The sequence below is a fragment of the Mercurialis annua genome, linkage group LG8 (assembly GCF_937616625.2).
Source record: "Mercurialis annua linkage group LG8, ddMerAnnu1.2, whole genome shotgun sequence".
In the NCBI taxonomy this organism is placed as follows: Eukaryota; Viridiplantae; Streptophyta; class Magnoliopsida; order Malpighiales; family Euphorbiaceae; genus Mercurialis; species Mercurialis annua.
Genome location: NC_065577.1, coordinates 8,445,979 through 8,518,067, shown reverse-complemented (window position 1 = coordinate 8,518,067; position 72,089 = coordinate 8,445,979). Strand labels below are relative to the sequence as shown.

At 32.9% G+C, this 72,089-nt stretch overlaps 3 protein-coding genes and 2 long non-coding RNA genes across 12 annotated transcripts in view; 1 reads left to right on the top strand and 4 right to left on the bottom strand.

Moving 5' to 3' along the window:
* Positions 1-25,882: 25,882 nt before the first annotated feature.
* LOC126661086 (uncharacterized) lies at positions 25,883-36,425 on the bottom strand. Of its 6 annotated transcripts, none has more exons than XR_007635510.2 (7): positions 35,776-36,424; positions 35,603-35,685; positions 34,436-34,520; positions 28,683-33,180; positions 28,510-28,592; positions 27,343-27,446; positions 25,883-26,087 (listed from the first exon to the last, which is right to left on the bottom strand). It is a non-coding gene; the product is annotated as an uncharacterized LOC126661086 (long non-coding RNA). The 6 variants fall into 6 exon arrangements; XR_007635507.2 differs by having other exon boundaries at positions 27,343-27,427; XR_007635506.2 differs by lacking the exon at positions 27,343-27,446.
* A 1,474-nt stretch (positions 36,426-37,899) lies between these two features.
* LOC126661248 (uncharacterized) lies at positions 37,900-39,411 on the top strand. Its single transcript, XR_008789745.1, has 8 exons — positions 37,900-38,176; positions 38,269-38,363; positions 38,455-38,527; positions 38,625-38,666; positions 38,789-38,819; positions 38,917-38,970; positions 39,067-39,141; positions 39,236-39,411. It is a non-coding gene; the product is annotated as an uncharacterized LOC126661248 (long non-coding RNA).
* A 44-nt stretch (positions 39,412-39,455) lies between these two features.
* Positions 39,456-40,185, bottom strand: LOC126661557 (uncharacterized). The gene is made up of 2 exons (XM_050355412.1): positions 39,613-40,185; positions 39,456-39,488 (listed from the first exon to the last, which is right to left on the bottom strand). Exons 1-2 carry the CDS (start codon positions 40,183-40,185, stop codon positions 39,456-39,458), a joined length of 606 nt encoding a protein of 201 aa, XP_050211369.1.
* An 8,716-nt stretch (positions 40,186-48,901) lies between these two features.
* LOC126659853 (WAT1-related protein At1g25270-like) lies at positions 48,902-53,501 on the bottom strand. Of its 3 annotated transcripts, XM_050353173.2 has the most exons (7): positions 53,130-53,499; positions 52,972-53,034; positions 52,741-52,857; positions 51,688-51,940; positions 50,241-50,399; positions 49,595-49,746; positions 48,902-49,257 (listed from the first exon to the last, which is right to left on the bottom strand). In XM_050353173.2, exons 1-7 carry the CDS (start codon positions 53,321-53,323, stop codon positions 49,059-49,061), a joined length of 1,137 nt encoding a protein of 378 aa, XP_050209130.1. In that variant the 5' UTR covers positions 53,324-53,499; the 3' UTR covers positions 48,902-49,058. The 3 variants fall into 3 exon arrangements, with proteins under 3 accessions (XP_050209130.1, XP_050209132.1, XP_055959867.1); XM_050353175.2 differs by lacking the exon at positions 52,741-52,857 and having other exon boundaries at positions 53,130-53,501; XM_056103892.1 differs by lacking the exons at positions 52,741-52,857; positions 52,972-53,034 and having other exon boundaries at positions 53,130-53,501.
* Positions 53,502-71,693: 18,192 nt separating this feature from the next.
* Positions 71,694-72,089, bottom strand: part of LOC126659854 (WAT1-related protein At1g25270-like) — a 4,729-nt gene continuing 4,333 nt past the window's right edge. Inside the window, exon 7 of the mRNA XM_050353176.2 lies at positions 71,694-71,970. Within this exon, the coding sequence (XP_050209133.1) occupies positions 71,796-71,970 (175 nt within the window). The 3' untranslated portion in view covers positions 71,694-71,795. The remainder of the gene's footprint in view (positions 71,971-72,089) is intronic.

Sequence of the window (72,089 nt, the reverse complement as noted above, 5' to 3'; positions counted from 1 at the left end):
GGCCCAATTAGGAAATGTTCTGAGAAAAGCTGAAATCCTTCCTTTCCTCTTGTCTCGAATCGAGACACTCAACTTATGAGTGTGTCTCGATTCGAGACACACTAAGCAGATAATTCTGCTTCTCAAATCTTTGTGTCTCGATTCGAGACACCCATTTAAGTGGGATGTCTCGATTCGAGACACCTCTTCAGAAGGGGGAGTCGACTTCTTTCGCTTCCGGCTTTAACTTCTTTTGCGCTCGACTTCCGCTTCCGCTCATTTTCCACTATTTCGGCCTCAAAACTCTTCGTAATGCTCTTGATTCCCTGAAACATAAACACCCTCTATAAGCTAATCAATTCCATATAAAAACGGGGTGAAAACACATAAAAGCATACGAAAAGACATCCTAAAGATAGGAGTATTTCACTCCTATCAAACCTCCTCACACTAAAACCTTGCTTGTCCCCAAGCAAGAAATGAATCTCACTATCAACCACAACAATTAGCAACCTTGGAGATTGTAAACACATGACTACACACGAACTCCCAACCAATGAAGGCACAAGACAAATTTCTAGTGTTATCAATTGTAAGCGATGCAACCAACGATGAATGCAAGTATAATGACATAGTCCAATGACATTGAGAATACTATTGGTAAGGCATTTGTGTTAAGCAAATTCGGAGTTACAATCATCTACGGGACATGCACACATTGGCCAAAAATGAAATGGTAAATCATGGCATTATTCTCAAAGAAACCAAGCAAAGCACAATGAAACTCACAAGATGTCACTCCAACACACAAGTGTTTAAGGTAAACGATTAAACTCACATCGTGCTTATTCACCATAAGCTTGCTTTTAGTCCCGAACTCCACTATTTGGTTCGGTAATCAACAACTATCATATGGACTTGTGAGGGTTGTAACTTGGCTAAGGGTTAGGGGTAGGTAGATTTGGGTACTTGGCTAAAACTTGATTTGAACGACTCTTTTCTAATATACTTTCGACCTAGCTCGGATTTTCAACACTTGTGAACTTTTGAATTATTTTTATTTATTGCCCTTGTTTATCCTTTCTTTCTTTTCTTTTCTTCATTTTCCTCTTTTTTTTTTGTTTTCTCTTTTTTTTTTCTTGAAATTGTTTTTATTCTTTCTTTCTTTTGATTTTCTTTTTCTCGAGGCAAATTCTATTCTTTACACCCTTTCACATTTCTTTCTAGTCATCAAGCTAGTGTCGCCTTTTTCTCATCATTAAGTCATTCAAATCAAATTGGGTGTTTTAAGAGGTAAGTTGTTGAAGGGAGTTGTGTAATTTGTGTTTTGACAAAGAAGGGCTTAGGCTCAAAATGGTGATTCTAAAGGTAGAGGGTAGGCTTTTAAGTGATTTTGTTCAAAAATTTGGGGTATTCCTAATGCCATACTCATCTAGTCATTGACACTCAACCTCTATAGTTTTGAGCGGACACCAAGCAAGTTCTAGGAATTTTAGCATGCAATCAATACTCACAACAACAAATAGGCTCAATAATCACTCAATAAAAGGGTATCATGCAAAAAACTTAATTCCTATGAAAACATGCCAATCATACTCAAATTTTCAAAAATGGCACAAATTGTCAATTTAAAAGCACACATCATGCATCCGTATTAAGCACTACAACTTGTCAAAACACAACGCCATTTACATGGAATTAACTCGAATTTCATTGAACCATGTCATACAACTTGCATCTTATTAAACACATTCACATTTGATTGATTTAAACTAGAAAAATGCACTCACTAACTTCATTGATCGGGAATCAAACTTTCATTTCACAAATACACCAAGGTCACTAATCATGCTTCAACATACACAAGCCAACGATTTAGTGCGAGGTGACTCAAAATAAACAACATAGAACAAACAAACTAGACTCCTACACGCAAACATTAAAAACAAAACAATAAAAACCGAGACTCTAACGCATTCATATTTTCAACAACCCCTCCTCACACTATTTCTATGCTATGTCCCCATGGCAATGAAATAAAACGGAAAATTGCATGAGTTAGAGTTGAAGAAAGCAAATCTTCGAGTTCAATCGAACTCGGGTGGCTCCGGCGAAGGTGTAGGAGACGGGAAACGCGGACCGCCTTGGGCATTGTAAAACTCTTGCATCTTTTGTTCATGCCTCCTCATGCGATGTTGCATCCTTTCTTGCCTATACTCCATCTTCTTCCACATCCTTCTTTGTTCCGCCATAAAAGCACGTTGATCCGCTTGGAAATCGTATGGGGGCGGTTGCTCCCATTGGACCCCCTCCGGAACACTAGCAAATTGTTCCTCACCTTCGGCACTAGTGCCGGCCATATGCTTATCTTTTCTTCTAGGTTGCTCCTTTGGCCGCCTCGGTATGGGCTCTTCTCTTGGCTCACTCCAACCCGCTCTAGGGTAAGGTTGGCCGGGATGGGTGTCTTCCCAATGTTCTTGTACGTATTTTCCAACAACCCGTTGTTTCCTTGCATAACCCCCATGCGAGAGATGATCCACATCGATCATCTTTGGAGGTAACAACTTGTATTTGCTTTCATCAAACTCAGGGTCTTTTCTTGCTAAGTGCATCACAAACCAACCATGGCCGAGTTTCTTATTTTTCTCCGGAGCTTCTAACAAAATCTTCATGAATCGATAGCCCACATTAACTTGCACATCCGGGTTGGTTTCATCCTTGAGTACCCGGAGAATTAGCAAATCCGATCGTGTTACCTTGTTGGACTCATGGCGCCCGACATAAGAGTGAGCATACCATTTGAGCAAGATTATGGCAGCGATGTCCCTCACCTCATTGAGCTTCGCATTGTGGCTATCAAAAACCGCCTTACCCGATGCCCCATTCCAAACCAAATTGTCATCAAATTCTTCCGGCATAAACTTCAATCCCATATCCCACAACGAAAAATCTTCAATCAAGTTGGCCAACGTGTATTCCCGCTCTTTCCCTTCTAGCCGGAAAGTGAGAGTTGTCTCGCTTGTTGGTGATGGTTTGAGTGTGGTGAAGAACTCATAAGTAAGTTCCTCACAATACTCATGTGGAGAAGCCTCCATTTTTGTAAAATCCAACCAATCGAAATAGGGCTTCACAATCCCATGGATTTTCAACTTCGTCATGCTCTCCCAACAAATCTTGTATGGAACGGAAATACCTTTCTTCTTAAGGCTCTTGAACCTATTCCCTTCCGCCTCGGTACGGATATCAAAAGGCGTATCAAAACGGTGTCGAAGAGCCCCCGGAGTGTTAACTCCGAAAACGTTGGACCCGGAAGCACTTTTCTTACGATTGGAACGGAAGGTTCCTAGCGTTGGTTCAACCTCCGGTGGTGGTGGGTTCGAAGTTTGCGCGACGGTCTTCTTTGATCGTGTAATTCGTGACATGGCTAGAGTGGCGTAAAGGTTGTTCGGAAATGTGTTTGGAATTGAATTTGGGTAGATTGAATGATGGCTAAGGCGTCTTGAAGGTTTGGCTTGATGAAAGAGAAAGAAGCTTTTGGATATGGAGGTTTTCTAATTTAGGTATGGAATGGTGGAGAAGATGAAGTGATGGAGTCCTTTTTATGGCTAAATTCATAGCTATGGATTGAAGGGCCAAGATGTGTTGTAAGTTGGTGATCCATGTCAAAAATTTGAATCTTGAAGGGTTAGGATCGTGCCACATCATCAATCCATGTGAAGCAAATAAGAGCCAATGAGAAAATTTCAAAGTCCCCCCTTTAAGTCAAGTGTCTCGAATCGAGACACCCTTGTTAAATAGGTGTCTCGATTCGAGACACCAAGAAAAGAGAAGCAGAATAATCTGCTTCTTTTGTCTCGAATCGAGACAACTTCCTAAGAAGCTTGTCTCGATTCGAGACAAGGGAAAACAGATTATTCTGTTTTTCCTTTCTTAGGGAACTTTGATTTTTTTGAAGAATCGCTCCACCGAACTCCTACACATCCAAAAACCGAACATACCACGCATTATCTCGAACATAACAACATATGAAATACGCCAAATCATAAACAACACAAAAAAAAAAAAAAAAAAAAAAATTAAAACTTAAGGCAATTGCAAAATGAAAACAACTAAACGCATTAAAATTCAAACCTCTTGGGATTGCCTCCCAAGTGCGCTTGTTTAAGGTCGAAAGCTCGACCGTCAATCCGTGGCACTTAAGTTGAAGGGGGAGCAAGATAGATCTTGTCATCTATTTGACCCGTCAAAGGTCCCAAGTAGGGCTTGCAACGGTTTCCGTTGACCTTGAACGTCTCTCCCTTTTGATTTTCTAATTCTATTGCTCCATGAACCGCCACGTGCCGGATCTTATACGGACCACTCCACCGAGACTTTAATTTTCCCGGAAACAACCGCAACCTTGAATTATAAAGCAACACAAAAGCTCCAACTTCAAATGACTTGGGTGAGATGTGAGCATCATGCCATTTCTTCGTTCTTTCTTTATAAAGTTTGGCATTCTCATAAGCATCAAGTCGGAATTCATCTAACTCATTAAGTTGCAACAACCGCTTCTCACCGGCCGCCTTGAAGTCATAGTTCAACTTTTTAATTGCCCAATAGGCTTTGTGTTCTAATTCAACCGGCAAGTGACACCCTTTCCCATACACAATTCGATAAGGCGACATACCGAGAGGTGTCTTAAATGCCGTGCGGTAGGCCCATAAGGCGTCATCCAACTTGAGGGACCAATCCTTTCTTGTCCCATTTACTGTCTTCTCTAAGATTCTCTTCAATTCACGATTCAAAACTTCCACTTGGCCACTCGTTTGGGGGTGATAGGGGGTAGCAACTCGGTGGTACACATTGTACTTTTTCATCAAAACCTCAAATTGCCGGTTGCAAAAATGCGACCCCCCATCACTAATGATAACCCTTGGAGTCCCAAATCGGTTAATTAGACGCTTGAGAAACTTCACCACTACCTTGGCATCGTTTGTAGGTAAAGCCTCCGCTTCTACCCATTTCAATACGTAGTCCACACAAACCAAGATAAAAAGATTTCCATGAGACATCGGAAATGGCCCCATGAAATCTATGCCCCACACATCAAAGATCTCCACCTCTTGGATTGAGGTCAATGGCATTTCATCTCGTTTGGAAATGTTCTCTACTCGTTGACAACGATCACAATGCCCCACAAACTCCTTGGCATCGCGAAATAGGGTAGGCCAAAAGAACCCACTTTCTAGCACTCTAGCCGCGGTCCTTGACGCCCCATAATGCCCGGCGTAATCCGCCTCATGACAATGGCTCAAAATTGGCATCACTTCCTTCAAAGATACACACCTCCGGATCATCCCATCACCACATATCTTGAAAAGATACGGCTCATCCCACAAAAAACGTTTCACATCACTCAGAAATTTCTTCTTTTGATGGTGCGATAGATCCGAAGGCATGACATTGGAAGACAAGTAATTAGCTATATCCGCATACCAAGGTGTCTCCACTTCCGAGATTACCATCAACATTTCATCCGGGAACCGTTCATTAATATCAACACCAATTGGAATAGGTTCCGGAGTTTCTAACCGTGATAGGTGATCCGCCACAACATTCTCCGTTCCTCTTTTGTCTCGGATTTCTACATCAAACTCTTGCATTAAAAGAATCCATCGAATAAGCCTTGGTTTTGCATCTTGCTTAGCAAAAAGATATCTCAAGGCGGCATGATCGGTATAAATGATGGCCTTTGATCCGAGCAAATATTGCCGAAACTTGTCTAACGCAAATACCACCGCCAACATCTCTTTTTCGGTTGTGGTATAATTGAGCTGAGCTCCCGCCATGGTCCGGCTCGCGTAGTAAATCACGTGGACCTTCTTATCCTTCCTTTGACCCAAAACACACCCTAAAGCTTGGTCACTCGCATCACACATGAGCTCAAAGGGCAAGCTCCAATCCGGAGACGATATAATTGGCGCGGTCACAAGTGCTTCCTTAAGCCTCTCAAAAGCACCTTGACATTCCTCTGTGAATTCAAACGGCGCATCTTTAACTAGCAATCTCGTCAAGGGCCGTGCAATAGATGAAAAGTCCTTAATGAATCGCCGGTAGAAGCCCGCATGGCCTAAAAATGCCCGAACTCCTTTGACCGTAGTCGGAGCGACTAATTTTTCAATAACCTCTGTCTTTGCCCTATCCACTTCAATTCCCGCTTCCGATATCCTATGCCCGAGTACAATGCCTTCATCCACCATAAAGTGGCACTTTTCCCAATTTAGCACCAAGTTTGTCTCAACACATCTTGCTAAAACCCGCCTTAAGTTCGCTAAACAACCATCGAACGAATCGCCAAACACGGAGAAATCGTCCATGAACACCTCCATGATATCCTCAATCATGTCGTTAAAGATTGAGGTCATACATCTTTGAAATGTGGCGGGTGCGTTGCATAGTCCGAAGGGCATTCGCCGATATGCAAAGGTACCGTAGGGGCATGTGAAGGTCGTCTTCTCTTGATCTTCCGGGAGAATTAATATTTGATTGTAACCGGAGTACCCATCAAGGAAGCAATAAAATTTGTATCCCGCTACCCTTTCTAACATTTGATCGATAAATGGTAGCGGAAAGTGATCCTTTCGGGTTACCTCGTTGAGCTTCCGATAATCGATGCATACTCGCCAACCGGTTACCGTCCTTGTGGATATTTGTTCTCCTTTTTCATTCTCCACCATTGTCATACCGCCCTTCTTAGGGACACATTGGATTGGGCTTACCCACTCACTATCCGAAATAGGGTAGATTATTCCGGCGTCGAGGAGCTTAACAATTTCTTTGTGCACTACCTCCTTCATATTCGGATTCAATCTTCGTTGCATTTGAGCCGACTTCTTTGACTCATCTTCGAGATTGATCTTATGCATCACAATTTGAGGACTTATTCCACGAATGTCGGAGATTTGCCACCCTATTGCTAATACATGCTCCTTCACCACTTGTACCACCCTCCTCTCTTGTTCCTTAGAAAGCTTGTTCGAGATGATTATTGGTAAAGTCTCATTCTCCCCAACAAAGGTATACCGGAGATGAGATGGGAGTGGCTTCAACTCAACTTGTGGTGGCACCTCGGAAGATGGTGGAGTCACACCACTACTCTTGTTCAAATTCTCCGGCTTAGGTTCATCCTCCTCGGAATACTCATCACTCGGATTATCGGAATGGAAGGTGACTTTCGAAATTTCAGAAAAATTTGGGTCCCCTTCTTTTGCTCTTGTCTCGATTCGAGACAGTCTACTTATGGGACTGTCTCGATTCGAGACAAAACCATAGGGAGCTTCTGCTCCCTTTTTCTTAGTGTCTCGAATCGAGACACTCTCTTTAGTTGGGTGTCTCGAATCGAGACACTCATGTAGGGAACCCAGAAGTTGATTTTTCGTCACTCCGTCTTGATTAAACTCTTCCATACTCGCTTCAAGAGTATCCCTCACAAGTTCATCAACCAAATCGATTCTCATGCAATCTTCCTCCTCGATGGCATTCCGCATCACTCTCTTCATATCAAACTCCACACTTTCCTCATCAATTCTCAAGGTGAGCTTGCCGGCGTGAACATCGATGAGAGCACGCCCGGTGTTCATAAAAGGGCGACCGAGAATCATAGGACATTCTTTATCCACCGCATAGTCTAAGATCACAAAATCCACCGGAAAGATGAATTTATCCACTTTAACGAGTACGTCTTCCACTATCCCATACGGCTTTTTGAGAGAGTGATCGGCAAGTTGCAATACCATCGAGGTGCGCTTTACCGGTTGATCACCAAATAAAGACCTAAAAAGAAACAATGGCATCAAGTTAATACTTGCCCCAAGATCACACAAACAATTTATAGCATTCATATTTCCTATGGTGCAAGGTATAGAAAAACTCTCTGGATCTTTAAGCTTTGTCGGTAAATTGCTTTGGATTATTGAACTACAATGCTCCGTGAGCGGTATTGTCCCACCTTGCTCCCAACTACGCTTGTTCATAATTATGTCTTTCAAGAATTTTGCATATTGGGGCATCTCCCGAAGTGCATCCGCCAAACTTAGATTGATTTGTAATTTCTTGAAAATCTCAAGGAACTTGTGAAATTTTTCGTTCCCTTGAGCTTTCCTCAACCGGCTTGGGAATGGAACCGGTGGTACAAACGGTGGAGGTGGTGGCGGCCTCACATAGGGCTCTTCAACCTCGACAACCACTTCCTCACAATCCTTTGGCAACTCTTGACTTGAACTTGCTATGTCAATTACCACTTGAGGCTCATCCTCCTCAACAACTTGCCTCTTTCCGTTGGCTTTCTCAAGAGTTCTCCCGCTTCGGAGCTCTACCGCCTTAACATGTTCTCTAGGGTTGTTCTCCGTAGTAGATGGCAATCCCCCTTGTGGTCTACCTTGAAGATTGATAGCAAGTTGAGAGATTTGAGTCTCAAGCATTTGATTAGTGGCGGCTTGATTCTTTTGAAGTTGCTTCATCTCTCTAAGCTCATCCATCAACTTAGCAAGCATATTCCCTTCATCCATGTTTCTTTGAGGTTGAAACCCGGGAGGATGTTGAGGTCTAGCACCCGCATTGTTGCCATGGCCTTGATTGTGATGGTAATTCCCTTGTTGTTGGGGAGGTCTATTTCCACCTTGGAAGCTTGGACCCGCTTGATTAGGCCCTTGAGCATTGCCTTGCCCTTCTTGATTTCTCCACCCGAAGTTTGGATGATTCCTCCATCCGGGGTTGTAGGTGTTAGAGTAAGGGTCATTAGCTTGCCTTTGTCCTCCGATGTAGTTGACTTGCTCACTCAAGGCTTGACCCGTAACTAGGCATTCTCCTCCCGAATGGCCAAAATCACCACAAAATTCACAACCTACTTACACATAAGCCACCGGAGCGTTTCTTTGCATCGGAGCGACTTGTTTCTTGAGAGCATCCACTTGAGCTTGAAGCGAAGCATTTGCGGCTTTGATGGACTCCATCTCCCTCACTTGATCAAGAGTCATGAGTGACTTTTGAGTAGGTGGCGCTCTTCTTTCCATAGGACCCCAAGTACTACTAACCACGGCCAATTTCTCCACCAATTCAAGGGCTTCCTCATAGGTCTTTTGCATAAGTGACCCCCCCGAAGCCGCATCGATAGTAGCTCGGGTAGTGACATTCGTCCCATCATAGAAGATTTGTATAACATGCTCTCTATTGAGCCGATGATGGGGTACACTTCGTTGTAAATCTTTGAACCGCTCCCATGCTTCATGAAGTGATTCTCCTTCAAATTGGACAAACTCAAGTATGTCTTTAGTCAACTTTGTAGTTTTGCCATGAGGGAAATATTTGTTAAGGAAGGCTTGAGCCAACTCCCTCCAATTGTGAATGGACTCATTAGGTAGAGAATGCAACCAAATGCTAGCCTTGTCCCTCAAGGAAAAAGGAAACATCCGAAGTTTAATTTGGTCCGCCGTTGTCCCATGAAGCTTGAATGTGTTTAGAACACCCAAAAACTTGGCGATATGCTCATTAGGATCCTCATGACTCAACCCAAAGAAGGCACAACGATTTTCCAAAAGTTGAATGGTACTCGGCTTGATCTCAAAAGTTGCCGCTTGAACCGGCATTGCGAAGCATCCAAAAGTTGCATTGTCCACATCCGGCAAGAAAAACTCACCCAAAGTTTGTCTTTGTTGGTTTGGCACGTGTGCGTGCGCTTGGGGTCGATCATCCCTTGGGTGTTCTTGTTGCCTTGGTCGGTTCACATTCCCTAATGGAGGAGCGGGTGGATATTGTTGTTCCCCTCCATCCATTAGAGGATTGAACCTCCCCTCTTCATCATAATTGTTCCCCTCGTTATTCATAACTTCGGGTATACGGGCTCTTCTTCTTACACCTCTTTCGTAGTTACCGAGGTTATCTTGGAACGGTTCTAGTGGTAGATTTGCTCGTCGCGTATTGTGCATACACAAAAATCAAATTCCCTACACAAACAAAACAAAGAAAACCGAGTGTAAACCACGAAAAATAATTAATAACAATAAACCAAAAACAGAAAATAACGCTAACTCGACCGAATTTCACAATACTTTCAATCAATTAAACGCAACCTTGTCCCCGGCAACGGCGCCAAAAACTTGTTAGCAAAAATACTAACTTGTAGTAATCCGGAAATACGGAATCGATCCCACGAAGACAAGAGGTTTAAAGTGAGCGAATATGTAAATGGAAATTCAATTCGGAAAGCAACGATCAATTGGAATTATAGTAATGACTACGGAATCTAAAACTAGTGAAATCACACTTTAAGCAATTGAAAACTAAAGCAATTAATTAATAAACGGGAATAAACAATAGGAAAAAGCGTCTAGAGGTTGTTAAATCATGCCATTATCAAAACTAAAGCAATAATTAAACAAGAATTAAACATACTATTAAGATGTAGAAAGATTACCTTTAATAAGTAGAAGAAAAACATTCAATAATAGCTATAATAATGAAGCTTGAATAATAATACTCTTGCATTAATCACCAAAGTTAAGAACACAAATCTGGAAAATAATACTAAGAACAATTGTATCTAAAAATCTCAGAATAGTAATAGGAAATGGGGGCTACAAATCTAAATCTAGTGCATAACCCTAAAAAGGGAAAATAAGGTACCCTTATATAGTACAGCCCAAAATAGGGAACAAAATACAACCCATCTAGAATGTTTGGCCCAATTAGGAAATGTTCTGAGAAAAGCTGAAATCCTTCCTTTCCTCTTGTCTCGAATCGAGACACTCAACTTATGAGTGTGTCTCGATTCGAGACACACTAAGCAGATAATTCTGCTTCTCAAATCTTTGTGTCTCGATTCGAGACACCCATTTAAGTGGGATGTCTCGATTCGAGACACCTCTTCAGAAGGGGGAGTCGACTTCTTTCGCTTCCGGCTTTAACTTCTTTTGCGCTCGACTTCCGCTTCCGCTCATTTTCCACTATTTCGGCCTCAAAACTCTTCGTAATGCTCTTGATTCCCTGAAACATAAACACCCTCTATAAGCTAATCAATTCCATATAAAAACGGGGTGAAAACACATAAAAGAATACGAAAAGACATCCTAAAGATAGGAGTATTTCACTCCTATCAACAGCCATAGTGCAAAACGTGTAAACCATAAAACGTCACAATACAAAATAAGTTCCGAGACACAAATAAACTAGAAAGAAAAACTATCGGATATTACAGCTACAAGATTGAATAAGCTATGATGAGTTACTTATAAAGGATGATCTTGATGACGAAACCAAGTGTCTTGTCAAAAATAGATTACCTCTCCATTACCCACTTAAAAAATGAAGTATGCTTTGAAATAAGTTTCTACCTTTCAGAATTATGGATAGATGCGAAATGTTTTTCGAAAAAGATCATGCAAAGAGGTAATAGTTGAACTATATATAACAACCATGAACCATCTAGAAGATTTATCACATATCATCAACTTTGAAACCCACTTGAAAAGCAAAATTTGACTACTAAATGCAAAGAAGGGACGATTAACCACCAAAACAAAGAGGAAGACATACATCATCTAAAGAAGCTTTATAAATACCTCTTTTTGAAGCTGAACCATACTAAAGAAATTGTTGCATAGAACTTTCAAGAGATGAAATAACAGCTGAAAGGATAGCAAAGTTGTACACCTAGTAAATTGACAAACTGCAAAGAATTGATTGGACCAGTATTAATTAACAAATTATAGATAAAAGATTACTTTTCTACTATGGAAAATGATTACTAAAATTAACTATCAATGGAGCAAAGTAGTTAGGTTTGAGTCTATCCTAAGAAAGGGGCATTCCAAGATATAGGCAATTGGCGATTTTTTAATCTTATAATACAAAATATGTGCATCTGAAATAGGAGATTAATTATCCATGTTAATTCTTATAATTGAGGTTTTTTGGAAATCGGTTCTTAGGCCAAAAATAAATTTGAAACAATAGAGAATACAAGGCATATTCGTATCATTTCCAAATCATCAGGATTACATAAAAGAGTATCATCCGCAAACTCGAAGGTAAAGATAAATTCTTTATAACCTTAAATTTTAATTCCATCAATAAAAACCAAGATTCACAGCATTATCAATAGAAATTTTAAATCCTTCTAATGATATAGCAAAAAATAAAGGAAAAAGTAGATCGTCTTATCTCAATCTTTTTCCAAAAATAATCTCCAAATGACTTATATATTAATAATTATGGATAACTGAGAAGTGTTTAATGAGGAAGAAATCTAGTTTACCCAAGTATTGCCAAATTTCATTATATTGAGAATATCTAAAATAAATGTCCAAAGTACACTTTCAAAAGACTTTTTGAAATTAAGCTTAATAATGAAATTTTGATATTTTTACCTCGTAGATAAGTGACTTATTTCTGAAGCAAAATCATTGATGCTACAACCATTAATCAATTTGAATTGATTTTCGGATATAAAATTTGGAAAAATCGAAGCTAAATAATTTGCAAGGACATTTGAAAGAATTTGGAAAGCATCATTAATAAAATTTATATGGAAAAAGTCCTTAATATTTTTTTTTTGATAAAATGATGATTTATTAAGTTCATCCATAAGGAGTGGGAGGCAAACAAAACAGAGACGGATCAATCAAAAGTTCCACAAAAATTCTCTATACATCTGAAAACATCATTTCCACTAAAAGGAAATCTAGGATGAAATGAAACATAATACTGAACCGCCTTGCAAATAACTGAGAAAGCAAGTCTTCAAAGGAACTCGAAACCCCGTTGAAAATTCTGTTATTTCTAGCTTTCCAAAGCTCCCAAACTCCATAAAACCAAATCAATCTCCACAATTCTCTATAGGAAGCAATAGAAAAAGACATCCTAAAGTTGAAGAAGAGATCAATCGAAGAAGGAGATATCCAAAAAATATCGCATTTGCCCAAGATAAAGCACCAAAATCTCAATGCAAAAGAATAATGAAGAACAATATGTGTACTAGTTTCAACTTCCTCACAAATCAAACAACCGATTAAATCTGGGGTCAAAATACCTCGAGCAACCAAAGAAGCGTTGGAGAAGATACGGTCTCTAGCCAAAAGCCATCCGAAGAATTGGATCCTTGGAGGCAAATTCCACTTCCATAATGACGGAACAATGATGCCCAAATTGATGTTAGCTGCTGTCCCTAAGGGCTGAATCTGAAAATAAAGAGAAACATCACTAGGAACCAGAAAATGATGCTTACCCTTCCACAAAAATTTGTCGCTGCTGCTTGGAATAATTTTGGCCGAGCTAACCCGAGTTTGCAGCATTACTAGCTGCTCCTGCTCCCCAAGCCGAAGCCGTCTTCTCCAAGAAAACGGAGCTAAAGAAACTGCCACGCCCAGCTGAGCCGAAGAAGTTGTCGCACCAAGCTGCAGACCTGCTGTAGCCGAACCTAGAAGCAGCTGAGCAGAAACAGTAATCTGCTTGTTCCTGGACAGCGCAAAAAGGGACGGAAACTGTTGTAATAGAGGACAATCACCCACCCAATTATCTTGCCAAAAAAAAACCGAGTAACCATCTCCAACCCTTACTGAAACATTGCCATTAAATAATCTCCAAATTTCAGAATTCTTAACACAAGAATTATAAATTCCTTTCCAAATATGCGAAAAATGAGCCACGTTGCAAGAATCAAAATCTTGCCAAACATTGATTGAACAACTCTTCGAAACAACAAAAAACCAAAGATAACACTTATCTTTTTTAAACTTCCAAAGCCATTTACAAAGTAAACTTTGATTCTTAATTCAGAAAGGAATCAGATTCAAACCACCTCTGTCAAACGGAAGACAAACTTTATCCCAAGAAATCTTACAAATACCTTTCCCAACTGGATTGCCAAACCAAATGAACCTTTTCATACAACGGTCTAGAGAAGAAATAACCGATTGAGGAATAACCATCGAACCCATAAAATAAACTGGAAGACTATTCAAAACGGACCTGATCAAAATTAATCTACCCGCAGGGGATAAAAGATTCCCTTTCCAGAGAGCTAGCTTGGACGCAAAATTAGAAACAACTGGCAGCCATAAGTTATCTCGAATAGGTTTAGGCGAGAGAGGAAGGCCCATATAGGTAATAGGAAATTGACCTACAGAACAATGCAAAATAACAGCCGCCTCTTGCAGAGAAGCTTCATTCACATTAATACCAAGAACATAACTCTTTTGGTAATTAATTGTTAAGCCTGAAATCAACTCAAAACACTGAAGTAGCCTCAAAATATTCTGAAGCATAGCTTGATCATTAGGAACAAAAATCAAAGTATCATTTGCAAATTGAAGAATGGAGATCGGCTCAGAGTACCCATCAATATGAATTCCATCTAAAAGACCCTGCTGGATAGCCTTACTGAACATAGCCTTTAAACCTTCCACAGCTAAAACAAAAAACATTGGAGAAAGCGGATCCCCCTGACGAACACCTTTCCCCATAGAAATTTTTTTTGTGGGAGTACCATTAACCAGAACAGAGAGCTGAGAAGAATCAAAAAAAGCCGAAATCCACTTAATCCAAATACTATCAAAATTCATCCTGCCCAACATCTTAAGAACAAAATCCCAAGAAATACTATCAAGAGCTTTTCGAAAATCCAATTTCAGAAGAATAACTGGCTCCTTACTCTTCTGAGAAATGTGAATAACTTCCGAAGCTATCATGTGACAGTCGTGGATGCTGCGCCCCTTAATAAAACCAAATTGGCAATCTGGGATGAGAAAAGGCAAGATAGGAGAAAGTCTATTAGCTAAGACCTTGGATAACAACTTAAAAACACCATTAATTAAGCTGATAGGCCTGAATTCAGAAATATTCTTTGCCCCTTTTATTTTCGGAATAAGAACTAGGAAAGCCGTGTTAATACCTGTAAGGAACACTCTAGAATGATGAAAAGTATTGAAGAGATCCAAGATGTCAAACTTCAAAACGTTCCAAGCTTTCTTGTAAAAGAAATAATTAAACCTATCCGCGCCTGGAGCTTTATTTCCATCATAGTCCTGTAAAGTTCGGAAAATTTCTTCCTCTGAGAAATCAGCAGTAAGCGAAGCCGCAACAGAATCAGTAATACGCCTAATTAGCAAACTCTAAAGAGAAAAAGGCACACTTCTACTTCTCGAGTAAAGCTTCTTGTAAAACAAATGAATCTGCTCTTTGACCTATGACGGCGAAGAGTAGCAGACATTGTCGACCACAATCTCTGAAATCAGATTATTTCTAGAATGAATTGAAGAAGAAGAATGAAAGAATTTGGTGTTCCTATCCCCGGAGAGACTCCAATTCAATCTAGATTTTTGTCTCCATAAAGATTCGATCTGCTTTGAAAAGAAGTAACTCTCAGCATAAAGAGTAGAAAGCAAATCCCTGTCATCATCTGATAAATTTGAAAACTCCGCAGAAGCCTCTAATAAGTGGATAAATTGAAGGCAAGTATCCAGATTCTTGTTCATGTTCCCAAAAACGTTATTGTTCCAATCTTTGGTCATGGCTCGAAACTTTCTCAATTTTTCTACTATATCCGTGCAATTAGATTCAGAGATGGAAGTCCAAGAAGATTGCAGAGAAGGAAATGCCTTATTGTCCCACCAGGCATTAATAGACTTGAACGGTTTTGAACCCCAGTCCATAGGCACCTCAGAACGGAATAAAAGCGGAACATGATTAGAGAAGCTACGAGGCAGCGCTGAAAGCAGGCAGTTCGGCCAAGAGGAAAAAATCGAATCTGAAACAAAGCACCTATCAAGCTTTGATTTGGAAAGAGAATTCTGCCAAGTAAAGAAATGACCTTGAAGAGGAGATTCAATCAACCCTGAACCCAAAATAAAATCAGAAAACTGATGCATAGAAGAAGTAAAAGTCATGCAATTAAGTCTCTCCTCAGGCAAAAGAACATCATTGAAATCTCCAATCAAGATGCATAACTGGTCCGAAATTATTTCTAACATCAACACATTCCAGAAGGAGGCACGCTCCATAGCACAATTACTAGCATAAATAAAAATTAACCGAATAGGAATCAAAAGCCATAAGAAATCCAAGGAGATCCATCTATATCCTTTTGAAATCCTACTAGGGTTAATCAAGGTCTTATTCCAAATACAAATAAGACCCCCAGAAGCACCTGAAGAAGGAGAAAAACTGTAATCGAAATCCAGATTTGGCCAAAGTCTTCTAACAGAAAAATCATCAAAAGATTCCTGCTTAGTCTCAATGAGACCCATGATAGATAAGTTGTTTTTGTTCACCAAAGATCGAATAACCCGCTGTTTCCTTGAAAACGATAAACCACCACGACAATTCCATGAAATACAATTAAATGTATCAGACATAAAAATGATTAAAAAAACCTGGCTAGTTAAACTCCTCAAGAGTCTAACTCTGATTCCTTGTGCAAACTCTGAGAAAGTAAATCAGTAATCACTTTTTTATGTTGAGCAGAAAAAACACCCAGCTGTAAACCCATGCTCCAAGTCTTCTCTAGATCAGTAATAAGGGGAAATGGCTCAACTGAAATATTTTTATTCCTGGTTGTTAGAGTATTTGCTGAATGAGATGCCTCTGGAGAAATACTTCTGTTCTGGATAACAGGTTTAAAATTCCTTCGCTGAGTAATATAACGGTAATCTGGGGACTGCTTTGAAGAGGGAATGAGTTGGGCCTGAGAATCTAAACGTTGATCAGAAACAGCAGGTAAAGGCACACCGCTGGGACCTCAAAACTCGGTGGAACTTAATCTGCTGAACTGGCTTCTTCTCCAGAAAAGGAACCTGACTCCTCAAATTCTGGCGAAAGCACTTGTGAATCTGTCTCATAAACATGAATCAAAAATATGCTCCATTAATAACAAAGGGAATAGAACACTCCAGCTTCGTAAAGCCCGTTGAAACCAGGATATAAGCTGAATCCAAACGATCTCGTAAACTGGAAAAAGGATGAACCTTAATAAAGTTGCCCATCCTATTACCAATTACTTTAAAAATCTCTTCTCCTAAAGCAAATGAAGGAATTGCTGAAGCCTTAATCCAAACATAGCGTTCTGATGATTGGAAATTATTGCACCATGGGACCATTGATGTAAAAAACCCTCCCGAATCAAATTTAAGGAATGAATCCTTATCCATGTCATTCTTAAAGCTGAACAATATTGATTTACCTCCTAGAAAAGAAGAAGATTGGTATTTAATACCATGATCATGCAAAAATTTGCATGCACGTGCAATGGAAGGATAATCCTTGACAGTTACCATAATAGAGCCTGCAAAAACATCTACTGCATCTGATGGCGTATTAAATATAACCGTTTCTTGATTTAAAACCTGAACATATGATCTTGAATCACGAACTGATGGTCGAAAAACTCTTGGAGCAGGCGGATGTTGCTGAGTAACAGGTGGATAATCGCGATTCTGAACAAGACCTGGATTAGGATATTTGGCAACGAATGCCCTAATTCTGAAAGTTCCAATAATGACTCTATTCAGGTAAAAAAGAGATTCCTCAACATCATCACTAGGGCGCAATCTCAAAAAACCGAATCTCCTATTAGCTTTACTCCTCTTCTGAGCTATAATCACCTGAACGAAAACTCCATACTTGTTAAAAGCCGTTTGAAGGTCTGAATACTTCCAGAGATCAGCAAAGTTCTCAAAATAGAGAACGTGAGACAATCCAGGGGAAGAAACTGATGAAAGTTTGGCTGTGTTTGTAGGCTTAAGAGGGATGGCGAGGGTTTTTTGGTTTGGGTAGGGTTTAGGGTTATGGTCTGGGAGAGAAGACAATTTTTTTTTAAAAGTCCTTAATGTTACTCGCTCTTTTCCGTTACAAAAATCATAACAAAAAAAAACTTTCTTAAGTTCTGTTAGAAATAATCCACTCCGCTGAAAATCTGCTCAGCTTCAAGAACTATCAAGCTTGCATGTAAAAGAACATATTAAAGCCATATAGATTAGGAGCCTAATTATCTGTATAATCACATAATACATCATAAATTTCTTCGCAACTGCAATTAGCTGATAGAAAAGCAGCCTAAAGAGTCGAGACAGGTTTAAACAACAGAGAATCAAGACTCATAAAATGGATGTTATTGTCTTTTTATACTATTTCTAGAAATAGAATTAATTTTCTTTAGAATTTCAAGATGAGAAGAATAACAACAGTTACCCACAAATTTCATAAATTTGGTTATTCTTACCATGAATGGGAGTTGTCGTATGAAAAAAAAAGTATTCTTGTTTTCACGACCCAAATTCGAGGATCGCAACCGGCACTAAAGTATGGGTATGGTTGTACCAAAATCCGTAGCAAGTTAAACCTGTAGAAAAACACTACTAGAGGGAAATCGAGACTCCAACATAACTCTAGCAGTTTATATAAACAGTTATAATATAAATACTTGGCTCAAACCCGAGATTATAAAACATTCCTCATATATATAATTAATCCAAAGTATAACATGACAATGATATAATAAAACAATCAGACTTATCCGACAATACAAAGTAATAAACTAACACAAAACCTAACATTCTCTACTCAAAGCAAGGGATTAAAACCACATACCTCTTGATTAGACCAACAACTATAAAATCTAGAAATCAATCAGCCTACCAACGCATACACATAGAGATATAGGATTTAGAACTATTAGAAATGATTATACAACGATTAAACCACAAAAGAAATGATGGAGATACTTATAAATGATCAAAATAGGACAAAGGAGTGAAGGGAAATTGATATCATAGAGTAAATAGCTGTTTAGGGTTTTTAGAAATGTTAAGAAAATAATTTAGGTCGGGCTAAGGGTGTTTAAATAGAAAACAGCGAACTGCACAGTGTCGCGTCGCGTCGCGCCCGCGAAAAGCTTCTGCCTCCGAAAATATTTAAATTTTTTAAAATGAAATCAGAACCGCTCCAAACCACGAGGCCATACCCAAAACATCCTAAAACACATATTAAAAGGTTAGGAATTCGAAAACCACGGTTCCAAGCGGTCGAACCACTCAAACGAACCCCAAATTGAGCGATAAGGCTAACAGGACTATTCGGAAAAATACGGGGTGTTGCATTCTCCAGAACTTAAAAATAAAATCGTTCTCGATTTGAACACCAAGCAAACTGAGCATAAAACACACATAAGCACAAATAACAACCAATGTAAAACACATAACACAAATCCAAAGTACTAATCATAGCATCAAAACAATCGAAACAACATTAAACCCAACATACCTCTAAGAAAGTGGAAAGGATAATGATTCCGCATATCGGGCTCCGTCTTCCAAGTGCACTCCTCCACAGAATGATTTCGCCATAGAACTTTGACCATCAGAATCTCCTTGTTCCGCAATTTACGCACCTGCATATCAACAATCTCAACAGGCTGCTCCTCATAAGACAGCTCTTGGTCAATCTCAACACTCTGTGGTACAATCACGTGAGAAGGATTGAAATTTCACTTCCGCAATCAAAATATGACTGGATGCACCAACGATATGTCTGGCGGTATAGCCAAATGGTAAGCAACTGCTCCAAATCTCCCTGTAACCTCATAAGGACCAACGTATCTCGGTGCTAACTTCCCCTTAACACCAAATCAAATCATACCCCTGCCGGGTACGTGGAAAACCAACCATAAAGTCCATAGCGAACCGCTCCTACTTTTACTCTGGAATAGATAGCGGCTGTAGATAACCAAACAGTCTTTAGTGTTTCAACTTTTACCTAACCACTTAAAATTTTAAATTATTTAACAACGATCACTTAAAGCATCCTGAATAAAGTTTCAAAATAGAACGCTAATTGTATAATTTAGTATTAAATTTTAAAATCTGACTCAATGCGCTATATTCGGTCCTAAACTCATCACATGGATTATTATGTGTTAGATTTAGTATCATATATAACATATGTTAAATGCTAACATCCAAACAAAATTTATATTTAATTATAATTTTTTTTTGCATTATTTCTGTAAATTTTATTTTCATTTACAATTTTGTGTTCACTTTCCATTTTATGATCTCAATTAACTATTTTTTTTAATATACCAAACACTAACATACTAAAATAACTTAACTATTTATATTTATATAATCCAACCATTTTGTTAATAATTTTTTTTAAAAACTAATTATTATATCAAATAAAAATAAAAATTTATATTAAAACCATTATGAAACATATGAAAAAATTAAAAATTTAATAAATAATTATCATAAAAGGTAATTATGGCACTTCCTTTAAACATTTTGTATCGGTGATAAAATTAAAATGTTATACTAAAAAAAATATTTTATTATATTTTATGCTAAATTTAGCGTAACAAAATAAAATTGCATTTATGGATACTATTATATATCTGACAACTTTTAATGTTCTATTTTTTTTTATTATATACTCACTTATCTAACAATAAATAATGGGTGGAGATTTTCGCACTCCACCCATTTATAATTGCACTCCATTTATGTATTATATAGTCATATATGACTGAATTGTCCTTACTTAAGAATCATTAAATTTTTGTTTCTTTTATTTTTTATTCTAAAATTATATAACTGTTTTCCGGCTAACTTTCAATTGTAAACAACTATTTTTACTCTTATTTGTTTAATTATTCTACTTTTTAAAATGATAATTAAATAAAAGTGAATAAGTAAAAAAATAGATTTGTTTTTGTTCAATAATTCAAAAAAAAAATCAACATTTACCATTTTTATCAACTCCATAAAAGTTTATAATTTAATTATTTATAACCTCATTTGAAATATTTAACTTCTATTATATTTTTTTATCTCATTTGATAAATTTAGTACTTTTGAACACTTGACATGCATCGTATAGTGGCCTATTAAAGATAAATCAACTCAATTGAATAATAATATAAAACAATAACCATTCAATTGTTGTTATATAAATAAAATAAAATTTAATTGATTAATTGAACGGACTTGACTATAATATCAAATAAATCTATATAATTTACTTAGAATAAATAAAAGTGCAACTATTTTTTTTTTTGAATTACAGTGTCTCTTTATATCATTTATAAATATTTATTAATTTATTGAATACTCAAAAGTTTTTAAATTTTAATTCATTTAGATTTAATTTATGTTTTTTCCAAATGTTGAAGTGATATAGCTGTAATTTTTAATTTGAAATTTGCATACTGGCAACTAAAGCATTCTATATAATTAAAAAGTTTGGAAAGAAAAAAGAAATAGTTTTTAATGGATAGTACTTTGTAATGAGGACTATAAAGTCTTTTGCAAATAAAATGGAGTGCAATTATAAATGGGTGGAGTGCAAAAATCTCCACCCTAAATAATATAGTATGTTTAATTATTTTGCTATCGTTTACTTATTTATAATTTCGAGTAGACTTTTGGAATAAAAATTTTAAGCTCAATTAAATTCGTTTACTTACCGCTCATGATGTATTATACATCTCAGTCGGATCCATAATTAAGATTATAAATTCCAGCTGTCCATATTGAATTTAATCACACAAACATAATATAATTAATACTACTAATTAAAAACATTATATAATCCAAAAACAAAAATTATTGATTCAATAAGTGTTCCTACTGCCTACTTCAATAGTTGACATTTAAGAAGATGTTACGTCATCTTTTTGCATTTATTAAAGTCTTGTTGAGACGACCTAACCTAATACCAGATAAACTGTAGAAACAGTAAAATAATGTAATTATAATTTGAGTGTAAATCAATTTATATTTTCAGTTTATATAATTTTAAATAGATTTAAAATTTAAAATGTTCATACAATCACATCTATTTATTTTGATGAGAGTTTATTATTTTTAGCCATAAATATGTTAAATACAATTATATAAATCATAGTTTACACGACAATTTGTTTAATCAATTTAAACTAAATTATATTGTAACATTCTATTAAACCTACTTGAAAGTAAATTAAATATGATTTTAGTTATAAATATAAATATTATATAAGTTATAAATCTAAAATATCAAAATAAAATTTCAAATATTTAGAATACGTGTCTATATGAATATATTCAAGTCATATATAAAAAGTTAACCATTTATATAATTAACAATAGGTTAAACAATTCAAAAAATTAATAATGGGTTTAAACGTGTTATTTACGGTTGCACGGTTAAATGATATTAAGCTAATTAAAAGTCAAAATTAGTTTATTTTTTTTACTCATTCCGTCTTATAAAGATAGAAAAGTTAGTCACCTTTTCTATTTCATATATTTTATAAAAATTCTTAAATACATTTAATTCACCATGCTATTTGTAGAATGAATAAATTATTTTGAAACACATCATTAAATTATGACATTAATATAGTTTTATTTGTTAAATTTTTTGCACTCTTAATTATGTGTTTTAAAATAATTGGTTCAGTCCATAAATGACGTAACAGACTAAAACTACCTAAAATTTTCTTCTCATACAGATAGAAAAATTTGTCAATCATTGTTAATTTAGAATAAAATTATCGAAAAATTCTTATAATTGTGTTAAATATAGTATGCTTTATTTTTAATTTTTTTTAAAAGTAGTATAAAAATATTCTTGTAAATTAATTATAATTGATTTTCTTAATTTTTTGTGAATTTTTTTAATTATCTTAATGGCAATGAAGGAGTATTCCAGATTGGATTTATTTTTCTAGATTGTGATATTTTAGCTGTCTCTTTTTAATTTAATGGATGAAATCATACAAAGATGACGTATTATATGAAATTTAAAATATTAGAAGATCGCGTAATCCTGAAAAAGAAATGTTGATTTAATTTCATTGAGTGTTCCTGGTACCTGTTTCAAAAGAAATAAGGATCCAATTTCATGGAGTGTTTCTACTACATATGCCTGCTTCAAAAGTTGACATTCCAGAAAATGTTACGTTATTAGATTCTTTTTAAGAAGACCTCACCTAATATATAAACAAAAAAATGAAAAAAAAATTGATTAATAATAATTTTTTTTTTCAAAGATAGATCTTTTGATGAATATAACAATACAAGAGTGAAAGTCATATGACAATAATTTTTTATATGATCTTTCAAGATTAAGCAACCAATAAAAAGTAGGGGTGGGCAAAAAAACCGGTCAAACCGCAAAACCGAACCGAAACCGTAAAACCGAACCGGAAAATATGGTTAACCGGTCCAAGAGTTTAGGTTTAGGTTTTAATTTTTGATTTTTATGGTTAATGGTTTAGGTTTAGGTTTTGGAATTTTAAAAACCGCGGTTAATCGGTTAACCGGTTTATAAATAATATATATTTTTATAGATTATATATATATATATATACATACATATGTTTTTAATTATTCAAATAAAATATATTTTACATCTACACATATAAAAATTCTAAACAAAAAAAATATTTAAAAAATATTTTATTTATCAATATATTTTTATTTTAGGAGTATATATATATATATATATATATATATATATATATATATATATATATATATATATATATATATATAAATATATAAAGAACTTTATTTTTCTTAATAAAATATTTATATACCTAATTGAAATAGAAATAAATAAAATTTATATTTTAATAATTAAATAGAATGAAAATTAAAGTTTAATTATTAGACTATATTTAAAATTTTATCGATAAATTTTATCTTTTTTATATCTAATTTTTTAATGGTTTCATGGTTAAAAACCGCAAAACCGAAAAACCGAACCGTTTTAAATGGTTAACCGATTTAATGGTTAACCGTTTAAAATTTTAGGTTTAGGTTTTTAATTTTAAAAACCGAACTACTATGGACCGGTTTACATATTACCCTCGTGGACCGGTTAACCGGTCCATGCCCACCCCTAATAAAAAGCAACAAACGTTATACAAGCAAAATTAAAAAGAAGTCTAATCATGGACCCCGCAAACTTAACACAACGATAAACTATCGGACGGGGAGTTCGACCTTCTTCTTCCGATGAGACGGAAAATCCGCTTGAACCGTTGAAGCGTAGTATTTTTGCCAACCAATTATCTTCATCATCTAGATCTATAAAGTTAAAAGTCACAAACCTCCCAATTTTTAGATCTACAAAAACTTGACTTTGAAGAACGATCAAACACTAAAAATTCTTTGTAGATCTAAAAAATCAAAGCAAAAGAGGTGGTAAAGACCTTAAAATTTATTACAACATGATACAATCAAAAAAAACCCAACTCAAAATTAAAATTTTTAACAAAGATTTATTGAAATAAAGAGTAAATCTATACTACTTAGTAATATGGGCGGAGAGAAGATGATTTTCCGGCTAGCCGGGAAGATCATCTTCTCCCACCCTCAAAAAGATGGAAAAAATGGAAATTTTTCTAGAGAAAAATAAGAGCACAAAAATATTAGAGAGAGTTTTTTAATAAGAATATATATCACTATAATTAGAGAATAGTATATGTATAAATTGTATAATCTTAAATTTAAATTTTTATCAAGTTTTTTGATGAACATTTATTGTTATTATTAGTCAAATATCAAATGTATTTTTAGTTCGAACATTCTAATTAATCCAGATTATATCGAATATTTTTTATTTATTTTTTTAGAATTAATTCAAATTTAATTTAAAATTTTGAAATATTTATATAAATTGTAAATAATGTGTGAAAATATATTTAAATTGAAAATTTAATTTACTTGCTTTAATAGTAAAAATGACGGATTAAATGTCTAAACATTTTAGAAAATATTATTTGATAAAATAATTAAAATTATGGAATGATAGATTTCTGCCTTCTCGATGGTGTTAAAACTGCAAAAGAGGGTAGATAATCAATCAGACGATAGTGGTCTAATTTAACTCTTCGATACTTAAAGTCAGTATTGAGTTTAAAAAGGGTACTCGCATATTGAATGTAAATTGTATTGTAGGCATATCTTATGTCTTTTTATATAGTGAATATGAATATTTTATAAAATTGGGATAGGAAAGAAATTCCTATTTGGTAATATAAACCTGAAGGGAAAAAAGATTTCTTATTCTATAAGAGTTCTATTTCGTAGTGTCTTTCCAAATAAAAAGTGATTACGTAAGATGTGGCCTTCTAGAATCTTTACTCTATTTGTGTAATCAAGTTTTCTGGCGACGCGCTTTGGGCATGATCCAGAATTTACCGAATTATAAGGCATTCACCCATATTAGGGATTCGGGCGAATCTTCCTACGTAGTCTTTGATCCCCGCGAGTCTTTTAGGGCTCGGACACCATTAGCTTTGGGTGAGTTTTTTGATTCGCTCTAACTAGTAGATGATGTAGAACTCTGTTCATTATATTTATTATGGAGTTCAGTTTCCATCATGAACCGAAATATTATTTTAATTTATTATTATTATAATAAATATATTAAAAGAAATTTACTTTTACTTTTGAACTTACAGCCGGTAAACTCCAACATATATAACAGGGTTAATTTCATAAAACATTACGACCTTTACACGAAATTTCATTTTAATTACAACCATTAAAAAGTTGTTTCAAATCTATCACTAATTATCAAAAAAAAAAAATCTACCACTAAAATAAAATTGGTCAATATATATCTAGAGATCCCTGTACTTTAAACGTTTTTTTTGGAGGTCCTTATACGTCAATTTTGTATTACTTGGTCCCTCTACTTACTTATTTTTTAATTTTTATATCATTTTATTTGACGGGAAAAAAAATTATAAGTAGAGGGACTGGAAAAAACTGTAGAATTGTCACGACCCAAATTTATGAGCCGCGACCGGCGCTAGGGAATGGGAGTGGTAGCTCCAAATCCCGTAGCAAGCCTAAAAACCTGTGTAAATTTTTTTCGCAAATCAAAACATATTTCATATATTAAAATACATGTGACCCCATTTACAAATAATATCAGAGTTAAAAACGCGTTATACAAAATTCTAGTTAAAATATCTAGACTATTGCGGACCGCTAGAATGAAAACCTTCTTTTTCTTCTTATACAAATGACTTCCGAGAATTAAAACTTCGGAAGCTTAACTCTTCAAATCATATCATACCATCCCTGAAAAATGGGAGGAGCAACGGGGTCAGTATAAAACTGAGTGAGTTCACCAAATTACACGCAATATCACATAAAGGGTTAAAACATTTGAAAACCCATTTTATATATAGAAAATACTCTTTTGAAATCATATTGCATACTTTATTTACTTTCCTTCATAAATCTTTGTTTATTTCATAAACTTATAGTTTATACGTATTTGGCATCTTCGATTTCTTGTTATGGTGTTGATATTTTTCTTTCTCGTTTTGTTGCATTAGTTTTCAACAGAATCTTAATCTTAGTTTATATCATCATGATTCTAAGTCGAATTAAATCATTGGCAAGTCTCTTGTGACTTGATCCTTATGGTTGGGTCCCGAGATAGTTCAACCGAGTTACCTTCAACCATATGGTACAGTCCCGAGATAATTCAACCGAGTTACTTGTACCATTTCTCAATCCCAAACGATCGATAGGAGTCCCGAGATAATTCAACCGAGTTACTCCTTAGACACGGGTCCCGAGATAGTTCAACCGAGTTACCTTCGTGTCTACATTCGGACTCTGCACCCTGCAGGTCTTTTGAACTTAATTGTCGATTCATATGATTCCTATTGACATTTAATAGGAGTGTTTGTTCACATAGTGTCTCGATCTTGTTTCGTATTGATTCTCGATGTATCACACTTACTTTTTATTTCGTATGAGTTCCGAGGATTATCATCGAGAATGGATGAGATACAGGTCCCGGGATAATTCTACCGAATTCAACCTTGTATCTCAGTTCTTATTATTTTGTGTACCGTAGTACAATTCTCATTTCACGTTTTTGTATTTTTCGTTTTGTTATATTGATCCTTTATGGACCATGGCATGCACATTACAATCTACAAGTATACATCTATAACACACGCACGTATGGGTATTTATTATGTTTGATAGTACATATCGGAATGTACTATATTTCTTTATTCATATTTGATCTGATACTTGTATATTATTCGATATTCGATTTATTAGTACATATAGGAATGTACTGTACTTTTCTTATTTGTATTTGGTTCAATTTACGTTATTTTACTTTACCCATCCCCGGTACCTTAACATTTATGTTATTATCAAATTAATACATTACGATAAAACATCATTTTCAAAACATACATACGCATACAATTTAAAAACAAACTTTTCAGATATATAAATATTCATATAGCTTTTCGTATTAAAATACGTAGCTTTATGAATATTAGCGAGTAATTTAAAGTGTACTCACCACTTGCTATCCAAATTCTTTAAATAAGCACGACGATATCTCGATCCATTCGCCTCGAGCCTTATCGATAGTCGCTTCTTCGAGTCTACGCAATTTCGATAACGCTACGAATTAATAAAATTTCTAAGTATAATTAATTTATCAAAAAGCTAATTTTCTAGTCTACTTCGGCTAACAAAACTCTTATCTAAAAATAGTCCGACCCCAAAACAAAATTGACATTCTTATAGTTTAGAATGTCTCCTTCAACTTTCGTTTAGGTCTCGGACCATGAAACGCACCCGAAAGTGTCGAAAACTAGCTCATAAGTTATTTCCTGGGAGCTGTTTACAAGTGCAGGGCAGACTGCACAATAATTTGTTCTGTCCAAAATGAACATCCTAGAGTCCGATTCAACAAAAACTGAAACTTAGACAATTATAGTTAACATCCTTAAGTTTCCGTACCAATAAACGGAACTTAATTTGGACTCATACAGCCCGAGATATTGCCCTTGCAATATCGCTGTTTGCAAGACATTTTATGCAAAACGTCAATTCAATTTAGAACTTATTACGCAACAAGATTAACTATTGATACCGAATTATAACCTCAACATAATTCAGACACCTCGATTAAGCCATCTCTTAACAACTTACTCAATTCATTTCAAACCATTTCTTTCCACTTTTCTATGATAATACACATATCTGCATAACCATCTTTGTGCATAGCACGGCTGCCTACACCGACTACAACCAAAGATTTAATCAATTAACCTATCAAATAGCCATATTTTTCTCTGCAAATTTTATGACACTTATATAGCATATATTTCTAAGTGTATACCAAAAATTAGGCCAAACTAATGTGTTTAAGGTCCTCAAATAATTAACTTACAGCAGCAGCCTTACACAATTTGCAAACAGAGCACTAGGTGCTATTTAATTTTTATCTCAATATCAGAAACATGAAAAATTCTGAAATTTTTTATACACCAACTTAACTCATATACTCAGAACATATAAAAATTCCAGCTCAAACAAACATTTCTAAGTATTTCAAAAAATTCTAGTCGTAGACAGCATCAATTCAACACCAAACCAGAAAATCCAACTTCAAACTTAACCAATACTCCACTCAATTCAATCAATTCATTACCAAAAGTCCAAAATTCTGAATTTATACCTTTTCTTGATGGGATAACCCTTTGGTTGAATGAATTCCTCCATGAACAACCATCAAAATACTCCCTTCAAGCTTTCAATAACCTATGAACATCAAACACCATAAAACCTCAATTCCTCAACCAAAACCGAAATAAAAACTCTGAAACCCTAATTATATACTGAACTTATTACCTTAAATTGATACTATATATCAGTAGAGGATCCTTCCCTCGTTCCGTGGCCACAAGAATCGCTCAATTCGGATCAAAATTGAGTGAGTTATGACCATTTGAAATTTGCTTGATGTTCTTCCATGGAGAAAGGGTGAAGGACGAATTTTAGGAGCTGAAAATGATATGCTTGCTGAGTTTAAACTCATATGCAAGTGTCTTAAATAGGTGAGGCAAAAGTCTCCTTTAGTCCTTGAGTTTGTCACCTCCTCAACTTTCACTTTATAACTTTTATTTCGTCCAATTTAGTCCACTAATCCTTTAATCATTCGATTCTCGATAAATTCCGTATTATTTATTTCCCAAATAAATAACAATAGTATCATACCTTATAATATCACCCTCCAACAATTTATTTTGGCAATTTTGGCCAAAAACGCTCAAATTTCCATTTTGAGCTAACTTGCACTTTTTCTCACTTTTTCGTCCAATTTTCATTTTAATGACTATCAATAACAACTTTACCGATATTATTTTCTTATCTTAAGAAAATAGAGTAAAACACAACTTCCTCCGGAAGTTTGTGGTTAAAAGTCCACTTTAGTCCTTAAAGTGGCTAATTTGCACTTTAACCCTTATTCTTAACTAATCGTCAAACTTTCTCCTAAAACGATTTCGTATACTTACAAAACTTTGACGATCATTTATTAATAATATTTCACGGACCTTGACGTGAATATTATTAACTCTGGCTTTCCAACTTATTTTATCTTATTCCATTTTTGTCCCGATTAAATCCAATTCATCGCATAATAATTTTCCATTTAAATTATTATCCTACAATAATTCCAATAGACCCTCTTCGGTCTAAGTCCTTATTATCCAATCCTAATCTGATTTTCTCATTCTTAATCTTTACGATTATGCCTCGTGGCACTACACGTAATACCTCAAAAATTTAGGTTATTACAATCTTCCCCCCTTATAAAAATTCGTCCTCGAATTTTCATAATCTTCTAATATCACTTAACCAATCCTTGTTCAAACCTTATCATTCACTTCCTTCCACACTTCCGCTGCGATACTCTGATTAGTTATTCACTAACTGTTGACTTTACAATTAGGTTTATACGGTCATCACTTATCGAGTACTTTTTATGCTAACAATCCTAACCATCTTGTTACTTCTTGATTCATAACTATTATGAATCAATTCTCTTTATTCGACCTTTCTGAACAACATATGTTTGTTCGTAGGGTTCATATCCCCTAACGTAACTAACTTCTATATTCGATTTCCTCGTCCTAGAGGTAAACGTGCTTCGAATTTAAACACGTCCGCTGTCACTTTACATGTTTGTAAAGTAGCGTCGTTGTTCTTGTATTTAATATACAAGACCACCTTAGAGATTTGCAATTCAAATCTCAATACGTTGCGATTCGCATTACACTACTCGTCGTTCTATATACTTGTCGTGTTACATACGTATGTTTTCATATATGCCTAACAAGATGATCAGTCTTGTCCTATGCCTCTATATACAGAGTCCCTGTCTGAGCTTACTTACGTTTAAAAACTTATCCGCTTAAAACCATGATACCTTTCATTTCTCAAATCATGTCATAATTGTGCACCGGTGTGATGACTTCTCTCATCACAAGAGTTGCAATGACACTCCTCTTTTCTTTTCAGACACACAATGTATATGATGCATGTCCTACTAGTGAATGCAATATGGATGTAGTGATGCAATTCTATTCGTGTCAATGCAATGTTTTTATGATTCGTGTCCGGGCACAATTATGTCTTTTCAAAACATTTCATTTCAATCAAATACTTTTCTTTTCATAAAACGGTTTTACGTAAGTTTCTTTCGACATCAGACTCTGTATTTCTATTCGTTCTTATCGTTTGTTGTTTTGCCGTTCGTAATCTATATACATCTTTTGCACATGAAAAGATGTGGTTCCACTCGTCTCGTTCAAACGTCGTTTGAAGAGTACGTTCTAAACGTTCGTGTCTATACTAGACTATCTCGAAAGGTTTAATCGTTATTGAGCTTCTAACGTTCGGACTTCACGATGTTTTCTTCAACTACGCAATCTATTTGATTGTATTTAACCAGAACACATCGTGAGAACTACGTCTTTTAGGAGACAGTTGATTTGCGTCATCTGTGGTATTCCACTTACACGGACTGCGAGTATTCCTTATCATAGTGACCTTGTTGTCCACACCAATTGCATACATTGATTATAGCTTGACCTTTACCCAAGTGACTTCTGCCGCGTTGCGGGCACATGGGATTTGCAAGGTTGGAAATTCTTTGTTCCAAAGACGGACGAATAGTTTCTAGCATCCTTGGCTACTTTCCCTTGTCTATCGTTCTTATGAGTCTGGCTGCATCGCCTTTCGGTCTTTTCACTTTTGTCGTTATTTTTTTTTTTAGCGTCTCCTGTTATATTCCTCTCATTAACCTTCATCATATCTTCTGGTCTATGTGATACACTTCGTTTATTTATTCCCGATGAGTTTCTCAATTTATTCAACCTTTCTTACCATATGCTGCCTTTAGCAGTTTCTTTACTTCCACGCCTATCACTTATCTTGATTATTGACTCTCGGGTCTGTTAACCAACTCCCTTTCATTTACTCTTATCTATCTTCTTACTCGTGTAGAGAAGTTTGCTAATTCTTATGGCACTTACTAACATCCTTTATAATCTTCACGATATCATAATCCTATTGATCACTATCTTGTTCGAATCCTCTTTGCCACCTTATTGGCCCCTAACACGTATTCACATTAGTTCCCTTTGGACATTGCTTTTCTTCTTATTATATTCTCACTATTCACCTTATTGCGATTCGTCCTTTGGGTTACTATCTACTGTAACACTAACCCTTGGGTTATACTTGCTGTTAATATCTTACTCTTCACTTCTTTCTAGAAACTCTAGTGTATCCTTTGATCCATCAGACTCCTTTTGGGGTATAACTCCATGTATGCTAATATCCATCTCTATTTGTGTTTCTCTCTTCACGTTGATACTGTCTTTGTATCAACTGCCCCATCATTGGCATACAATTCCTTATATCAGTTATTTCTGCTGTTAACTGATTAATATTGACATTGGGTTGCTGCGGCACTCCTGGTGCCCATATATTTCCACTATGTCTATACCAGGTTCTTCTTGATCTTTGCCTCGTCCCTGGCCTCTATCGGCCGAATGGATTAGGTTACATTGACCTTCATTACTTCTGGCTTCTCCTTGGGCCTCGTGCACTTACTGTGCAACAACACGTGCTCGAGCAATTCTTTGTTCATAGTATGGCGGATATATATAAAGGAATCACGATGAATTCCTTAAAATATAGCACATACTAGTCATCACAAATAACAGTCATCCGCGTAAGTTGGATCCTTAGGGATACCTCCTTCCTCTAGGTTTTCTACGATTACATCTCGTATTGCAAGTCTTCTGAGTGTTCTTACTCATTGTAGACTTAGCAAAACATCAAAACATATAATCATGATATCTATGTTCTACGCGCGTCACTATCGTGGCTATAAGCATATATATTGACTGAGTCCAAAGAAAATCAGTGCTTCCTAGATTTTCCTCGGTGGCGTCGCGTACTTTAAGTCTTGCGAGCATTCCACTCACTATAGACTTAGCAAAATTAAACAGCATCCAATCAATAAGCGCAAGTTCTATCCATAATAACCATTCATATACACACATGTCACGTATCGCATACATTATCACAGGCGTACATACCTGTGAGCATATCACTCTCCTGAGTGATCGTGTTTAGTAACGCATCGCATATCTCATCAATCATATACTATTAAATCAATTAATTCAATCATAGTCCATAACGATATTCTTTTATCATATGAGTCTCGAGAGTATATAACTCTTCGCAGACTATAGATACTCGAAAGCGTATTGCTTACTTGAGTAAACACAAAACACAATTTGTGCTCATGCACACTCCTAACTCGACTCCTAATAGCACGTATAGGAGGGGACGTCTTTGTAAAACGTTTGAAAAATCGATGAAAACATTGATAACGTTCAAAAGACATGACTGGAAATCCCTATAATCCGCAGTAGTTCCTATATATTGATCGACACTTTCCTATACTTCAATCATAAAAGAATAATGGCCTAGGAATTCTAAACCATTGCTCTGATACCACCTTTGTCACGACCCAAATTTATGAGCCGCGACCGGCGCTAGGGAATGGGAGTGGTAGCTCCAAATCCCGTAGCAAGCCTAAAAACCTGTGTAAATTTTTTTCGCAAATCAAAACATATTTCATATATTAAAATACATGTGACCCCATTTACAAATAATATCAGAGTTAAAAACGCGTTATACAAAATTCTAGTTAAAATATCTAGACTACTGCGGACCGCTAGAATGAAAACCTTCTTTTTCTTCTTATACAAATGACTTCCGAGAATTAAAACTTCGGAAGCTTAACTCTTCAAATCATATCATACCATCCCTGAAAAATGGGAGGAGCAACGGGGTCAGTATAAAACTGAGTGAGTTCACCAAATTACACGCAATATCACATAAAGGGTTAAAACATTTGAAAACCCATTTTATATATAGAAAATACTCTTTTGAAATCATATTGCATACTTTATTTACTTTCCTTCATAAATCTTTGTTTATTTCATAAACTTATAGTTTATACGTATTTGGCATCTTCGATTTCTTGTTATGGTGTTGATATTTTTCTTTCTCGTTTTGTTGCATTAGTTTTCAACAGAATCTTAATCTTAGTTTATATCATCATGATTCTAAGTCGAATTAAATCATTGGCAAGTCTCTTGTGACTTGATCCTTATGGTTGGGTCCCGAGATAGTTCAACCGAGTTACCTTCAACCATATGGTACAGTCCCGAGATAATTCAACCGAGTTACTTGTACCATTTCTCAATCCCAAACGATCGATAGGAGTCCCGAGATAATTCAACCGAGTTACTCCTTAGACACGGGTCCCGAGATAGTTCAACCGAGTTACCTTCGTGTCTACATTCGGACTCTGCACCCTGCAGGTCTTTTGAACTTAATTGTCGATTCATATGATTCCTATTGACATTTAATAGGAGTGTTTGTTCACATAGTGTCTCGATCTTGTTTCGTATTGATTCTCGATGTATCACACTTACTTTTTATTTCGTATGAGTTCCGAGGATTATCATCGAGAATGGATGAGATACAGGTCCCGGGATAATTCTACCGAATTCAACCTTGTATCTCAGTTCTTATTATTTTGTGTACCGTAGTACAATTCTCATTTCACGTTTTTGTATTTTTCGTTTTGTTATATTGATCCTTTATGGACCATGGCATGCACATTACAATCTACAAGTATACATCTATAACACACGCACGTATGGGTATTTATTATGTTTGATAGTACATATCGGAATGTACTATATTTCTTTATTCATATTTGATCTGATACTTGTATATTATTCGATATTCGATTTATTAGTACATATAGGAATGTACTGTACTTTTCTTATTTGTATTTGGTTCAATTTACGTTATTTTACTTTACCCATCCCCGGTACCTTAACATTTATGTTATTATCAAATTAATACATTACGATAAAACATCATTTTCAAAACATACATACGCATACAATTTAAAAACAAACTTTTCAGATATATAAATATTCATATAGCTTTTCGTATTAAAATACGTAGCTTTATGAATATTAGCGAGTAATTTAAAGTGTACTCACCACTTGCTATCCAAATTCTTTAAATAAGCACGACGATATCTCGATCCATTCGCCTCGAGCCTTATCGATAGTCGCTTCTTCGAGTCTACGCAATTTCGATAACGCTACGAATTAATAAAATTTCTAAGTATAATTAATTTATCAAAAAGCTAATTTTCTAGTCTACTTCGGCTAACAAAACTCTTATCTAAAAATAGTCCGACCCCAAAACAAAATTGACATTCTTATAGTTTAGAATGTCGCCTTCAACTTTCGTTTAGGTCTCGGACCATGAAACGCACCCGAAAGTGTCGAAAACTAGCTCATAAGTTATTTCCTGGGAGCTGTTTACAAGTGCAGGGCAGACTGCACAATAATTTGTTCTGTCCAAAATGAACATCCTAGAGTCCGATTCAACAAAAACTGAAACTTAGACAATTATAGTTAACATCCTTAAGTTTCCGTACCAATAAACGGAACTTAATTTGGACTCATACAGCCCGAGATATTGCCCTTGCAATATCGCTGTTTGCAAGACATTTTATGCAAAACGTCAATTCAATTTAGAACTTATTACGCAACAAGATTAACTATTGATACCGAATTATAACCTCAACATAATTCAGACACCTCGATTAAGCCATCTCTTAACAACTTACTCAATTCATTTCAAACCATTTCTTTCCACTTTTCTATGATAATACACATATCTGCATAACCATCTTTGTGCATAGCACGGCTGCCTACACCGACTACAACCAAAGATTTAATCAATTAACCTATCAAATAGCCATATTTTTCTCTGCAAATTTTATGACACTTATATAGCATATATTTCTAAGTGTATACCAAAAATTAGGCCAAACTAATGTGTTTAAGGTCCTCAAATAATTAACTTACAGCAGCAGCCTTACACAATTTGCAAACAGAGCACTAGGTGCTATTTAATTTTTATCTCAATATCAGAAACATGAAAAATTCTGAAATTTTTTATACACCAACTTAACTCATATACTCAGAACATATAAAAATTCCAGCTCAAACAAACATTTCTAAGTATTTCAAAAAATTCTAGTCGTAGACAGCATCAATTCAACACCAAACCAGAAAATCCAACTTCAAACTTAACCAATACTCCACTCAATTCAATCAATTCATTACCAAAAGTCCAAAATTCTGAATTTATACCTTTTCTTGATGGGATAACCCTTTGGTTGAATGAATTCCTCCATGAACAACCATCAAAATACTCCCTTCAAGCTTTCAATAACCTATGAACATCAAACACCATAAAACCTCAATTCCTCAACCAAAACCGAAATAAAAACTCTGAAACCCTAATTATATACTGAACTTATTACCTTAAATTGATACTATATATCAGTAGAGGATCCTTCCCTCGTTCCGTGGCCACAAGAATCGCTCAATTCGGATCAAAATTGAGTGAGTTATGACCATTTGAAATTTGCTTGATGTTCTTCCATGGAGAAAGGGTGAAGGACGAATTTTAGGAGCTGAAAATGATATGCTTGCTGAGTTTAAACTCATATGCAAGTGTCTTAAATAGGTGAGGCAAAAGTCTCCTTTAGTCCTTGAGTTTGTCACCTCCTCAACTTTCACTTTATAACTTTTATTTCGTCCAATTTAGTCCACTAATCCTTTAATCATTCGATTCTCGATAAATTCCGTATTATTTATTTCCCAAATAAATAACAATAGTATCATACCTTATAATATCACCCTCCAACAATTTATTTTGGCAATTTTGGCCAAAAACGCTCAAATTTCCATTTTGAGCTAACTTGCACTTTTTCTCACTTTTTCGTCCAATTTTCATTTTAATGACTATCAATAACAACTTTACCGATATTATTTTCTTATCTTGAGAAAATAGAGTAAAACACAACTTCCTCCGGAAGTTTGTGGTTAAAAGTCCACTTTAGTCCTTAAAGTGGCTAATTTGCACTTTAACCCTTATTCTTAACTAATCGTCAAACTTTCTCCTAAAACGATTTCGTATACTTACAAAACTTTGACGATCATTTATTAATAATATTTCACGGACCTTGACGTGAATATTATTAACTCTGGCTTTCCAACTTATTTTATCTTATTCCATTTTGTCCCGATTAAATCCAATTCATCGCATAATAATTTTCCATTTAAATTATTATCCTACGATAATTCCAATAGACCCTCTTCGGTCTAAGTCCTTATTATCCAATCCTAATATGATTTTCTCATTCTTAATCTTTACGATTATGCCTCGTGGCACTACACGTAATACCTCAAAAATTTAGGTTATTACAAGAATGACCTGAAAATCAAAAAATAGGTAAGTAAAGAGACTAAATAATACAAAATTGAAGTATAAGGACGTCCGGGAAAAAGTTTAGTACAGGGACCTTCAAATGAGTTTAGCCAATAAAAATTAGTGTATTTTTTCTAACAAAAAATTATCAATCCTACATACTCTAGCAAAAACAAAATAATATTTAATGTCGATTTATAATTTGGGTCTTTAATTAATAGTTCAATGAAGAATTTAGTCCAAAAAACACACTAAAATAATAGATTTTCAAAAATAAAAGATTATAATTTTATATAACAACTTTTAAAAATTATAATTAAAATAAAATTTCGTATAAAAATCGTAATTATTTTTATAAAATTAATCTTATATAAAAACAGACATCACCAAAAGATTTTTCAAAAAATAAAATAGTCCACGTCTATACAGTCGTGTTAATTAAATTTCTAGATGATGAAGTCTAAGTCAGCAATGTGTAGATTATAAAATAAAACTCTCACCGACCTATATGACAATAAGACAGACGTGTCTGAATTTCTTTTATTTATTTTTTTTTTTTTTTGCCAAAAATAACAATATATAATAATAAGAGAAGAATGGCCACCTCCTGAAAATGATGAACCATTCTTAGACAAGAAAAAGTAAAGTGGACTTTGCGGCTACTAATTGAGCCATCCAAATACACATTCGTTTAACAAATTAAAAAGCAAAACTTGCATAATTTGCTAAACGAACGGTAGAAACAAAAATAAATAAGTAACTTATAGAAAAACCAACTTACCGTCGACAAATAAATGACATAATATAAATATCACCTTAAATTGTAGCAATGCATGATGGAAAATGTCGAAAGCATTCAGAAGACAAATTCGCCAATATAGACCACCTACAAAAAGTACCCAAAGAATAGATAAAAAAAATCCAATTTAAACTTACCTGATAGTTGAGGAGACCCACCAATTGACGCCGGAACGCGAGCATTTGAGGGGCCGCTTATGAGACCCCTCTTATAAAATTTCATGAAAAAATTAAAGATTTATGATAGTAGAAATATTAGTGTTACCAGATATTATATTTAAAGATAAATAAATTAAAAATGGTATGTTATAGTTATAATAGGGTCACCTTATTTATCTAACCTTATCAAATGGTATTTTAGCATCCGGTACATTACATTACACATGGTTCTTGTTCCGGTTTTCAAAAATAGATATCAGTAAAGAATGACCCACTCTAGAACAAGTCCACTATTCATGTCGCAATACTATCGAACTACTACCACTCTCGCCTCGACGCTTTCTATGAGTACTTACTTCTTTCTTTTTCCCGCAAATCTTTTGAATTTTGTTTTAATTTTTATTGCTGTCTAGGGCTAGAAATCAATGAAAGGCCATTGCAGCGCGCGCTTTTGGATTTTCAGAAGCTTTCCGTTACTGATGCTGAATCAAAAGGTATGGACCGCCAAACATTTTCATTTATTTGTTTCAATTTCTGCAAGTTTGTGGTTTAGGTCTAGGGTTGATTTACTGAATTGTTGTTGTAGTGGAGGATTTGAAGACTAAGGAGGTTTTTGTACAGCATGTTGAAATAGTTAGGAACTCAGATGCCATTATTGATGTGTTGCAGTCATTTGTTGTTGTAACTAAGTTTAATTTGTAAGCTTTCTATTCATTATTATTTATTGGTGATTTACAAGTGATTTCGTATTGGATATCCCTCTTTAAAACAGCCCAGTTCTTCTAATGCTGTTGAAGTTATTCCGAAAGGTGATGAAACGAAAGCTAAGGTTGAAAAAAGACACTGTGAGTTCAATACCTCTCCGATCTGTCCCGTTCAATGAAAATAAAATTTGCCTGATAATGTGCATATAATCCAATATGCCAATTGTAATGCCTCCAGAAACAAGAGCAGCTTTTATCCAAGGCGAGACAGAGTCAAGAGGTTAGCTTACTTGAGTTTTGCCTAATTAGTAAAAGATTTAATTTTGACCGGTTTACAATGTCATCATTTGTCTTCGTTGAAATGGGATTGATTGTTTTCTTTTTTCAATCGTCAATTATAAGGTTTACGTGCTGTGTGTGGCATATGATTCAGGTGTGCAACTTGTCCTATTCATCACTTATTAGCTTTCTTTTACTCTTTTCCTTCCCTTTGGTCTGTTATAGTAAAGTTTGATTGCAATTCGCTGCAGGATGACTTGGTTCATGGATGGGGTCTTGACTTTGCTCTTAGAAAATGTGTAGAGGTAAACGACCCACTTTCTCCTCCGCTGATTTACTGCATTCTTAGTGTTTCTTTTTTATGATCAGATTCTTATACTAAGTTAAAGTCTTCTAAACAGCCGGCCCATGAGAAGATAGGAGTTGTGGATTCTCAATGGATAATTTATCAAATTGTTCCCTCGCTCTGGAACCAGGTAAGTAGATACCAGAGGCCTTAGTCAATTATTCTTCCTCTTTATTCCTTCTTAAAACACACTAAACTGATATTTGTATCACTACTTTTGATAGGGTGAATCAAATAATGGAAAGGCTCCATGGCAAGGGGTATGCAAACCACATTTTCTTTTTCATCATTTGCGCTGAATCTTATTTCTGCCTGCTTCTCCCTTTGCATCTATGTTGCATGGAAACAGAAATACTGAAATGAGAAATTTGAAATAGAAAACAGGGAAACTGACAGTTTTTTTACAGGGAAATTTGAAATAGAAAACAGGGAAACTGACAGTTATCAGCCATTCCAATAGGAGATTATGATTTTCCCCTAAAAAAGAATCATGGAGGGCTTTAGACGCTACCTTATGAGCCATCTGATTACACGTCCGATTAACAAATTGAAAGGAACAAGTTGAAAACGATTTTGCTAAACGAGTGGCATCTATTATTACCACCTCAATACTTGAATCGGAATGTGATTTTCCATTAACAGCCTCTATCACATTTTTTGCATCACCTTCAATGAGCACATTTGAATAAGCCATACGCTTGGCCAGCAACAAGCTCTCCAACATAGCAATTGATTCTAAAGCTAATGGTGAAAAAGCACCATATATTTTTTTTGCAAAGCATAGAATTGGACTACCAGAGTAATTAGAACATACCACACCAATAGATCCAACATGATTACTTGAATTTAATGCCGCATCAAAATTCAGCTTGATTGTACCTTGAGGGGGAGGAGTCCAACCAATCTGTTGTGGTACGTTGTTAGCTTGATGTATTAAATTTGAGGCCTCCCCCGCTGAATTACTTGCTTCAAGGAATTCGAGATAATGGCAATTCACTTTTGAAACAATATCTATTGTCGACCAATCTTCACCTTTGAACAAAATGACATTACGTGCCTTCCATAAGTACCATAAGATGAAGGCAAACATTATCAGTTCTGATTTTTTCACATTTTGTTGTAGTTTTGACCACCATTCACCAATTGAAGTAATAGAAGGTATATCAGATCGCATAGAGAGCACTGAGCTAAACCACACACTCCTAAAGAAACACTAAGCTTGTGAGTAGATTACTTAAAGCTGTAAAAAATTATCAAAATTAACAGAACATATTATATGGAAATAAAACAAAACTGAGCAAATTTGTCACAGTATGCACACAAATATGAATTTAAATATAAATGCATAACCTATATAAAAGACATTGACCACACACGATTTCATGCCTTTAAGAGTAATGTAGGCTACATGATCTAATCTCTAGTACAATGTACTATGTAACCCGTACAAATTGTACATCTAGTTATCATTTTAGCTCCCTAAAATAGATTATCTATATAAAATACCCATAATAAATACTATGAAAAAGATGCAAATTTCTTTTAGTTTAATGGCCAAAAAAAGCTCAAACTCTTTATTTATTGTTATTACATCCAAACTTTTTAATTTTTATAACGATATCTAATTTGCATTATTTTGTTGTAATAATATTTAAATTGTACTTTTTATGTGATTTTTTTAAAAAATTTTACCATTTTTCTGAGACTTTTACTATATTATTATACATCAAAATATAATAATAGCCTAATATCTTAATTGAAAACGACAAGTTTAGTCATTAATTTGACTATTACAAATTTAAATATTATTGCAATAAAAAAATACAATTTGGATATTATTGTAAAAATTAAAAGATTTGAATATAATTGCAATAAGTCGTAAAAGTTTGGATTTTTTTACAATTAGGCCATTTTTTTATCATTTAGCAGGGATGATTTCCTAACGTTTTATTTTTTTTGCGATTTAAGACTAATGTTTAAAAATTTACAAAATAAATTTTAATTTTTCAAATTTTTACAAATTGTAGCCTAAACTGTTATCCGGACATTATATACTTATATAGCAGCCTTGCTATTAATATATTAATTTCCAACATTTTAAAATTTTACAAATAAAATTTCTACGTTTCACATTTTTGCAATTTATAGCCCAAAATGATGATAAAATGGCTGGAATTAAAACTTGGGCAATAATTTATAAAAATTAAAAAAATTAGAATTTGTTTTGTAAAATTTTAAACGTTAAAATTAAATTGCTAAAAAAGTAAAATATTAAGACTTGTTTCGCCAATATCCAAAATACATTGATCACCTATCTTAGTAAAATATTGTCCATAACATACACAGCGTTTGAATTATAGCTTATCGTCGTTATCCATGATATATAATTGAGTTAATTAACAGATCATAATTTTTGATCCAAAATTAGGCGAAGTAGAAAATAAGACGAAATATTTTGATACAAAAAAAATTCAATAAACAGAAAAAAATTATAAAAATACACACTTTTCAAAAAGTTTACATTTCATATTTAAAAATGTATAAAAATACAAAATGAATTTTCATTTTTTGCGTATTATATCAAAAATATATCAGAGATGTATTGATGATATATTAAATATGTGTCAAAAATTTATTTTTTTATAGTAAAAAAGAATACATAAATTATGTAATTTTTTTAAAATTTTAAGATACAGTTGAATTTTTTGGACTAAATATTTATTTTTATAAAATTTAGTAATATTTTGGGTAGTTTTGTAAGTATCTTAAATAAAAGCGTTAAATTTCTTTGGCTTTTTTTCTCTGATTATCTGGGTTTTGCAAACCTTTTATCGAATTGTTAAACAAACTTTAAAATTTCTAGACTGACTATCAAATCAGATCATTTTTATTTAATACCCAAACCAGACAAAATAACTTTAGTCGATTCGGTTTAAGTTTTTGATCCAATTCGGGTTTTATCCAGAGGTTGCAGGAATAAGATTTAAATAAAGAAGTCTTTAACAAATAAAGTCAAATGATCCATTTCTATCTTAACAATGAAAAATATCATTTAATCATGTGCTATACACATTTTTGTATATTTCGATATTAATTAATTACTTATTTGATAAATATTTATAATTAAAACTAAAAAATTCAAGATTTTATCATAATTAGTAGTACTATTAATTATTTTATTGATACATAATTAATATAAAATTAATTAAAATTAATATTAAAATTAATTTTATTATTATTATTATTGTTATATTAATTTAACAAAAGAATTACAATAATTGTAAATATTACTAACTTGATGAATTACAATCAATACTATTTATTTAAATAATTGTTGTATGATTTATTTATTTCATAAAATAATATTTCTAAAAGATTAGAATAATATTTTAATAATATTAAAAATTCATTAGTAATTTATTTTAAGAAAATTAGAGTTTTAATTTTATATTAAATAGTAGAAATAAATTATTAAAATTAATTTATTAAGTGTATAAAGTTTAATATAAATCATTATTTTTCACATCTCATGACATCTTAATATGTACTATTATTTTAACACGTGGTCTGCGAGTGCTTCGTAATGTGACACGTCTGTTTTGTAAACTAAGATGTGCGTGCCTCGTAATCGTCTATTTTGTAAAATAAGATGCAGCTAAAGGAAGAAAAAAAAATAGAGAGGAGGTGTTGGTCAAAATATGCGAGCATATTAATTTCAACTTTTAATGGAGTGGACTTTAAATCTAGGTTGTCGAACCCACAAGAATTGCGGATTAAGTGAGAATTATTTTCTAACAGATTTTAATTCGTTTAGCGATAAAAAGAATAATAGATTTAAAGCACAATTAAACAACTAATTGACAATTCAAGTAAACTAAACACTTTAACTAATTCCGCAATTGCAATCAACACAACTAAATTAACTACAATTTTCACAATAAGATAAAGAAGCCTAAGGATCGGTAATCGCTCGTAGGTCATGCATTCAAGGTATGGTCAAATTGGTATGCTACAAAGGCCGAGTCAAGTCTAAAGCGCCATTCCAACTCTCTCGAGCTTCAGAAAACAACAAAACCGCTATTTAACTACCTAATCAATACCGAGCTCACTCTCGTGGCACTAAGCACAACCAAACGGTCAAACAACAATTAATCATCCAACTCAAAGGCCACCTAGATTCCAACCATCTCTCGCGGTGCTATAATCTACACTTTTAATTCAATTAGTCAATCTCATTAAGCATTTCTCAATAAGTTAATCAAGCCCTAAACATGCTCAGGCTAGTTGAACCTAAACGAGCATTAAACAATAGGATTAAAACATGCTTTCTAAACAACTCAATCAACCAATCAACCAATCACTACGATTTCATACCAACCCCCAAATAAAGGGGAAATCATAGCTAACTCAAAACCACATCTAACTAAGAAATAATAAACCATTATAGAGTAAGAACTAGTTACCTTTGTAGAAAACCCAATAACAAGCATTCAATGTAAAGAAAACTTCAACAATAAATGAAACCAAATCCTTAGTTAAAGCTCAAGAATATTCAACAATGGAATAATAACAACTTGAAGATGATGGTTAAAACCCTAGGAACATTCTCTACACAAGGAATAATGCTCTAGCTAAAATTTTGTCTAAAACTTTATTACAAGATAACCCTAAAATGGAGAAAAAATACCTTGTACAGGCTAGACAAAAAGGGAAAATGAACACCTAGTACAAGAGTTGTGTTTGGCTAAATTTGAAAGTGGGCATCAGGTCTTGTCTTGTCTTGAAATTTGAAATCTCAGCTCTTTTTCTACATAGCTCGATCGAGCTCTTCATTTAAAAGGGGGAAGCTCAATCGAGCCCTTCCTCTTTCAAGACTTTTGTTTCTATTTTCATTAGGGGCTCGATCGAGCCCCTCTTCATAAATGGAGGGCTCGATCAAGCCCTTCCTTTTTCCAGCTGTTCTTCGTTCGTTTCTTCGCTCTAAGACTCCGTTTCTTTTCCGATATCCTTCCTTTTTTACGTCAAAAAGACTTTGTAATGCTCCGTTGTTCCTAAAATGGTAACACATATAATAAGCACACAAACATCTCTAAATGGCATAACAAAACGCAACAAAAGCATACGAAAACAACTCTAAAATATAAGTGCATTTTGTACCTATCAGGAGGTAACAAGTTCAATTATAACTTAGATTTTTCGAGGTTCAACCAAATTAGATACAATTGCTTATTTTTTCACACAAGGCAAAACTAAGACAAAATTCATCTGGAAGCCTCTGTAAATATCATTTTTGTTCATGAAACTCTTGTACTATTTGTTTATTCTTCCGATCTCTCTATTTACCTAATTTCAATTTTTATACCATTTTATGCTACTGGAGAAAACAAATTGTAGGATAAAGGACTCGAAAAAACTAAAAAAATGGTATAAAATTAAAAATTAGATAAGTAGAAGGATTGAAAGAATAAAAATAGAGCAAATTACTCTAAATCCACCACATATGTCATAACCACAGTTTGGTACCTTTTAAAAAAATCAAACGATTTGGTACTCTAAATCCCCCACATATGTCATAAAGTTCTCACAGTAGTCATTTGTCTACTGAAGTAAAAGTATCCATGAAATCCAAACCTTACTATTGTATATAACCCTTTGCAGCCAATCTTGCCTTGTATCTCTCAACAGAACCATCTGATTTGTATTTGATGTTACATACCCATTTGCAACCAATAGACTGTTTATCTGAAAGGAGTATTGTTAAAATCCAAGTTTTATTCTGTTCAAGAGCTTGAATCTCAGTTTTCATTGCTTCCTGCCAATAAGTGTGTTTGACTGTTTCCTTATATGTTTTAGGTTCAGTTATAGAAGTTAGGTTCATAAGAAAATGCTTATGAGCCTGGGATATGTTTTTGTAAGAAATGACACTGGCTATAGAATAAGAGGATTATGTTTGTTTAGAAAGAGAGAGTGGTAGGGTGTATTGGTAATTTGAATGATGAGAAAGGAGTGTGGTTGTTCTAGTTGATCTTCTGAGTACAGGAAAATCACTTTCCTAGAATAACTCAGAGGACTGAGCTGAAACAGGTGAGAGTGGTGCATTCCATGGATTATTTAGAATGGTGGTTGATGGTGTGATGTTGGTTTGAGGTAGAACTAAATCATAATTCATGTCAGTTAGGAATGGATGCAGGTTTAGTTTGTTGTACTGAAGGAAAATTATCTTCATAGAATTTGACGTTTCTGTAAACTATCATTTGCTAAGTTTCCAGACAATACACAGTATAACCTTTTGTGTTAGGAGGAATTCCTAGAAAAACACACTTAGTTGCTCTTTTGTCAAACTCACTTCTGTGAACATCAGTAGTTCTAGCTAAGCATAAGCATCCAAATACTTTAATGTCACTTAGTAATGACACTTTATCAAGAAGTAATTGAAAAGGAGGTTTTGTTTGATATAATAGGAGATGGAGTCCTATTAATAAAAAAACACAGCATGTAATACACAATATCCCCAAAAACGACAAAGGTAATGAGGAATGAAACCTGATTGCTCGAGCTACATTGAGTATATGATGTTGTTTCCTTTCAACTGTGCTGTTTTGTTGTGGAGTATAATTAAGTGCAGCTGGTTTGATGCAAAAGACCATGCTTCTGATAAACTTCAGGCCACATGAATTCTGTTCCATTGTCAGACCTTATTGTTTTAACCCTTAGAGTAAAGTGATTCTCACAATAAACAATAATGTTTTCTAAAAGAATTCTGACTTCTGATTTATATTTCAATAAAAAAATCCAAGTATATCTGGAATGATCATCAACAATGGTCAAAATGTATCTATGACCAGTAAGAGAAATAGTTGAAATAGGTCCCCATATGTCCACATGAATCAGCTCTAGAATTCTTGTGGTTACAGTAGAACTAATTGGAAAAGGTAACTTTTTCTGTTTTGCAAAATGATATACATCACATGCATTCTGTACAACAGATTTTATTGAAGGATCTAATGCCTACATAAGCTTGAGTCTTTCAATTGATAAGTGTCCCATTCTGTAATGCCAAATATTTATACTGGTTGTATCATGAGAAGCATAAAACCACTGAATTGCAGCTATTATTAATTGAGATCAGCTGATACATACCATTTTTTTTCATCTGAACCAATCATTCTCCAAGTGTCCATGTCCTAGATGAAGCATGAATCATGATAAAGAATTAAATACATTCTTTTATCATCTGTTAATTTGCTGGCTGATATGAGGTTGAAGTTAAACACAGGTACATAAAGTACATTGTGTAAAATAATATCAGGAGTTAGTTGCACAGAACCAATATGAGTCACTGGTATAAGATGACCATTTGTCAATTTAACATTAACATTATGCACTTCTTTAGAATGTTTAGAAAGATCATATTTGCAAATAATATGATCTGTGGCCCTAGTGTCAAGAATCCATGAATCTCTATAAGTTTTAGAGGAAAAATAACAAGCATGAATAATACCTTGCTCTTCTGTAAAGGTTTAAAAGATGCAGCAAGAGAATTCACATATGATGTATCTTTCTCATTTGTCCTCTTATGGATCAAAGACATCAACTTCTGGCATTGCTCAGGAGTGAATGGAAACACCTTTCCTGTTGTGACATTAGGATCAGCAACATTATTATACACATTATTCAATGTCTCTTCTTAAAAACTCCTCTATTCATAATGGATTTGCCTTCATCAAAATTTCGGAAAATCATATTCTTCATGCTGAACTTGATTTGCATAGCTTGTTTCTCCTTTGTATTTTGGTTGAAAATTTGGTGGATAACCATGTTTTTTATAGCATGAATCCACAGTATGACAATGCCAGCCACAATGAGAATAAATTTTTTGATGTTTTCCATAGGAATTATAAGGAAAACCTCCTCTTTTCATGTGTCCTTTATTGTTATTCATGCCTCCTCTTTCTCTGACATAGCAGAGATTTGATTCATAGTTTGAGTCACTGCATCATCAAAGATCCATTTTCCATAAAAACAATAGAATTAGGAATCTTGATAGCATGTGTTTGAAATCTGTCTCTCATATTGTATAACCATAGAAATTGTTTTGTTAATCTTAGGTAATGGATCCATCATCAAGATCTGTGTTATCACAACAGCAAAAACCTCATTTAATCCTTTTAAAAATCTGATTGCATGATCATTAGAAAAATTAGTCTTCAAAATATTTAATGCACCACAATTGCATTTAGGATCACAAGAACAAACAGACAAACTTCTCAAACTGTTCAATTCATCCTAAAGAGTTCTCAAATTAGTGTAATATTCAATGATTGATAATGAATTATGCTTAAATGTATAAATCTCCTCCTATAAATCTCCAATTCTATATGAATCTCCTTGTGAAAACCTATCTCTTAAATCAGCCCAAATATCCAAAGCACTGTCAAGACATGAAATGCTCTCAGCTATGGAAGGACAAACTGCTCTATATAACAAAGACATCACTAAAGTGTTGCATCTTTCCCACACTGGAAAATAAAAATCATCTGTACTAGGCATCAATATAGATCCATCAACAAACTTATATTTGTTCTTTGAAATTAGAGCCATGCGCATTGATTTATACCATGAGTGATAGTTACCTCCATTCAGAAGATTAGAAACCAAAACTAAAGAACGATTTTCACCTGCATAGACAAAAAATGGGCTAGACATTGATTCCTCTAGTTGATGACTGTGATTTGCCATTGTTATAAGCTTGAACAAAGATTAAAAGCTTAAAAGAAGAAGAAGATAAAAGAGCCTCAAAGCTGTGATACCATAACATAATCTTAGAGAAAGAAAGATTTTATTAATATCTCAAAAGGTAAATTCTCATTACAAAAGAATCAAAATAGCTCGCAGACTATTTATAGAAAAACTTCTAGCTACTAACTAACTGCCAAAAACACATAATACATGTGATTTAGAATGACAATTGTTTACAGCTAATCACAAATCAAAGAAGGATCCAATACTGAGCTAAGAAAAGAGCATGAGATTAGTGTGTTTATGTTGCAATCCAAGTGACAGCTTAATCATCCAATCAATTTCAAGAGAAAGGAATCAATGGTAAGCTGAGAGCAGCAATCTGCTGCAACTAGAAGCATGGGAAGCTTGTATCAGGAGATACCTTGATGCTGAAGTAATGTAGAGCCTATGTTAGTTATCAATAGCCGAGAGTTGCACAATCCCCACCCCATGTTGAGTCAACTCCAACATTTTTTATAGGCTAAACCCATTTTGAGGTCACTAAACTATATAATTTTGGTTTATCAGGTACCTTAACTTCTATTTGGCTTCCTCAGGTACCTAAACTTTCATTTTTTGGTTCATCAGGTCCCTCAACTTCTCTTTGGTTTTCTCAGATCCCTAAACTTTTATTTTTTTGGTTCATTAGATCCTTAAAGGGAGATCCATTTAAGGACTTAATGAAATAAAAAAACAAAAATTTAAGGTTCTAAAGAACCAAAAAACAAAAATTTAGGGATCTGAGAAAACCAAATAAAAGTTGAGCGATCTGATAAACCAAAAAAAATAAAAGTTTAAAGATTTAAGGAAGCTAAATAAAAATTAAAAAAAACTAATGAACAAAAAATATATAATTCAGGGACCTTAAAATAGGTTTAGCCTTTTTTATTAAAAAAAAAGTGGCCATCGATCTATCATATATTACATTAAAATGAAATTTATCTTACCTTATACATTACTTTTCTTTTTCATTTCAAAAATAGTCAAAAATTCTTTATATAATGTAAACAAATTTATTTTACCATTTTATCGTTTTTTTTTTAATTTTTTTTTTGCATAATTTCAGTATCTATTTCTTTGCTACATAAATCATGCTTACATCAGTAAAATCTAAAAAATGGTTTATATGTCATATACCTTCTACTTTTTGATGGCTAAATCTATCTTTTTAAAAAAAAAATTCCTCATCTAGAGATCAAGTCCCTCAAAAATATTTCTTTTTCCTCCCTAAATTTTGTCTATATTTGAATTTCTGATATGAGTTCTCTATGTAGATGACTCGGCTTTAGTAGTAATAGCATTGCCATTGCCATCGCCATGATCATCATCAACAACAACCTTAAGTAGTTCATGATTTGTTGATGAGCTATCTTTTGGCAATAATTTAGCCTTCTCTTTAATCTCTTTATTTTGACCCCAAAGTAGTATGTATAATCCACAAACTATCAGCCCTGCTCCTAGTATGCTGTTCCTTGCACAAAAACAACACATCTCGTGTAAAATAATTCCATCAAGGTACGATTTTCGCATAGTAACCCGAAAAAATAATAATTAAATGTTCTTATATTTTTTACGAATAAATTTTATCGGTTAAGTAAACGAACAAAAAAACTTTATAAAAATGTTTTAAAAAGTACAGAGATTAAGTAAAAAAATAAAAACACCTAGGGACGAAGTAAAGAACAAATGACAAGTATATGAATTTTAGGATAGATTTTGCCTTAAAATAATCAATCATATTTAATAAAAAAATTTAGATGATTAAGGTTATAACTTTCAGTCATAAATTGAATATTGAATACCTTCCCAAGTGAAGTTGTTCTTCTAGCATCAAAGAGCCGGCAATGGCAACAAGCACTAAGCAGAGAGGATTGAAACTAGCGACGAACACTGGCCCTCTCAACGAGACACACCATGCGATTAAGGTCAGTACCACTCCCGAAGTCACAATCCCCTATTTAATAAATCATCAATTCCCATGTTAATATTTTAACAATTTTAAAAAAATCAAGCGCCTATTTAGACTGCATGCTAAATATTAAGTGCATAGTGCAAAAAGCTCCAATATCTAAAAAATGAGTACAACTTAAACCAAAAAAATGACAAAAGTAAAAAATATAGAATACTTTTTGAATGATATATAAGACCTAATATAAATTAGAGAATTCACCAAAATATTGTTCCGGAAAGGCATTTTATTTATACGTGTCATCGAACTTAAAAAAATAAAATTTTACATGTATATCACGTCATGTTAGAAAATATATATGCTCCAAAAAATCCTATTCTATGTTTATGTGATAAAGGGAAGGAGACTTCTCGCTTTTCTGACCTAGCGACCCCTGTTTTTCTCTTTAGTTTCTAAACAAGTCGAGTAAAAATGACAATAAATGTTTTTTTCTTTTTCAAAATAGATGTATTAAAATATAAATTTGAATTTTAACATACCGAATAAGCAGCTGCAAGTAGCCTAAGATTCCAGCCCAACTTCCATTGGCTCCAACTTCGGTCGATGGATAGGGCAAATATAACACTCTGAATAGATCCCATCAAAGACATCAATGCTGCGCTTGAGTAATGATATGGGAATTTCTTGCTCAATTTTGACTACCCACCAAAACAATTTAAATTTAATTACTTTAGTAAATACTCTGTTAGGCCATTAACTGAAAAATGTACAATGCCATTGTTAGAATAAATCTTTAATATTTTCTCAGTCATGGTACCCTTAGTATCAAATTGTACAGAAATTGAATTAATTAGGCTTATCCCCTTAAAAACCCCTCACCTTTTACTCCCAATTTGTTTGCACCCTCACGTTGCAAAACCACCAAATATACCCAAATTACGACCTTTCACTTTCAATTGCACCCTCAAGCATTAAATTGATCTCTTTTCACTTGAAAAAATAGGTTTATTTTTGTTTTAAATAAAATATTAAGTCTTATTTTTAAATATATGCTAAAATTTAAAGTATTGATTTGAACATTTTTTAAGTGAAAAAAGATCAATTTAATGCTTGAGGGTGCAATTGAAAGTGAAAGGTCGTAATTTGGGTATATTTGGTGGTTTTACAACGTGAGGGTGCAAATGAATTGGGGGTAAAAGGTGGGGGGATTTTAAGGGGATAAGCCAATTAATTATAATCAATTTATTCAGAAATGTCAAACTCGTAAATGTCAAACTCGTAAATGAGATCGGGGATATATACGTCCAAAATCAAAGACTATATTTGATCCATAAACTTATTTCGGAAAAAATACTTATATTCTACAAAATTATAAAATGATCATTTCATGGAATTTTTTGTTTCATGAACAAAAATAAAAGATATATAATCATTATCTATTTCTTATCTATTTTATAAATCAAATATAGTCAAGCAGTTTTTTTCAATAATATGGAATGGATAAATGTTTCGCTAATTTTATAATAAAATTAATTTAAGCATTAATGTGTAGGACGACTTCATATAAATCAACTTATCTTATTTCAACAATTTAGTGAATACTTCTTCTTAATAAATTTTATTACATCGATTCATGTATTTTTAGACGCATAAAAATAACTAAAAAATAATAAATATAACTATACTGAAATTAATATAAGATTTTAAATAAAAAAATTAAATATATTTAAATTGATATATTATATTAATTAAAAATATCTTCATGAGTGCTCTTTATATGCTTTGAAAATACATGAATGAATATAATTGATTTTTATTTTAAAGAGTTACAGATTAAATTGTCAAAATAATCCACGAGTTTGATTATTTGAGCTGGACCACAAATTTAAGGACCGAAACAACTCTGAATTCTAATTAATTTCTTCATTGATTACTATGTCCAAATTTAGGAAGTAAATTGTAATTTAATCCTTCTATAAAACTCACCTGAATAATGAGCCACATTCCAAAGCAGACGCAACTAGCAAATGCCAAGCAAGAACCAATTATATGATGGCTAGTACTGTTATCTTTGTGAAGCTGAGTATGATTTTTATGTTTCAAAAGATCAACATTTGTTGACCAAATTTTGATCTCCACACCTTTGTAGAAAGTAAAAACCATAGCCCCACCTATTCCTATTAGTATTCCAAATACCTTTGCCTTGTCTGTTGTTGTCCCTAATCTCACTTTCTCCAACCTGACAAAAATGAAAACTAAAAATTACCACTCTAATAGGTAAAAAAAGTTATAAAATAATTAAGACTTAACGCATATTTGGTTCCTATGTTATCACACTTTTAACGATCAAGTCTCCTTACTGAAAACGTCCCCATTGGATGCTTACACTATCAATTTCATCCAAATTAACGTCTATGGAAACACATTGTGTTCGTCTCTAATGGAAATGAATATTTGTTAGTACAGTGACTCAATCGTTAAAAGTGTGGCAGTGCAGGAACTCAGATATGCGTTATGCACAACAATTAATATCATCTTAGGTTAAAATTAGGGTTAAATATTTTTACGGTTATCAAACTATTAATTTTATAAAACAATTATCAACATTCGACTAAATACATTTTAATAAACTAACATTTTTTTTCTAACAATGGGAGGTTATTCAATCAATTCATGTCAGAATTTATCTATGTGACAATCCGGCGGTCTAGTGATACATTAAATCTGTTAGTCAATTGGCATATTGACAATCCATCAACAATTAATGTTGGTAAAACTTAATCTGTTTGGTCAAATAACATCTCTCTACTTTTAACAGAAAGAATATTGGGTTACCAAAATATTATAAACTAAAAATTAACCTGAAATTCACTTGTAAGAGAATTTTAGTTATTTTAAATACCTAAAAGTTGAAAGGAACATATTAATTATTAAAATTTAGTGAAAAAAGTTCAATTTTAATCAGTCTCATCGAAATGATAGTAATTATCCGTAGATTATGTATTAATCCAAACCAATAATTATATATATAAAGTGTACCCGAAAGAGGTTGCCAAGATTAATGTAACAGCGGGACAAAGATTAGTTATAGCAACGGAAAATGTTGCAGATGTCAATACCAAGCTTTCCACGTACAAATTCTGGGCCAAAGTTGCCCTAATCATAAAAAAAATTGGATATAAACATAAATATATATCATATCATATACTAAAATTAAAGATAATTTGTGTATAAACTATGACATAGTAGATAAATACAGTAAAATCTTACCCAAATAACCCACAAAAAAACGCTTCAACGATGATAACCCAGGTAAGTTTTGTTAAATACTTCCTATATCAGGTAAAAAAACTTATAAATCATTTAATAAAAAAGGAATATAATTTATTTGAAGACAAACAATTATTAAATAATTAATAATTAATTACCTTTCAAAGATGAGAGCGAGCGGTACAGTAAATGCAGCAGAAAGAATGGAACGATAAGCAACAAGAACTCTCATATTCATCCCATCATTTGCAGCAAGTTTGTAAAATATATTCATTCCGGTGAGTATAAATTGTACTAAAATCATTAAAATCACTGGTTTTAAACCATGCACCGTTTCTAATAAATGCCTCATTTTGCTTTTTTTTCAATACAAACCCTAAAAGAGATGAAGGTTTAGTATAAATAGCTGCCTTCGTTAAATTTTTTTGGTGTTTTTAAAAGAACTGCGAAGTTTTGTGAGGTTTTTGGAATTTTTAAACTTGTAGTGTGATGAATAAATTCATCAAGAAAAATGTGATGAATAAGAATTGTTAATCAGCCAGATATTTTGGACGTAAATCTTTGAATAAGTTGCTAAACTATTTGAGAATATATAGGCAGGCTGGTACAGTGGCAATATGGTGAATAAATCGATATTTTTAACGGTTCCAAAAGGGGTAATTTTTATTAATGGTCCCTTAATTTTATTCTTTCGCACTTTTATTAATGGCCCCTTAACTTTAGTCTCTCTCGCACTAATAGTCCCTAAATTTTGATCTGTTATATTTTCTCTCAATTTCTATTTTATATCAGTATTGTCTCTAACGTTGTTGCGGCTCTATTTTTGTCATAATTAATGACGCCGTCTAAAAGCTAAATAATATATGTTCGCAGGAAAATTATATTTTATTCAAACTTTTGAATTTATTAATTGGAAACTGTTCAAATTAGATATTTTAACCGAGATTAATCAAAGAATCTCATAGGACTTTGAAGTAACGATTAACACTATTTATTACGAAAATTAAACTAAATGTTAAGTAAAGCAAACGAGATTAATATTAAAATTATTGTTAAATTAGAAGATAAATATTTTGAGATAAAAAGCATAAATTTTGATTTTTATTTGATTGATTTGAATGATGAAATAATTTAAAACTTGCTCTCCGCTATTTAAAGTGAGAAAATCCCTTAAATCCTAAATAGAACACTATTCCTAATAAGAAAAACATTCGTAATGAGGTTGAACCTTATATTAACAAAATTGCTAAGAAGTAGAAAAAATTAATTACTATAACAGTTGTGATTTTGGCAAAAACATCCGGATCAACCAATATGTCATTTTTGGGTCTTCTATTAATTTGGGTTGGTGTAAACGGTGTATTTAACGAGTCTGATATGATAATTTTGAGTTTGTTTCCTTCGGCCTTATCCGACTGAGCTTTTTTCTCACTTCTCTAGCCCATTGACTATATAACCATTGACTTTTCAGCAACCTTTTTTCTTTATTTATTAGGAAACGAACCACTTCTTCATTATTCTAAGGTCTCTTTAGATAAATACCAAAAAAAGATAAAATATTTTTAAAAATACTATTTCAAAATTATTTTTTGAAAGATACAATTTGTACTTTCTTTTTCTAAAAATAACTTTTTTTATTCTCAAAAATATTTTTTTTAATCTCAAAAATACGATTTTGGTTACCCAACGGTATACTAACACCGTTGGTTAACCAACAAACAAAACTATTATAAATTTAAACCTTAATTTCTATTAAACTAGTTGAAAATTCTATTACAAACCCCTCCGCCTTCATCACCGCAAGAGCAACCGTCAAATAAAACATAAATCGCCTCTTTTTAAATCTAAAATTATTGATTAACCATTTGTTAACTAACATTGTACTAAAAATGAGGTCATTGGTATACCTTCAGTACACCATTGGTTAGATAGCAACAAAATAAAATTCAACAACAGTTAACTAATATTTTTATTAATAATATATTCAAAATAACGTTTATTACAAGTTATCCAACGGTTTACCTAATGTTAACCATTGGTTATCCAACACCCAAAAACATAACAATTCTCATAAGCATTTTTTCAAACACTTAGAGTGCAGGCAGTGCAACACCAAAAATCGAACCACCACCACATCACCACTGTTGTTCATAAAAGAAAACCAGTTAACTAACGATTGGTTAAATAACAACAAAATAAAGTTCATCACAACAGGTCCGCTACCTATCGGTCGGTAGTGACCCCGGCCGGACGGCTATTCTAGGTAGAGTATGCCATGGAGGCCGTAAAGCAAGGCTCAGCGGCAATTGGACTCCGATCTAAGACTCACGTGGTTCTTGCGTGCATTAATAGGGCTAACTCTGAGCTCTCGTCTCACCAAAAGAAGATCTTCAAAGTCGATGACCACATCGGCGTTGCTATTGCCGGTCTCACTACCGACGGTCGTCTCACGTGGTTCAACAGTTGCTTCCTCTCTGTTTACTCTTGGCTGCCATGACTTTTATTTGAAGAAATTAGGTTATGAAAAGATTAGAAGAGCATTTGATATTTGTGTAAAATCAAAAGTATAAAAATCAAAAAAGAAAAGAACAAATTGTATTTATCAAAAGAGAAAGATATGAACGTAATTGTCTAATTAAGTTGAGAAATTGTAGTATTTTGTCTAATTAACTCTTATTCTAATCCTCTTTAATTTCTTAATTTCTCGCAATTTTCATGACTCTCTCATCCAGCCTCTTGCGATTCTACAACTCTGGTAAGTTGGAGGAATATCGCGTAAATATCAGACCATCTCTTTCCTGAGTGAGTTGGAGGAATATCGCGTGAATATTCGGCCATTTAGATATTATTATAACATTATCATCTAGGTAGCATAAATATTATCATCTCGGTATCATATTATAATGTAATGATAACGACGTGATAATATTATGATAACAATATAATAATAAAAAAAAATTCAGCATAATTTATTTTCCTGCAATGTTATGATAACTACATGATAATACAATGATACTCATATGATAATCAGACGCTATTTTTTTTATAAAAAATATTTTTCTCTGTATTATTATGATAATGATATGATAATGCATCGATACTCTTATGATGATCATATATTGTTTTTTTACAAAATATCGTTTTTGTACATAAAATCGTTTTTATGCAGATTTTTAGATTTAAAGTTGATAAACTTTAAGAGTAATTTATTTAGATCTAAAACTGGAAATAAAATGTATCTATCACCACGAATTAAAAAAAAATCGCTAAAATAAAACATGAAAGAACGGTGGAGCAACGGCGAAACGATAGCAGAGCGATGAAGGAACGACGAAAAAGAAAAAAATAAAAATAGAGAAGAAGATAAAAAAATAAAGAAGAAAAAGAAGAAAAAAACCGGCGAAGAAGAAGAGAGAGAGAGAGAATGTCATGTGGTTTAATGAAATTTGATCAGAATAAAAAAAATATAATTACAGTAAAATAATAATAAAAAATAATTGCAATATAAACATATTTTAGAGTAAAAAAATAATTAAATTTAAAAAGGTGAAGTATTTTTTTATTAAGATAGAAAATTATTTTATTTTAAACAAATAAAGTATTTTTCCTAGGCTTAATTACTTAAAAACCACCCATCTTATAATTTTTTTTCATTTATACCATGACCTAGGAAAATTTTCAGTTGTACCCTATTTGTTATTTTTATGTTTCATCTCTATCCTAATGAGTTGAATTGACCTATTTTCTTTTGAAAAATAGTTTAAATTAGTCCTTCATTTTTAACCTATATTCTAATAAAATGTTAATGTTAATCATTTATGTATCTTGTTTTTAATATTTTCATCTTTAAATTAATTAAATTATCAAAAAAAATTACTCTTGGGGTACAAACGAAACATAAAAATCGAAAATAGGGTACAAATGAAAATTTTCCTAGGTCGTGGTATAAATAAAAAAAAGTTACAAGTTAGTGGTTTTTAAGTAATTAGGCCTTTTTTCTAATTTGTTTAACAAAATTGCTAAGTAAAAAAGACCTAATTTCTACAACAGCTGAGAATTAGGCCAAAACGCCGTATTAACGATGTCATTCTTGAACCTTCTATTAATTTGACCGGTGTAAACAATATCAAAGAGAGCGGAAAATAGAAGTAAAACATTTAATAACGGAATAAATAGATAAGTAAAACACTTTCGAAAATTCCGGAGGATATTATTATAATTGGGTTTCATTGGATAATACAAAAAAATAAACAAAATATAAATTTTAGAATAGACCAAATTAAAAAAACAATTACTGAATGAACCCACCATAGAAAACGATAAGTAGCCAAAAATATGCATAGGTAAATTATGAATTAACCATATAATTATATTCCCCTCCTTAATTAATTATGATTTGGAACATGCTCGTCCTTTGGCAATGGTGTAGAGAGATCAGCATGAGTTAAAACCTCGACTATTTCAGTTGTTGGCACAATTTTATCCTTTTCTTTCAGCTCCTTTCTCTGAGCCCAAAGCACCATGTATAATCCACTCACAATCAGCACTGCTCCTATCACGCTGCATGTCCATTGCAAGAATATCATAAAAATTATTAATATTTTATAAGAAATAAAAATTAATTAATTCTTTACATTTTAATCTCTTTTTGTTTGCACCACAACATTATAAAATTGTTGTTTTCACCCAAAATTACACCTTTTATTTTTGAACAAAGGGTCAACGCGCCCTCTAAACTTGTGTCACGGGTCATCTAACTCAGTTTATAGTTTTTTGAGCAAATAACCTCAAAACTCTTCATTTTCGGGTCAAGTAACCCCATAATTGTATTTTTAAAACGCGTAAAATACAAATTAAAGGTGAGAGATGCAAAAAAATAATTAGATACTTCCCTAATTGTTGCGATATAATTATCTTAAATCTGTTTTTTAAATTAAAAATATAAATTATGGGGTCATTTGATCCAAAAATGAAGAGTTTTGGGGTTAATTGCTCAAAAAAGTATAAATTGGGCTAGATGACCCCGTGTCACAAGTTCAGGGGGCGCGTTGACCCTTTGTTCTTTTATTTTCAATTGCACCCTCAAACATCAAAATACTTACCTTTTAATTTCAATTACACCCTTAAGCATCAAATTGATCTCTTTCTCAATATTTCACATTTTAACATATATTCTAAAAATTTGAGAGCGAAAAAAGTCAAATCATTCTGACTTGTTCCAATTTAAACCTAACTTTTTAATTTTTGTAATAGTAGATAAATTATATTTTTTTGGTTGCAATAATAAGCAAATTTGAATTTTTTTTATTGTAAGTTCACTCACCAATTTGGCTATTATTGTAAAAACAAAATTGCAATTTCGCTATTATTAATTAAAAAATTTGGTTTAAATTGCATTAGATCGTAAAGTTTTGGCTTTGTTTCATCATTAGACTTGTTCTAAATAGTTCTCAATGTTATAATTAAAACAAAAAACTTATATCTATAATATGATAATATTTATTTATATTAAATAAAAAATATTAATGGGTTTTAATTTTTTTTGTAAAAAGAGTTTATTGTTTTAAATATAACTTAAGCGCTATTTAGAATATATATTAAGACATTAAGTATTGATTTGAAAATAAATGTCAAAATTAAAGTTAGGATATCAAATCGTTTGAAAATAAGTGTCGAAATTAACGGAGGGGTTAACGAAATTAAGACTGAGTGACCATTAATAAAACTAAAAGGTACCTTCCCAGGTGAAGAATTTCATCAAGCATCAAAGATCCAATAATGGCTACAAGCACAAGGGTGAGAGGGCTAAAACTAGCCACGAACACTGGGCCTCTGGTTTGCACGCCCCATGCTGTTAAGATCACTACTAATCCTGATGTCAAAATCCCCTGCACAAGATCACCATTTTAAAATGTATGACCATTAGAGAGAGTTTGGTAGGTAAAAAGTAAAAGAAATAATTTCATATAAAATCACTAGTTTTATAGGTTTTTTATTTTAATCATGTCATTTAAAATATATAAATTCATCACCTTTTATTCATTTACAAATTTATAACCGATGTGAAAATTCGATGTATCTTTATTAACTCAACAACCGGAATCGACAAAAAAAAATGAAGGTATTTTTTGTTTTAATTAGAGCATTAAACACCGAGTTTTCTCATCGGAATAAATTTGTAAAAAAAAATAAAAAATGATAAATTTATATGACACTTTTTAAAGAAAGTGATTAAAATAAAAAAACAAGTAAAGATGTGATTTTATATAAACTTAACTCAATGTAAAAACAAAAAAGAATTAGAATTGTAATTGATAATACTTTGTATTAGTGTTTATTTTATCAAAAAAAATTTAGAAATAGAAATGTTATTATCTTTTCAATAGAAATCTCTCAATTTTTTTTACTTATAGAAATAGACTTTTCATTTTTAAAATATCAAATTAAATTTATTTTTTCTGGTAAAATATCAAATTAAAATTTAACTATGTATTCTAATAAATAAATAATATATAACTATTAAAAAATTATTTTAAAACCTTTATTTTCAAAAAATAACTAGTAAAAATTAAATTTTTAAAACTTTTAATAGGATTTATTTAATATTAAATATTAATAAAAAATTATGAAAAACTAAAATTGATTTTTTATAATAGTGTACTTCGGTCAAGCTGAACTGAACCCAATAGAAAAATTATTTTTACAAAAAAAAAAAAATAACAAATGAAGGATCTATTTTTTTTTAAAATCGAACTAGACTGACAAATTGGCTCAAACTTAATTTTCAAAACCGGATTGAACCAAAAAATTATTTTGTTGGGTTCGATTACTTTAGGTCTGTTTATATTATAACTTTATTGGAAAAAATATCTGCAAAATCGAACCAAACCTTAAATTAATATTTTTAATATCAAACTAAACTAAATTAAATTGAAATTTTCTATTTTTTTAAGAACCGAAACGAACCGACCTAAAATTTTCTGTTTTGTTCAATAACGAACCGAACCAAAACTTTTAAGACTTAATTTTTGCATACAGAATCAGACACATCGATTTGGTTGGATATTTTGTTCGATTATTTTGGTTCGGTTTATAAAAATTCAACTACAAAATTACACCGAATTGAACAATAAAACCAATTTCTTATAATATCAAACTGAACTAAATATGATTATATTTTACGCATTTCTACTCATTCTCATTCCTAAACTAAGTTTTCTTTTTTATAATTAGGGAGGGGAGAGTGAGTTTCGAACACGAAACCTCTTACCATGATGCCTGTGGCTATTACCACTATGCTATAAGAACATTGGCTCGTAAACTAATTTATTAAACTAAAAAAGTACATTCTCATTTCTTCTCATTCACTTTCCTATTTATAACCTACCTAACATTAAACTAAACGCCCTCTAAATAATAAATATTTGTAATATATGTTACTAGTAACAATTACGATGTATACATTGGCCAATAATGTATGACCAACAGATTACCGACGGACTATAAAACGTTGGTAATCCATCGTTAATCGTCGCCGGCCAACTCTTCAGCAATCCATTGTCAATTGCCGAAGATCCGACCATAGGCAATGAGTCAGTATAACCATCGATATTTCTTTGGGTAACCGATTTGTTATTTTAATGTGCATGCCAGTGCCAATTGCAGAGCTCATATAATTAAATGGGATTAAGGAATTTTACCGAATAAGTAACAGCAAGAAGCCTGATATTCCAGCCCAGCTTCCATTGACTCCAATTTCTATCAATGCATAGGGATAAAGTAGCACACTGAATTGATCCCATCATTGACATCAATGCAGCGCTTGAATAAGGATATGGGTATATCTTGCTCATCTTTGTCTACACTCAAAATAAAATTTTACCATTAATACTAATATTTCTAATAAACTAAAGTTGTAATATGACCTTTTATTTTTAAAAGTTGTAATAGGACCTTTCTTATTCTAGTTTGAATTTTTTCAGAAATTCAGATTGTATTTTATTTCCAGATTTGTGATTTATTTTGCCCTCTTTCAAAGTCGTAGCCTTTAGTGAGTCCTTTAGGGTGAGTCACTTCTTGTGTGAAAGTTTAATTTGTTTAATTTTACCATTTTTTGTGGCTTAATATAATTTTGATTCATAAAAAAAAATCAATAAAGTGACATGGCATGATACTATTTTTCATCTCCAACAATACTTGCACATCATTTTACAGTAATACTATTTTAGTGTGTTGTTGGAGAGAAATTTCACACGAAAATAATATTTTGGTGAATTGTTGGAGATGCCCTAAATAAACAGATAAAAAAGTTAAGACAGAATTATATAATTTCCAATTCTATTGACCCAATAGTGGAAACAAATTAAATGAGATGAACGTCTGACCTGGACAATCAACCAGAGAGCAATGGTGATACAAACGCTGAATGCTATGAGATAGCCCAGAAAATGATGGTTAGTAGTGTTATGGATATGAGGATGAGGTTGATGATGTTTCAAAAGATGAAGATTTGTTGACAATATTTTGATCTCAACACCTTTGTAGAACACCAAAACCATCGCCCCACCAATTCCTAATAATGTTCCCAACACCTTTGCCTTTCCTATTCCTGTCCTTATTCTCAATTTCTCCATCCTGCACATTATTGGAAAATTTGTAAACTATTTCACTTATTGTTTTACATATAAAAAATCAAATATATATATCGGCCTAATTACTTAAAAGATTCAAAAAAAATCCGCTTTTTATAAATTATAGTCAAACTTTTACGTTTATCAATTATATTATAATTTATAAAATTTATCTCAATTATAGTTGTCCTTCTAATTGAATATTTTTTGTTCGCATGGAAGTCATTTGAATAAAGAAAAAAAATACACAAAAAGACAACTATATATTCATTGTGAAACAAAATCAGTTTTAATTAATTTAAAGGAAAGCAATTTAAAATATGCTAATCATTTTGAAAATGGATCACAAGTTAAATGTTATGGTAAATTTTGATGTAAAACAAACTTTAACGTTTCAAAAAGTCTAAAACAAATTCTATGTACTTAACGGTGTTAAAATAATGGGTTGCTTTATAAAAAAACAATAAAATTAATTTTTAGTCTACTTTATAAATAGGTTTTAATAAATACCGTCTCTAATTACTAAACACCGCCTTTTTTTTTATCGTTTTGCCCTTTTTTGGGAATGTTTTCATTTTACATCTCTCTAGAGAAGGAGATGTTCTCAGTTTACATCTTTCCAGAGGGGGAGATGTCCCCATAATTTATTTTTTAAAAAATTATTTATCGATTTTTTTTTTGAAATATAAACAAAAAATATTTTTGACAATTAAACGAAATTTTGACATTAAACGAAAAAATTTGGAAATTAAATGAAAAACATTTTTGAAATTAAACAATTTTGTTTTTAAAATTAAACAATTTTTTTCCTGAAATTAAACAAAAAACACTTTTCAAATTAAACGAAATTAATTTGAAATAAATTTTTGAAATTAAACAAAATTAAACGAGATTTTCGTTATCCGTTCTTCGAGTTTAAATGCGGGTTGAGAAGATTTGAATATGAGTTTTAAAATTAAAAAAAAAGGAAAAAAGATAATGTGTGGGGGCGGTGCGTAGTAAAAAGGGTCGGTGTTAGTAATCCAGTTTATAAATTCAGAGACAATTTATCAATCTTCTTTGTTTTTTTTAACACCAATAAGGATGGAGTGTTTGTTTTAGAACCTTTTGAAAGATTTAGGTCTCTTTTGTACCAAAATTAATTACTGTAAAATATAATCTGTTCATTGTTTATAAGGATGAAGCTTTTTTTATTAATTGTCCCTTAATTTAGTTGAACATGTTAAAAGAAAAATTTCAAATCAGACAATAACTGATAAAAAATACTAACAAAAGTTTCATTTTTTTTAGATCATTAGAGCATCTCCAATGCAATGCTAAAATGAAGTGTTAATGCCATAATTTAGCATTTAATCTTAAAATGCATCTCCAATGCAGTGCTATAGTTTGTGCTAAATTTAGCATATGCTATATCACGTGCTAAATTTAGCACAGACTATAGCATATGCTAAAATTCAACAACCAATAGCAATTCACTATTAATTACAATTTTACCACGATCATTTTTTGCATTTATTATTTTAATCTATTTTTTTTATTTTACTTTTTTCATTTTAAATTTTGTGCTTCTATTTAATTTTACAACATCGATTTGATTTTTTAATAGTAGACCATACATCAATATAATAAAAAAATTAAATAATTTATTTTTATATAATTCATCGATTCTTTTAATTATATCTTTTGAAAAACTCATATTAAATTAAAAAAAATATTACATAAATTTTAGTTTAAAATATTTAATTAAATAATTATTAAATAATTAGCAATTAATAAAATTAAGAGATAATTATCTTAATAAATAATTAAAACATTTTTTTTAATTTTGTGCATTGGAGTAAAATTTGAAATGTTATGCTATCTATAGCATTTTAACACTTTTTCATGCTAAATTTAGCATAAAAAGTAGCATCCCATTGGAGATGCTCTTAGGCATATTAGTGTTTTAAAAATTATGCTAAAAAGTGTTTTAAAGCTGAAGTAGAACCAGTGTGACCATTGATTAATGGATCTGCCGGCTTAATTACATATTCAACTACTTCAAGCGGTTTAATCACTCGTTTAACAGTTTCAAGAAAATAGACATATTTATAAGCGTTAATGTCATAAAAATTCAACAATTTTATACATTTTCTCATTTTAATCACGCAGTTTAAATTTTTTCATTTTCATGCACGAACTATCACTTCTCAAATTCATGCACGGTGGTAAGATATCACGGCTCTATTGGTGTAATTTGCTAAGGTGGAGGTTATTTTACACCAATGAATTTGAGTGCCAACTCAGGACCGTACATGAATTTGAGAAAAAGTGATAGTTCGTGCATGAAAATGAAAAAATTTAAAATGCGTGACTAAAATGAGAAAACGTGTAAAGTTCGTGATTTTTTTTGACATTAACCCTATTTATAATTTACATGACAATATGTAATTTTTAGTTTATATAAATATTATATATATGATTATTTTAAACCAATACTAAAATAAAATTACACCTTATATTTCAGCTAAGTTAAAAAAAATTATAATCGGCTTTGTGAAAAGATGGTCGGTTTTTACAAGATTTAAGTAGTAATTTTCATTCTAAAAAAAAAAGTAGTAATTTTCTCGCTCAATTTGTAAGCAATAAGCAATTAGCGCATAAATTAACTTTATGCGCGAATCAATCATAAAATTGGTGATTATGGTTAATTAACCCTATTGTTGCAATTTACCTCTTCAATTGGTAATTTACCCCCTCAATTTGTAAACTATGTGCTAAAATGGAGTTAATTGGCTATAACCACTAACTTTATAACTGACCCACAAAGTTAATTGCACATTACGTATAATCTGAAGGGACATATTGCTACTTAAGTCTTTACAAATCGAACTGGTTCACATGGCTTTTTGGTTCAAAATGGTTGACCAAACCGCCCTATAATTTCAGTTGATCAACTGGTTGAACCGGTCGGTTCAGTCCGGTTCTTAACCTGGTCTAATACTTTTTTTCTTTTGTTTTACTTTGTAAATCATGAAAGTAAAATATTTACCCAAAACAGACAGCCAACATTAATGTTGCAGCAGGAACAAGGTTCATCATGGCCACAGTAAGTGTGGCAGACGTGAGGATCAAGCTTTGCGCGTATAGGTTTTGTGCCAAAGATGCCCTAATAAATCAACCATTTTAAAGAGTTAGAAGTCAAAAAGCTTTTTTTTAGTAATACAGATTCTCTAATGCAAAAGTAATTGACAAATGTTAGAAAAAATAAATACAAAATCAAGCTCCATTTATGCATAAAGTGCAACAAAATCTTACCCAAATAACCCACTTAAAAACGCTTGCCACATTATCATCTTTGTCAATTTTGGCCTTGTCTTCCTGTGGAGAAATTTATCAAGTCAAAAAAAAAAAGCAAAATAGAATCACTTTAAAACATACTTTATATTAATGTAATTTTTTAATATGTTTCTTTTAATGGAAAACTACTCAAAAATATATTTTTTAAAAATAATTTTGACGCGTGACCAAATTTTAATATACGACAATATTTAAGTAATGGCGTATATTCTTTACAGATTAAAATATGATAAAACTTATCTTTGACTTAAATAATTAAAGTAAAACATTCTCAAAAAAAATTATTTGAATCAATTAAAAGCATATTAATTTAATATTTTATATATTTATTTTAATGGATGAAAAAAATTCAATGTTTGACATTAAATAACGACAAAATTGAATACGATAATAAATAACTGACATATTAATAAATAAGGACATATATTCTTTATAGATTTAAAAACGACAAATTTGTATTACCTTCTATTTTTTTGGGATCACTTTTAATTTTTATAGTGAATAAAAATATCAGAATGAACGATCAAATTTTAATTTATGACAATAAATAACAAAAAAATTCTATATGCGGCAATAAGTAACTGCCATACCAATAAACTACGACATTTATTTTTTATAGATGAAAACGACAAATTTATATTATCTTATATTTAGTTATGTCCTCGAATCTCGTATATTATTTCACTAAATTAAAAAAACAAAATCCTGGAATCCACATATCATAGTATAAGCTTAACAACAAACCTTTCAAAGATGAAAGCAAGAGAGGCAGTAAAAATTGTGGATAAAATCCAGCGATAAACCGTAAGAATTCTCATATTCATTCCATCATTGGCAACAAATTTGTAAATTATATTCATTCCTGTGTATAGAAATTGAATTAAGCACATTAAAATCGCTGCCTTCAAACCCTCTAAAACTTCACATAAATGCCTCATTTCAATGTGCTACACTCAATTAATTTCTGAATTGACAAGAATGAGAGTTGAAAGAAGAGAAACAAAGAAGTAACGGTAGTTAATGTAAATGTACTAATGTAGATACAATAATTAACATGGATACCTTAAATATCCATTAATAAGTGGCGGACTCAATAATATTTAGTAATAAGATGGACAAATATATAAATAATATTTTTATATTTTAAACAAAATTAATTATTATGTCAATAACTATGATGAAATGAAAATATATTCTATAAAAAATTGTGACAGTTTGGTCCAATATTACAATTTGAAAAAAATTATATCCAATCAGCAAATTAAAAAGATAAGTAATATAATTGCTAAAATAAATATAATTATTTATCCGAAAAATTACATTATTCAATATCATACATTATTTTTATGATAAACTGATTACTAATATTTACAGAAAATTTTCATATTTTCTTTGCAAACGGCAGTGTCACAACCCGATTTTCACCCCGAACTCGAGCCGAGACCGACGCTAGGAAATGACAGTAATAACTCCAAAACCCGTAACAAGCCTAAAAATCTTTACAAATTTTTTCGCATTTCAAACATAAAAAGGTTCGCAACCTCGTTGTAGAAACACTTTAAAACCTTTATTAAAACGCGGTCACAAAATCATAATTGTATTTCAGGATACCAGAGCGCAAACATCAATCTTTTATGACATACCTGTTCTGTTTCCAATATAATGCTAAAATATAAAATCAGTGTATCTTTCAAACAACTGGCCAAAGCATTTTAGAAAATACGCAGCTTTTAAAACATATATCATATACAGTAGTTCAAATCAGAACTTGTCAAAATAGTTTGATCTACTGTAAACAGAAAGACAGATTTCCCGGTACCCAACTACTTGCAGCTCTACAGATACAGACAACGACTTCCGAAATTATTGTGGAAGTCTAATCTCGTACTTGATAACCTGAAAAGTGAACATTAGAGAGGTGAGAAATATAAATATTTATGAGCGAGTCTACACATTTATAATTGAATATTCAAATCGCATATATATAAAACATTCTTATATATAAAATATTACAAACTACTTGATCCAGATGAAACCCTACAAGGTACACAATTGTATGGGTTTCAACCTACACAACATGGGCCTTAGACCGTAAGCTGAATCACTGCCGTCTAACCCGGTGTCTGGACTGTAGCCGTGAAACTGCCATCACAGTGTTACCTGTGACCGCAACCGTTCAGCCATATCAGACTGTTAAGTCAGGGTCGCTAACACTTCCAACGCCCAATGACATTAATTGACCTCTATATCGGACACAGTCTCGTATCTATCGTATTACTGGTGATTACACAGTCCTATTGACAACCAATAGGAAGTTTGTTGCACTGGATCTTTAATGGTTCATTTACACTAGTGCGATTTGTTATTTTAAAATGTTTAGATATAAATATTTAAAAGTAAAAACCACAAAGTAAACTCACATAACCCCGCTCCCAACATGTATGCTCCTGGTAGTCCACTAGTCAAACACCCTAATGTCTGACTTGGCAATCGAGTACTCCTCGGATCTAATTATGAATCAAACGTCAAAACATGCCTCAACATCGATCTCTAACTTTACTCATATCTTATATCTTATAGACTTAAACAAATACAAATACAAACTCAGCTCGGCGTTGAATACCTGGTTTAACTTTTTGAACGTCCTCGTTTACGTTTCAAAGTCTAATCGACTCAATCGGGTCTCGATATGCGTTTGAGAAAGATCCCTAGTTCCCTTCGTAATTGACTGTGCGTACTCACACATAGGCTGAACAGTCTTCCTACATGGGGGTGACTCCTCTAAGAAGAAGCCCATGTGCTTGCCCACTATTACCAAAAATGAGATTGTTGCGGTCAGTCCATATTGTCTAGAGAGTCAAAAAGAAGGTTTGTAGCTCGGCTTCCTTGAAAAGGCTGAAAATCCGAGATAGCCACTTCATCAAATTGTTGCAATGGAAACTGTCGACGCGCAAGTTCAAAGGAGACAACAGCCAAAGTCCTTGAACAACCTCACAGTCCTTTAACCTGTGCATTTAGGATTCATCTTCACTTCCGCATCTCGGGCACAGCTTGGAGATGTCAGGGATCCTACGTGCGAGCTAGGCGTTGCATGGGCGAGTCTCATGAATAATCCTCCATAAAAAGTGGCGGACCTTTTGTTGAACAGAACATCGCAAGATTCTTGACCACAAACCATTGCCTGTATTATTCGATATGAAGACGCTGAGCTTTTATCGACAACTTTGCACGCTTGATAATAACCCGATTTAACAGAATATACTTATTAACTTGTTAAAGTAAAAAGATAAAAGTATAGTGAAATAAAAAAAAACATTATGTTAAATAATTTAAGAGGGAGTTGATCTTTCAAGTAAATGCGAAAATATAAAATCTATCAAAGATTCAGAAATTACCAAAAATCTATATAAAGGTAAAAGTTAATATTTTATTATTATAATAAAATAAAGGTAAAATAAAATCTATTTATTCATAATTTTAGTATTTTTGTCAATATCATTAATTCTTGCTATTTTGGTCCACCATCTTTTCGATTTTTATCAAATATCATTTTGGGTTGATGTAAAACAATAGCATTCGTTTACATATACAATATTTATCCTACGTGCCGTGTACAATCTCACACCACATCAGTTCTAAATGAGCCGGGATATATCTGATAAAAATTTAAAAGATAATTTATTAATCTGGTAAGAGTCAAAATCGTTGTACATTTAATAAGGACATTAAAATTGTGGGTAGAGTATAATTTGCCTAAAATAAAAGGTGGTGTTCCATTAAATCTTTTCAAAATCTATTCACATCTCAAAATCAAACCCAGGGACAGAATTCGAGTTTTGTTTATATTTTTATGAATAATTTGTATATTAAAAGCCATTAGAAGTGTCAAAATACCTGAACCTTAGTTCTTAAGCTTTCGCACAAGAAGCGACATACAAGATGAACACTAAAGATTACGACCTATGCAAAGAAAACATCAGGAGTCTGAAAATAACATACAGAAAGAATTTAAAAAAAAATCAAAATAAAAAAATTTCTATTACAATTCGTATACAGTTAAACCGCCTTAGAGAAGCAGTTGTAGATTAAAGCATCTTTATCTGAGTCTTTGTTCTTAAAAATTCTTCTACTTTTACTTTTTCAAATCTCCTAAATAATCATCTAGAAGATCTTTCATAATCTCTTGTATGTACTTTTTTGAATAATATATTGCCACTGAATCATAAAATCTACTAATGTAGTTTTGTTTATTCTTTTTTTTTTGAGAGGAAAGATTGAACTTTATTAATCAAACAGAACAATTAACAAGTTCGCTGACCGGGAAAGGAACATCACCGTCAGATCTATAATCTTTTCCTATGAAAATGTCCCACTTAGCTAAAGCATGAGTAACCTGATTACATTGACGGCGTACATGCTGGAAATGCACCCTGCGAATCGCCATAAGGGCAATGCAATCATCGATAATAAGTTGAACTGGATCGATAGCACCCGAAGGATTGTGGAATCTGTTGATGACCAAAGCTGCGTCCGATTCACAAAACAAGCTATCCCCTGGGATGTCGCCAACCATCTGAATACCCATAAGGACTGCCCTCGCTTCAGCAGTTTCCACGTCTGTTATTCCATGCAAAACCTGAACACTCCACCTTATAATGCCTCCTGAAGAATTCCTACAGACAGCACTAGCTACTGACAGGTTATTTCTGCTGGATATTGCTGCATCTGTATTCATCTTGATAGAGTTAGTAGGCGGGGGGTACCACTTCACGTCAATAGCAGGTTTAAGAGCTTTTCACATTCTATAAGAAGCTGAACAGTCCTTCTGCATGGGCAACACATACCTGAACAGCGACTCAGCTGGCTGTCTATAATTCCCAAACACCATGTTGTTTCGATCCAGCCATATAGTCCACAAACTCTGAATGAACACTGGCAGGTCGTCGTCATTCAGAACACTAAAAATCTGGGTAAGCCATTCCGTCATATTTCTACAAGGGAAGCAATCAACTCGTACGTTCGGTGGAGATACGAGCCATAGACCTCGGACCGCGTCGCAGTCTTTCAACGCATGAATCTGAGTTTCTTCAAACAAACCACATCTTGCACAAGCGCTGGAAATTTCAGGTTGTCTAATCGCTAATTTGGAGTTGCAAGGCAGGGACTCATGGAGAATGCGCCATAAAAAATGACGAACCTTAGGTTGAACCGAGCACTTCCATATCTTAGACAAAAGATCATTGCCTGAGTTACAAGACGAGCTAGAAGCTTGATTTTTGTCTAAGAGTTTCAGAGCTTGATAGTAACCCGACTTGACTGAATAGAAACCATTTCGATTGGGAGACCAAAACAGTTTATATGGGGGGAGATTTCTGCTAATTGGGATCTTCAGAATATTAACCACGTCATTTGGTAGAAAGCAAGTATTCAACTTCTCAACATTCCAAACCCCGGTACCATCCAGAAACCAACTCATTCTACAATCATCAGGTATGTTCTGGTAGCCTACAAGCTTCATAAAATTAGTAGAAGATATCCAGTTGTCCCTCAGCACACTGACAGAATCACCGTTACCCACTCTCCACGCAACTCCCAACTCCAAAACCCGTTTTCCTTCAACAATGCTCTGCCAAACGTAGCTCGAACCCCTACGGATCCCAGCCCTCATAAACTCTTCATTCGGAAAATACTTCGCCTTGAAAACTCTAGCACAAAGAGAGTTGGGATTTTGAATGAGTTTCCAAGCTTGTTTTGCTAACATCGCAAGATTGAAAGCACGTAAATTCCGGAAACCTAAGCCCCCTTCCTTCTTTGATTTGCAAATTGTACTCCAGCTGACCCAAGAGATTTTCTTCTTGTCGTCCGTCCCGCTCCAAAAGAACTTGGATATAATCCCTCGCATTTCGTTATAAAAACCGATAGGAAGAGAGAAACAACTCATGATATAAGTCGGTATCGATTGAGCTGTTGACTTGATTAGCACTTCGCGTCCGGCTTTAGAAAGATATCTCTCCTTCCATCCCATTATCCTTTTCTGCAAACGATCCTTAAGAAATAAGAAAATGGGTTTCTTAGAGCGGCCAATGAGGGTCGGCATACCCAAATATTTTGCAAAAGACTCCACCACTTTGTAACCCAGCAAGTTTTTTTATTGCATTTCTATTCTCAGGATGAACGCCCGAGCTGAAATATAGCTCAGATTTTTCAATATTCACAACCTGCCCGGAAGCGTTTTCATAAGCAGAAATAATGTCCAACAAGGCCCGTCCCTCTTTAACCGTAGCTTTGATCAAGACGACACTATCGTCAGCAAAAAAGAAGATGATGGATACGGGGTCCGCCTCTGCAAGTTCTACCCCCAGAGATTAGCTGATTACGGACAGCATGTCTTAGAAGGGCGGAGAAGCCTTCAGAGCATAGTAAAAAGAGGTAGGGCGATAGCGGATCACCTTGTCTAAGGCCTCGCTGTGGTAGTAAAAAGCCTCCTGGCACTCCATTAATCAAAAAAGTGAAAGACACCGATGATATGCAAGACATAATGAGGCGAGTGAAGTGCGTAGGAAAACCCATTTTAGCCAGAACCAATTCAAGAAAGCTCCATTCGAATAATTAGTGTAGTATTCAAAGCGATCACAAGTTTTGTTTATTCTTATACAGTGATCTCAATAGTCCAATAAATTATCAAAACCCTTGAAAACTAAAACAATGTTGTTTTTTCTTTGATGTGTTTGTTTGAAATTACAATTTAACTAATTAAAAAACTCTAATTTAATTTTATTAAAATACATCAAATAAATATTGTTTTGGAATTAAATAATTAATATTTTGTGATTTTTATTGGTTACATGATAAAAACTATTGGTTAATGACAGGTAGTTGGTCCTTTGGATGAGCATCAGAAACAATGTGAACGAGTTCATTTGTTAGGCAACTTTCAGCTGGCACTAGTTTATTGTTTTCCTTCATCTCTTTGCATTGAGCCCAAAGCAGCATGTATAAACCCCACACTATCAGCCCTCCTCCTATTATGCTGTTCCTTGCCAAAAATCAATAATTAATTATTATCATATAACATATATTGCAATTACCATGAAAAAATATAGGCAAATATTTTTTTTATATTCACAATTTTGATCGACTTGTTGACTT

Coding starts and splice junctions, on each gene's coding strand:
- LOC126659853 (XM_050353173.2), bottom strand. CDS start 53,323: ATGAGGCATTTATTAGAAACGGTGCATGGTTTAAAACCAGTGATTTTA. Junction 53,035..53,129: donor CTCGCTCTCATCTTTGAAAG/GTAATTAATTAT, acceptor TACCTGATATAG/GAAGTATTTAACAAAACTTA. Junction 52,858..52,971: donor TTTTTTTGTGGGTTATTTGG/GTAAGATTTTAC, acceptor TTTTATGATTAG/GGCAACTTTGGCCCAGAATT.
- LOC126661557 (XM_050355412.1), bottom strand. CDS start 40,185: ATGCGATCTGATATACCTTCTATTACTTCAATTGGTGAATGGTGGTCA. Junction 39,489..39,612: donor CCGATTCAAGTATTGAGGTG/GTAATAATAGAT, acceptor ATTCTTTTTTAG/GGGAAAATCATAATCTCCTA.